This window comes from Crotalus tigris, unplaced genomic scaffold, assembly GCF_016545835.1.
Source record: "Crotalus tigris isolate CLP2741 ecotype Arizona unplaced genomic scaffold, ASM1654583v1 scf7180000017753.6788120, whole genome shotgun sequence".
Taxonomy (NCBI): Eukaryota; Metazoa; Chordata; class Lepidosauria; order Squamata; family Viperidae; genus Crotalus; species Crotalus tigris.
Genome location: NW_024096615.1, coordinates 4,762,486 through 4,833,425, shown reverse-complemented (window position 1 = coordinate 4,833,425; position 70,940 = coordinate 4,762,486). Strand labels below are relative to the sequence as shown.

At 43.6% G+C, this 70,940-nt stretch overlaps 2 protein-coding genes across 4 annotated transcripts; both read left to right on the top strand.

Annotated features, from left to right (window-relative positions):
• The first annotated feature begins 11,062 nt into the window (after positions 1–11,062).
• On the top strand, positions 11,063–15,477 carry LOC120306770 (double homeobox protein 4C-like). The gene is made up of 3 exons (XM_039340578.1): positions 11,063–11,527; positions 13,582–13,751; positions 14,074–15,477. The coding sequence occupies exons 1-3, from the start codon at positions 11,521–11,523 to the stop codon at positions 14,671–14,673; spliced, it is 777 nt and encodes a 258-aa protein (XP_039196512.1). The 5' UTR covers positions 11,063–11,520; the 3' UTR covers positions 14,674–15,477.
• Positions 15,478–31,774: 16,297 nt separating this feature from the next.
• BMS1 (BMS1 ribosome biogenesis factor) lies at positions 31,775–66,071 on the top strand. Of its 3 annotated transcripts, none has more exons than XM_039340751.1 (23): positions 31,775–31,881; positions 33,559–33,793; positions 35,341–35,531; positions 35,669–35,748; positions 36,507–36,695; positions 39,400–39,542; positions 40,805–40,926; positions 42,827–43,023; positions 43,250–43,389; positions 44,858–45,576; positions 46,523–46,624; positions 47,817–47,977; positions 49,294–49,375; positions 50,181–50,257; positions 52,576–52,755; positions 53,451–53,639; positions 55,482–55,662; positions 59,693–59,751; positions 60,080–60,202; positions 61,309–61,456; positions 62,253–62,428; positions 63,845–64,006; positions 65,383–66,071. In XM_039340751.1, exons 2-23 carry the CDS (start codon positions 33,591–33,593, stop codon positions 65,608–65,610), a joined length of 3,852 nt encoding a protein of 1,283 aa, XP_039196685.1. In that variant the 5' UTR covers positions 31,775–31,881; positions 33,559–33,590; the 3' UTR covers positions 65,611–66,071. The 3 variants fall into 3 exon arrangements, with proteins under 3 accessions (XP_039196685.1, XP_039196686.1, XP_039196684.1); XM_039340752.1 differs by having other exon boundaries at positions 44,855–45,576; positions 50,184–50,257; XM_039340750.1 differs by having other exon boundaries at positions 44,855–45,576.
• Positions 66,072–70,940: the final 4,869 nt, after the last annotated feature.

Sequence of the window (70,940 nt, the reverse complement as noted above, 5' to 3'; positions counted from 1 at the left end):
TGCTCCAACACTGGAAGTTTTCAAGAAGAGACTGGACAGCCATTTGTCTGAAACGGTATAGGGTTTCCTTCCTGAGCAGGGGGGTTGGACTAGATGACCTCCAAGGTCCCTCCCCACTCTGTTATTCTAGTCTATTCCAAATGTCCTATGAGTCTGGAGGATGGACTCCATACATGAACATCTGTAGCCTTTTCAAGCTTTCCATGGAAAGCTTTTGATTGAGAAGAATGGGGCAAACATGTCGGAATTGGAGATCTTTTACCATTCCTGTTATTGTTGGGAAACGCCTGTTGGAAAGGGTTGGGAAATGCTTCCCAACTCAAGCAAGTAATGTGATTTCTCTCCAAGGAACCTGTCCCCCCACCCCACCCCTTCCCCCTTCAGACCTGCCTGAAGAGGCTCTTTGAAAAGCAGATAAGAAGGCACATGATTACTGGAGTCTGGGAGACACGCCGAACAATCAAATTAACAGGCGTGAAAATCGTCCTTCATCCCCTTGGACTCTTAAGAGCCACTTCAGTTTGGGCAGAGAAAAATGGAATAACTATTATCTCCGTTGATCCCTTATACAAACCCCTATCAGTGGGGCTAAATAATCTGCTGTGGTTAATCTGGGCAAGGCTGTGGGTTTGTGTGCCTGTCTCCCTCCCTGCACGAGAGTGTGTGTGTCTAAGACCAAATGAAAAGTGATAATTCAAGACCTAACCACGGACCTATGGATGATTAAGGCAGCTGCCAAGAATACAACTTGGGTAAAAGGGGTGAAAAAGAATAAAAAAGAAGCAGCTGAAATGAGATAATTTGTAATCAGAGCAGAGAGAACTTGTAATAAGAGCAGAAATGTTGGAGAAAAGACATGATTTGCATGGGTTGGGATGGAAATATCCCATGGTCCAATTACATTCATTGCCAAGTAGTTTAAATCATATTTTGCAAGGGGGGGGTGACACTGAAAATTAGTTAATATCTAGTAATGATCAGGAAAGATCCAGTAAAAAAGGACAGCACCAAGCAACTACAGGCCAATTACCTGCTTACCAACTTTTAAAAAATATAAGTTTGTTATAATATAAAATACAAATAGAAACCAAGAGAATAAGAGAATTTCTAAAAAAAACAAACTTTCATATTATAATTTGATATGAACTTCAATCCATATGTTTTCCCCTTGCCCCAGGATTATATTATAAACATTTTTTTTTGGCCCATACAGGGATTAAGATACTCGATTTCCAGGTTCAAATGCAGCACATTAATATATATAAAACCTCAGTAATATAGGTAGGCCTTAACTTACGAGCCCAAAATTTCTGTTGCTAAGCGAAGCTCCATGGACATACACCCTAAATGTAATATTCCCTTTTGAATATAAGACAAGTAATTGCATTGGACTCAATAACTCAGCAGAAAGAAAGAAAGAACAGAAAATACTTTTGAAATATCCAGAAACATCCAAAAATAAATAAGGAGAAATTCATAGAAAAATATGCTAAACAGCTTCATTCTTATTAGTTAAAAATAACCTAAAATATAGATCTATAGAGGCTGTAACCAAACTAACCAGGGTATAGTACATTAACTGACACCTTTTGAATGTGTCTTTTTTTTTTTAGCTTGTGGTTGATTTTAATTTCATACTCTGCTATATATTTTAAGATTATGCCTTCTTACTTTGCAAAATGACACTGAAAAATAATGTTAAATGAAGTTTTATATTGAGATTGCACTGAGGTTTTGTTATTCTATCTGCCCTGGGACTGAGACTACAGTTGAATGCAGCTTTACCTGGAAGTAAAGTCCCTTGAAATCAGTTGGGCTTACCTCTGAGTAGACATGCAAAGGATTGCATGGAAGAGAGAGTTTACATCCAGCTTGTTGCAGAAAGTCTACATGGGATTTAGATCACAGAGAAATTTTAATTCATCGCCTTTGTTATTTCCAAATGTTGCCCTTTTTTTCCTGTAAAAGAAAATTATTTTTTGTCATTCAAAAGGACAAAATATAAAGTATACATTGTTACTCTGTCCTTCATCACCTTCCCAAGGGAGTATACAGAAAATCAGAATAAAATAACTGCACAATTAAAAAACTCTAAAAGGAAAAAGAAAAATGCTATGAAAAACAGTTTCAAAGTACTGAGCAGCCACAAATGCCAGCTGACACTTGGTCCAGTTTTAAGTGGAACCGAAATGGATCCATTTTGTCCTTCAGACCATGAATGATGAAGCGGAATTAAAGAAATGGTTTTATCTGCTCTTTTTAATAAATGACACATTACACTGTTTGGAGGTATTGCCCTCTTAAAATATCCTCCAGTGAGTTGGATACCCCTCCAGTTTTAATGTGCCAAGCTGAGAAGTGTATTTTATATATAAAATAAACATCTCAGCTTGGCACATTAAAACTGGATGGGTATCCAACTCACTGGAGGATATTTTAAGAGGGCAATACCTCCAAACAGTGTAATGTATCATTTATTGGCAAAATACTTCCTAACAGATAAATTTATATGATTTCAGCTCTATCAACTGATTTGATTTCAGCTCTATCGACTTCATTCTGTCAAATGGAAATCAACAGACACTCTTGGGCAGCAACCTTTAATTTTTTCTTATTTATTTTTTTAATGGGAAGGGGAGGAATCAGGCACCGTTCCCCTAGGCAGAAATTCACCAGGAGAAGCTTCTCCTGGCTGCCTTAGGGTGCCAGGAAAACCTTTTGCTTGCTTGGAGGCACTTCAGAACAGGAGAAAAATTCTTCCCATGTATATAAAGACTATGGGCAATCTATCTACGGTGTTAGGAAGCCTTGCAACCAGCTTAACTTCAAGGCTATGGGTATGTAACCCACAGTAACTGGTTTAATTATTCTCAAATAGTAAAAAAAGGAATGGATCTGAATAGGATCTGGGGGGAGGACCACTAGGAGACTTCAGGCAAGACTGGGAAGTTAAAAAAAAAAAAAAGCCAGGAAGGAAGCAATGGCAAACTATTTCCAATGTCAAGAAAACAGCATGGAGGTATCAACAGCTTCGTGGGCTGGGAAACTTTGCTCTGAGGCTCAAAAGACCAAAAACCTTACACAGCTGAATCTCAAGAACTTACATTTGCCTCAGAGAGTTGATGATTCACCCGGGAATTCACCCAAAGGCAAGTCCTATCTTCGTAGAGCATGCCATGCTGGTGGAAATCAACTAAGGTAGGGCTTCGGGGAGATGAGTTGGTCAAGAAAGTGCCCCTTTGACCTCCCCTGTTCATAGTTGAAAAGCAGCTACCTAAAAACAGAGCTGAGCTCCTAGAACAGGGGTTCTCAACCTTGGCAACTTTAAGACTTGTGGACTTCAATTCTCAGAACTCCTCAGCCAGTGCTGGCTGAGGAATTCTGGGAATTGAAGTCCACAAGTCTTAAAGTTGCCAAGGTTGAGAACCCCTGTCCTAGAACATTTTAGAACATCAATCTTTGGGTTCTTCACCCACGGGCTGGCTGTCCCGTCCCTTGCCAGGAAGTGCTGGTTATCAGCTTGACTTGGAAAAGTTTAATTTATTTCATTTAATTTATTTTCCGAAGACAAGAAACAAGGGATGGAAACTAATCAAGGAGAGAAGCAACCTGGAATCAAGGAGAAACTTCCTAACAGTGAGGACAATCAACCGGTGGAACAGAAGTTGCCTTCATTGACAGTGTCAATGCTCCATCCCTGGAGGCTTTTAAGAGGAGACTGGACAGCCACTTGTCTGAAATGATATAGGGTCTCCTGTTTGAGCAGGGGGTTGGACTAGATGCCCTCCAAGGTCCCTTCCAGCTCTATTCTGATTGATTTTCAGTCCACCATGCTTGGAAACACCCTAGCCTCTCAAGCAAAACTCAAGAAGACAGCTGAGTTTGCTCAGCGACCTTGAGGAATTCAGCACTGAGAGATTGTGAAAAGCTGGCCTTCCTGGGAGCTGCTGATATCATTCTTTTAAGAACTTCTTTGAAAGCAGCCAGTTGCTGGAAATCAAGGGAGGCATCCTTCTACAAAGGACGTTGATTTATTTTAAAAAAACATTTCTTCACTATCAACCACTATGGTTCCTGAAAAGTGGGGCCAATCTGTCAAAAAGACACCTTGTAAATAGAATCGTCATCATTCTTTAAAGCTGCCTAGGTGTGGGTTGGGCAGCTGTATCATTTGCTTAATAAAATAATAAATTAATCGCCGTCATCACGGAGAGAAAATTTGGAGGCAGAATCGTGTTTGTCTATAGGGATAGTTAAAAAAAAAAAATCAGGGCATGGCAGCATTTTTTTTCCCTGACCTATTAAATCGGACTAGACAATTTTAATTCTTCTTCACCCCTTTGCTTAATTCAAAATGAAGCCTTTTAATAAAATCTGTCAATCGGAAAAAAGGGTTATGGAAGCTCTTTGGGATAAAATCCAGGTTAAAATCAGCGACAAAACAACTTCCAGCCTTTTGAAGAGATTTTCAAAAATGCCTAGGAAAAAAAAACAGGGTAAAAACTGCTTCATTCAGCAGCTTTTCTGTGGCGCGCATAAAGGTTTTACATTTGAGAGTTAAAAAATATTCCTTTTTCTTCTTACCTCTATTTATATGGAGGTTTCCAGGGTGCAAAAGACTGAGCTAAACCTAAAAAAACCTGTAAAACTCTGTGTGGGTGAATGTGTGGTTAAGACGTTTGATCCATAAATAAAAAATAAAACTGAAATAAAAAAGTGTGTAAATGCACAAACTTGGGAGCAATTTCCCTGAATCCAGAGGCACCATCTTCAAAGCTGTATAAAGTCGGGAAGCATGCCATTTATTTTAGAGATTTGTCATATCGCCATAAAATAAAGAGAATTTTAAACCCTCTTGCCGGTAAAGATGGGTGAATATTATCAGGATGGAGAATGTTATCACTTCCTCCTTTTTATATTTTTGATTCCAACTGTCTGGCTGGCCTAAGAGTAGATAAGATTAATTCGATACTATTTACAGTGAAAACAATATGAAATGAAGACCAGTGGAATTTGGGGCTAAATGTAAGAATTAGAAATACTTGCCAATTGTTGTCAAATGCTCCAGAGATGCTCTGTTTTATTTTCTGCCAGTCCTAGTGTAAATTAATAAATCAGTTGTTAAATATTGGCCAGGACTTACGAAATATTTCTCATATTGGAAATGCAGACATGTAATAGCTTTAAAAATGTTCATTTTATTTGGAAACCCCCAGACTTTACACTTGAAAGATGACCTTGGAATTCTCCCCAAGTTCTTTCTTCTAACTTTAAAATAACAAGATCCCCAAAAGCATTTTACAACTAAAAGACCTACAATTAAAGTGCCATTAAGTTGTTTTGAAAAGATAAAAAAGATGCTTTAAACTGCTGCCATTTACTTCTCTAAAACCAACCATTTTGAGACTTTTACTTTTCAACTAACTCACTCACAAGCTATGCTATTTGCCCTCTGGATATCGTTGTTTAAAGTCAGGGTTCTTAACTTGCAGATGTTAAGCAGTGTTAGCTTAATACTGTACCCATGGAAGAAGTAAATATATTAATGTAATATATTTTTTGCTGAAATAACTTTGCTTGAAGTTTGGGATCAATCATTTATTCAATCTATTTGCCACCCATCTCATATGGAAAAGATTCTGGGTGGCTTACAGCACTAAAACATTAAAATCCTAATAGAACAATATTTTCAAAACAGTAAAAATGTGGCCAGCTGGGGCCAGGTACAGTCAACTGTGTTAGAGGTTTTAAATGCTGGTTTTTATTTTTTTTTAAAACAAGTCTTCGGAAATAGAATCTTAGTTGTTTTTTTCCTTTCTCCTTAGCTATTTTTTCCTTTGTAAAGAAGAATAATTAGAAGCTATAATCCCTTAGCTCTCCATGAAAATGATTATAATATTAGGGTCTACAATAAATCAGCAATTGTAGACACAGAACAAATCCATTAACTTCCATGGCATTTATTTTCCGACATACCTGGAAATAATAGAATTTTTTTCTTCAGCATCCAGATAAATTCACTTTCCCTCTCCACCAAACGATGTTCAACAGTCCTGGGCATAATTCATGAAACGTTTCTTCTGCTTAACCTTTTAAGTCTACACTCTCTCAAACTCAGAAGCAACATGGGACCCTGTGAAAATCATTCCTATTTCACTTAAATTACTAAAGAAGGAAAGTTGTGAGGCTCATTTCCATTCATTCAGAAAACTAAGACATGGACTTTCTTGACATTTATTTATTTTATTTTTTTTGACTGTCAAAACTGAAGAAGCTTCTTAGATGAGAAACAAAATGTTTTCAAGGAAAAACACACACACACAAAAAAAAGTCCAGTTGCTTTTTGGAAAAAGCCAGCTTTGGGGCTCACCTTGATGTATTAAGACATAAGTATTTCCCTCCCGTTTCCCTCTGCATAAGGAAATAGGGAACATGCTTAAAGCCCCTTATCTGTTCTTGCCACTGCTTCCATTTCTTTCCTTGCAAATTTAGGGATGGCAGGATTGCACAATTACATACAAATGGATCCCATTAATGGAAATTAGCATTACAAAAAAAGAAGCAGTCAAACAACACACACACATACAGACACCCTACTGTTTTGAATACTCTTGGCAGTCCCTCGTTATCTGGGATTCCTATGCATGCAACAAGGCACATCCCTATTTCTGCACTTGGAAGACTTGGGGAAAGCATTTTCATTTAATTAAGTCCCTGCTCTTTTTGATGTTATATACATCTGTTTCCAGAGGACACACTTACGTTTTAATTAAGAATCCAAATAGATTGCAGCTCAAATTAAATAATTCAGAGTTAGAAGTTAACTTAAAGCAGCTGTGGCGTTAGCTGAGGTTGAAAAATAATAAATCGGCTATATAATATTCCAGTATTTGAAGTTGTTTCTATATGCTGAGACGAATTTGTGGAGTAATTATCACTAAGCATAAACATATGCTTAATTATGACCTTTCTTAGTACGCCCGGCAAGTGGAATTTAAGCCTGAGCGATATATACTGCTCAAAAAAATAAAGGGAACACAAACGTATAGGATCCTATACATTTGTGTTCCCTTTATTTTTTTGAGCAGTATATTTCATTGCTGTTATTTTACAGCCTGCTGCTACAATGATAGTAAGAAAAAACGGGTTTAAAAAAATCAAAGAGCCTTTTTTAATCAATATTTTGCTCAAGTTATTTTCTAATAAATGTTAGAGGGCATATATTTTATCCATAGTTTTATTGTATTAGTTTTATTAATGTTAGATAAATAAACATGATATTATTGTAATAAGGTATTTAAAGTATACTTTATATTTAGCTTTCAGTTGCCAATATATAACTGCTCTCACTTGTTGATCCTGACTGTGTTTAGAGTAGAGTAGAGTAGAGTAGAGTAGAGTAGAGTAGAGTAGAGTAGAGTAGAGTAGAGTAGAGTAGAGTAGAGTAGAGTAGGCTAGGCTAGGCTAGGCTAGGCTAGGCTAGGATAGGATAGGCTAGGATAGGATAGGATAGGATAGGATAGGATAGGCTTGGATAGGATAGGCTATGATAGGCTAGGATAGGATAGGATAGGCTAGGATAGGATAGGATAACAGAGTTGGAAGGGACCTTGGAGGTCTTCTAGTCCAACCCCTTGCTCAAGCAAGAAACCCTCAGACAAATGGCTGTCCAGTCTCTTCTTAAAAACCTCCAGTGATAGAGCGCCCACAACTTCTGGAGGCAAGTTGTTCCACTGATTAACTGTTCTAACTGTCAGGAAATTTCTCCTTAGTTCCAGGTTGCTTCTCTCCTTGATGAGTTCCCATCCGTTGTTTCTTGTCCTACCCTCAGGTGCTTTGGAAGATAGCTTGACTTCCTCTTCTTTGTGGCAACCCCTGAGATATTGGAAGACTGCCATCATGTCACCCCTGGTCCTTCTCTTCGTTAGACTAGACATACCCAATTCTTTATATGTTTTAGCTTCCAGTACTCTGATCATCTTTGTTGCTCTTCTATGCACTCTCAACATCTTTTTTACATTATGCTGACCCAAACTGGATGCAGTATTCCAAGTGTGGCCTTACCAAGGCATTATAAAGGGGTATAGAGAGGGCACAGGTTGGGAAAAGCATTGGAAAGAAGAGTCATCTCCTTTTCAATCGTCCAAATTCCCCCCCCCCTCAAATTGCTGTCTTTCATATCCTGAAATGGTGTATGTGTAGCTAACCTGCTGGAGATTGATGCAAAATTAGGATTAAGCATCCATTCAAAATCACCTTGCCCAAAACCACAGAATAAGCCTTGAAGGTAACAATGTCCAGGAGACCATTGTATTATTTTAATAACAATCTTTCTCCCTGCATTTGGAAGAAAATCCTGGAATCCTGGCTCATCTTCCTTTCTGTCTGACAAGCATCCCTGAATGTTGACAATCTTTTCGTTTCTGAAAGAATCCAGCCAGCTTGTTAACACATTGGTGTAAGATTAGCTCCCCAAATGAAAATGTCTTCAGAAGTATTATTTTGTGCCTGCCGATTGGGAATAGAAGAAGGCTGAGAAGTTCAGATTTGATGCCAGGTGATGTGGCTGAATCACACTGCATCCAATTTGGACAGAGACTCTCAAGGTGTCCCCAACAGTATTTGATGCAGAATAGAGCTGGAAGGGACCTTGGAGGTCTTCTAGTCCAACCCCCTGCTCATGCAGGAGACTTTAGACCATATCAGACAAGTGGCTGTCCAGTCTCTTCTTAAAAACCTCCAGTGATGGAGTGCCCACAATTTCTGAAGGCAACTTCTGTTCCACTGGTTAATTGTCCTCATTATCAGGAAGTTTCTCCTTAATTCCAGGTTGTTTCTCTCCTTATTAGTTTCCATCTAATCATTGTTTCTTTTCTTGCGTTCTGGTATTTTGGAGAATAGCTTGATTCCGTCTTCTTTGTAGCAACTCCTAAAATAGTGGACAACTGCTAACATGTCACCCCCTAGTAGTCCTTCTCTTCATTCAACTAGCCATAACTAAGTCCTGCAACCGTTCTTCAGATTTTTCTGTCTCCAGGCCCTTGATCATCTTAGCTGCTCTTCTCTGCACTCTTTCCAAAGTCTTAATATCTTTTTTTTATAATGTGGTGACCAAAACTGGATGCGATATTCCAGGTGTGGCCTTACTAAAGATTTATAACTCAAAAGAGGCTTGCATCTCCGCTGAAATGTCAGGGCGATGGCAATGCAAGACTTTATTTTTCCATTATGGGCGTTTGTCCCTTCTTCAGTGCACCAGGAAACCAAATTGCACTGACAAGATGGAAAAAAAAAAAAGCAGTTTCCCCACGGAAGGGAGCAACAAATAATATAAATCCGTAAAATTATGAGCACAGCATTCTGGGGGATTCAGAAATGATCTCCTGGAAAGGAGGAAAGATGCTCAGGGCAGATTTTTGGCTTCAGAATTTAAATTGGTTCTACATTCATGTTTCTCCAGGAAATGGATCTGATAAAAAAGCAAATATTACAGCTGTGAGGCCAGCTCATTCTTAGGATATGAGATAACTAGGCATGGGACACAAGATAGTTTGAGATATGCGTAAGAGAGTATGGAAGAGATTGGTGACTTTTATGTTAACAGTTCAGTAAATGAGGAGGTAAAAGGATTATTCAATATTTTATCCCTTTGGAATTCCTCAAATATCGCCTGCTAGTCTGAGTTCCAATTTAACTTGTTCCAATTTGTAACTTTGAACAGTTACTACATGAACAATTAAAACTGCCCTGGTCCCCTCCAGTGAGCTTTGTGCATCTTTCGTGTTTGTGCAGGCGTGTGTAACCATTTGCACATTTAGTTTTGGACAGATTTTTGGGGCCGCCTCTACAGAATGGGAGTTGGGATTTCCTGCACCTTCCTATTTCCTAAGCTAAATAGGGAATCGAGCAGAATCCGGAGGAGTAAATTTATTTTTATTTTCCCAGCACTTTGCAAGTATCAGCCCTGAAATGAAATCTCCTTGGAAAATAGGACATCGAAGTTTAAACCTGGCACGGGCTTCATCTGCATGTTGTTGATAATATGCATATAGTTAATCTGTGCATTGTTGTGTTAGTTTGGGCCAAATCTTTGACAGACTACTCAACTTGCAAGCTTTGTGTCCCATGAAGAAAGGACGCTCAAAATGCTGTGCCAGAAGCTTTGGTGTGAATGGAGAGTATCCAATTAAAGGCTTAAACTACCCTCTCTTCAGTTTATTTGCAAAAGCTGAGCTTTAGCAAGTGAACTTTCCTCTGAGAAGGCAAGGTCGTGCTTAGATAAACTATGATTTCACTTTAAAAAAAACAAAACAAAAAAAAAGATCTTGCCAGGAAAGGCAGTTATGCGGTGTTAGTCATGTTTACTCACAAACTAATGGCATGTATTTCAGATTGATTGCAATCCTGGGCCTCTTTAAGAGTTTACCAATTTCAAGGCCACAGCATCCCAGCTCTCTGAAAAACAGGCGGCAAAGAGGCCCACGTCCATTTTATATAGCACAGAGCAAAAACAAATAAATAAAAAATTCTGAAAGAAGGAAATGCCGATGAGAATCACAAAACTAAGCTGGATTTTGTTTCTTTTCTTTTTTTTTTAACAAAATTTTATTAAATTTCTATAGGTGAGGAAAAATAGGAACAATACAGGTATGGTAAAGGGAGGGGTAAAAGGAAAGGGGGAGGGGAAAGAAATAAAGAATTAGGGTAAAATAAGGATAGGTACAATCACATATTTCAACAAACAAGCAACCGTCCGGATCATAATAATGAGTAAGTATCATATTCAACCATTTTTAACAAAGCTTAAACTGTAACATATAAAAAACAATTAGTAAACAAATACATTGATCTATTAAGTAAACACTACTAATAAAATCTCAAAAAAAATTCCTAACAATCAAAAGTAATAAATGAAAATTAGTAAATCAGGAAAAGTAATCGTATCATCGAAATGTTAGTTAGAACTCCATTAAAAAATCAGTCATCTATTCTAAAATATTGAATCCTTCAAGTTCTAACGTGTCTCTAACCATTGATAAAAATTTTTCCCCAAGTTCTAAAATAAATTGAGTCATCTTTTGCTTTCGTTTCTAATGTTAGTCTATCCATTTCTGCACACTCTAAAATTTTGGTAATAATACTTTTCTTTTCTTTTTTTTTTGAAGGGGGTGTCATAAAGCCAGGCTTAAGGCAGAGAGAAATTGGGGTCAGGGTCTTGGGCAGAAGAGGCAATGCCTACTTTCAGAGATAACAGACCAGGAGAGTTGAAAGGGACCTTGGAGGTCATCTAGTCCAACCCCCTGCTGAAGCAGGGGACCCTTATACCATTTCTGACAAGTGGCTGTCCAGTCTTTTCTTGAATGCCTCCAGGGATGAAGCACCCACAGCTTCTGGAGGCCAGCTGTTCCACTGGTTGATTTCTCCTTATGTCTAGGTTGAATCTCTCTAGGTTGAATTAGATGTTGGACTATCTTTGGTCTTCAGGAAGGTTTTCAAGACCTGGATGTTTCTGAGCCCATCATGGGAGGTAAGATATATATATTTTTGGGGGGGTCATCTTTTGTGCCTCGTTTAATTGTCCAAATGGGGTTCCTTACGTTCTGCTTTTAAGGCTGGATGCCTCCTAAATTGGACTTGACAGAGACAAAGGATTCCCTGATTTGGTTCCACCATTCTGCTAAAACTTAATGCTGGGCAGTTTTCTTTTGATGGGTTGAGAAAACGGGGGCTGTTAAAGGAAACCATACTTCAAACAAACATGGTTTAGCGAGCTGCCTAACCCCAAGTGAGCATATTCAAGGAATGTACTGCAAAATTCAAGGCACTGGCTTAGCTATTTCCTGGAGCTGGTGATAGGGCAGCCTTAACTGCAGATCCCATCTTCCCCAGCCAGCACAGCCACTACAACTAAGGAACCAATGGGATCTTCCAAAAATGTCTTTGAATCTTCAACATCTAGCCTCCCAGGAAGAGAAACTCAAATCCAGAAGCCTAAACGGGGGAAACCTTCCATTCTTAAAATTGCTAAACTCACAATTCCATCTCGGAAGGCTTCAGGTCCCAACGACTCCCATCCAAGAGTGGACCTTTCCAAGCAAATTAAGAGCAGAGATAATTGAAGGTCCAATGGATGCTCTGAAGGTCCCAAACCACTTTGGGATCCATTCCTTCTCCTCCTTCTCCTCCTCCTCCTCCTCCTTTCCATTGTGTAAATAAGTACAGGGGCCAATAGCAAGGGCCATTTTAAAAGGGAAGTATCCTGACCTCCGCCCACCCCCTTGATTGGTGGATAAAGAATCCCAGGAGTGGCAAGGGTCAAAGATTGAACCCAGGGGACAAAGAGTATAAAAGCCTCACCCCCCCCCCCAAATATTAGCAGCCTTATCTGACCTCTGAGAGATCAAACCGGTGACTTTTCTTTCTACTCATTAGAAAATGAATCCCAGCAACTCAGGTAAAAAAAAAAAAAAATCACCTTTGGGCTGTTCTATTTCTCCCCTTTTTTTCTTTTCTCTACCAAAAATCCTTTTTACAGGAGGCAGCTGGACTTTCTTCCTTTTTTTTTTCTTTGAAGACTTTTCGCTTCACATCCCAGAAGCTTCTTCAGCTCTGACTGGATGGTGTGGAATGGAAGGATTTATCCTCCTTGCAGACCGCTGGGGAGGCGAAGAAACCTAGGTTTAATCCAAGCCTACTTTGTTAGGGCAGAAAAGGCTCAGCGGGACGGTTTAAAAATCTCCAACTGGCAGGGATTGGAAAGCGGGTTGCCGGTGATAAGGTTGCGAGACGTCCCAAAACGGGCCGATTCCAAAACCGAGCATCTTCTATCTAGACCGCGTTCACACAGCACCACCTGGGCGTCTGAACGCGGTCTAGATGCGCGAACCTTGCCGGTTCTTTGAGCGGCTTCGAGAGATTTTTTTCCCCCTCGGGTAGATGGAGAAAAGCACCGAATTCGTCCCGCGTCGCGTTTGGAGGGCGGTTGAAGTGGGGGGGGGGAGAAAACATGAGAAAGGGGATCCTCTGGGTCTGGGGGCGACTCGCTTCGCCTCGCCCCCCCCCGAGAAGGCTGCTAAGCCAATTCAGACGGGACCTCCGAGTCCAAAACGAATTGCACGGCCTCCAAGGCGCAAATCAAGGCGACTCCGTTGGGGAGGTTTTTCGTGGAAAAGCGGCGTCGTGTGAATGCAGCTGTTGACCCTCCGGATCAGGCCTGCTTGTCTCTCTTCCCCCCCCCCCCATAAGTCAATACAGCACGACTAACCGGCTCGGTTAAAGCCTCCAATTGGCACGGATTGGGAAGCGTGTTAGCTGGTAGTGGTGGGTTTTTGGCTTCTTCTCTTTTTTTTTTTTTTGCAGGTTTTAAAAAGTCAGCCCTACTGGGGGGGGGGGGGCTTCAACAAAATTCTCAAACCGAGCATCATTCTAGAATCTAGACCGCGTTCACCCAGCAACCCCCCCCTGGGCGTGTGAACGCGGAACAGAGGCGCGAAGCCTGCCCGCCTCTTTCCAGAGCCAAATGGAGCTTCACCTTGTGTTCATATTTGTTTTTTTTTTGTTTTTTCCCCCCTCTCTTTTTAGGAAAATGGTCCAAGGCGGGAGTCGCGAGGGGCGAGCGGAGGAAGCGGACCATTTACACGAAGGAGCAAGTGGCCCGTCTGACCGAGGCTTTCGAAGCGCATCCGTATCCCGGCTACGAGGCCCGCGAGCGCTTGGCACGCCAGATCGGCATCCCGGAGGCGCGGATCCACGTAAGAAGGGGTCCCGTGGACCGGGGCAAGGGGTGGCCGGAGAAGGGAGGGTGTTCAAACAACCAAGACCCCCTTCCCTCCGTTGCAGGCGCGTTTCCACCAGCGAGCCACCTTTGCCTGCGCCGTGGCTTCAACTCCGCGCGCGGCTGTGGTGCCAAGCTCCCGTGCGCAATTTGCGCTCTCGGCCGGCCCGCAGGTTTCCCGCTCGGGGTTGACAGGCTGTAAATTGTCATTCAATCCTCTCTCTCTCTCTCTCTCTCTCTCCCTCTCTCCCTCCCCCCCTTCTCTCTCTCTCTCTCTCTCTCTCTCTCTTTTTTTCCAGGTCTGGTTCCAGAATCGGAGAGCCAGGCAACCGAAAACATTCAACCCCCGGGAAAACGAAAGGCCGGAGGACTCTTCCGTGCCAAGACCAGCAACTGGCAATCTGGACTATTCAAATCTCTCCTCTGGACCCGTTTGGGGTGACTTGAGGCCACTGGAGAGAAACTGGACCCTCCCAGGCCACCCCCAAACCTTTCCACAGCTGGGAGGGAGCCAAGAGCTAGCTGCTTCCACATTGCAGGACTCTGTTGAATCCACTCTTCTCCCAGTCCTGCCCAGCTCTGCCAACTGGGACTCCGGTGCTCCCTCTGGATCTGGACACTTCCCCACCATCCCCCCACCTACCCCACAGCATCACTTTCTACAAACGCCCCATGACACTTATTCCTATCAGCCCTACCACCAACAGCAGGCTCCACAGCTGGGGGGTCATTTCTATCCCACCCCATCCTGCTCATCTCCGGAGTCAGCCTTGAGTCTCCACGGAGCCTTGGACCCGCAGGAACCTTTGGGTCTGATTCCGGCACCAGCTACCAATGAGCAGGTACCCCAGCCTGGCTTTTATGGGAATGAAGAGGCAAACTGGGAAAACTGGAGGTAACCGGTCCCGCGGGGGGGGGGTGTCGGTCTCTGAATTTCTCCTTTCCCATTTTACTGCTTATTTATTCATCAGAGCACTTCGGGTTAAGGGGATACCTGTTTTAAAAAGAACTTAAAGGAATGTGTATCTGAAGCTGCTTCTCAAATAAGGGACAATTTGCAATAAAACTTTGTTCTCCAGCTGTGGTTGCCCGTGTTTTCTTATTCCTAGAACGAGGCCAAGTTGAAAACTGATTTCACTTTAAAAAAAAAAAGAAAAAAGAAAACTTGTCAGGGAAGAGGATTATGGGGTGTTAAGTCATGTTTACTCACAAGCAAATGCCATGTGCGGTGGGTGGATTAAGAGAGAAGGTCACCCTGCGTTTACAGACTTTCTTCTCTTGCAAAGCCAGACCAACTAAGGGGGAAAAGAACAAATACCGTGAAAACGGGAGGAAAACTTCCACAGTTCTATTTTTTCCTTCCCTTTGCTTTTTGCAAAGCCAAAAAATAAAAAATAAATTCTTAGCCAGCATCACCAACCAGAGCCAGAAAACTAAGTGGGTTATTTTGCAGGGAGTGTCGTAAAAATCAGGCTTAAGAGAGAGAGAAATTGGGGACAGCTTGGTCAAAGAGACAATTCCCCCATTTGCTGATATTTGACTAACCCTGATATTGCTCTTCAGGAAGGTTTTCAAGATGTTTCTGGATAATGGGTAACAGAAATGAGTATGCAAAACATCCAGTATAAGCCTGAGACATTGTTGTTCGGAATTCTTGAAAATAATGTTAGTAAAGAAGATATATATTTATTCACTCATGTGGTTACAGCGGCAAAAATTGTATTCACTCAAAATTGGAAAGCTATGGCTATACCTAGTGAGGAAATCTTAATTATGCATAAAATTATGCATTGCGCAGAATTAGATAGGTTAACTAAGAGACTCAAAAATCAGCATGAAACGGATTTTTACCAAATTTGGGATAAATTTTGTAGATGGTGGGGGAAAAAAAATATGGAAGTCATTGTAATGAGGTAAGTTAAGACTGAGATTAGAGTGTTGTTATTGTAAAGGGTTTTTTTTCTTATATTAGTAGTTCATTGTGAATATGAACTGTGATGTATGTCAAATCTGATTTACCATGTTCAATGTTTTTAATTTTTGTTATTCAATAAAAATATTTTTTAAATTAAAAAAAAGATGTTTCTGGATGTTTCTGAGCCTCTCATGGGAGATAGGATATGGGGGGGGGGGTAGAGAGACAGTTTTGTGCTTTATTTAATTCTCCAAATGGGGTTCCTTACGTTCTGCTTTTAAGGCTGGATGCCTCCTAAATTGGCCTTAACAGACAAAGGATTCACTGATTTGGTTCCACCATTCTGCTAAAACTTAATGTTGGGCAGCTTTCCTTTGATGTGATGAGAAAATGGGGGCTGTTAAAGGAAACCATACTTCAAATAAACATGGTTTAGCGAGCTACCTAACCCCACGTGAGCATATTCAAGGAATGTACTGCAAAATTCAAGGCTTACCTATTTCCTGGAACTGATAATAGGGCAGCCTTAACTGCAAATCCCATCTTCCCCAGCCAGCAGGGCCATTACAGCTACATTTGTAGGAATCAATGGGACCTTCAAAAAAATGTCTTTGAATCTTCAACATCTAGCCTCTCATGAAGAGACACTCAAATCCAGAAGCCTAAGTGGGGAGAATTTCCATTCTTAAAATGGCTGAACTCGAAATTTCTTCTCTGAAGGCTTCATGCCCCAACTTCTCCCATCCAGGAGAAGCCAGATGGACCTTTCCAAGCAAGTTGAGATAATTGAAGGTCCAATGGGTGCTCTGAAGGTCCCAAACCACTTTGGGGGATCATTCTCTCTCTCTCTCTCTCTCTCTCTCTCTCTCTCTCTCTCTCTTTCTCTCTCTCTCTCTTCTCTTCTCTCTCTCTCTCTCTTTCTCTCTCTCTCTCTCTCTCTCTCTTTCTCTCTTTCTCTCTCTCTCTTTCTCTCTCTCTTTCTCTCTTTCTCTCTCTCTCTTTCTCTCTCTCTTTCTCTCTTTCTCTCTCTTTCTTTCTCTCTCTTTCCCCCCCTCCTCCTGCTCCTCCTCCTCCTCTCCATTGTGTAAATAAGTACAGGGGAACAATAGCAAAGGTTATTTTAATTGGAAAGTATCCTAACCTCCCCCTCTGTCCCGATTGGCAGATAAACCCAGGGAGTCATTGGGAGTGTCAAAGATTGAACCCAGGGACAAAGAATATAAAAGCCCCCTCCCAAAATATTAGGGGCCGCATTTGACCTCTTGGAGATGCAATTCATGGTGTTTCCAAAAATGAGGAACTTGTGTGAATGCAGTCTAAATACGTGAATCCTGCCCGTCTCTTTCCAATTCCAATTTGTGCTTCTCTTGCACTCTTGTGTTTTTTCCTTCCCTTCAGGAAAATGGCCCAAAGTGGGAGCAGAGGAAAGCACACCATTTACACCAAAGAGCAAAGTGGCTTTCCAAGCACATCCTTACCCCAGCTACCAGGCGTTTGGCATGCCAGTTAGGCATCCCAGAGGCCCAAATCCACATTTGCACTGCACACTGCGCATCTCGCCAACAGCCCAGGCAAGGGGCAAGACTGGTGCCCCTTCAATAAATAACCGAGGTCGGTCTTAAATCGTAAACTTCTGCCCTAGGAGTGCCTCCCCCATCAATAGACACATTCAGCCAAAAATATAAATGGGAAAATTTTCAGTCCTTAAAATTGTTGAACTCAGAAACCCAGCTGGCCATCTCTGAAGGCTTCATGCCTCAACTTCTCCCACCCTTGAGAAGCCAAGGCAGAGTAATGTTGGTCAGTTTCCCTTTGGTGCCAGGAGAAAATTGGGGCTGGCAAAAGAAGCCATGGTCAAAAGAAACCTGGTTTAGCAAGCTAACAATCAGCATGCTGTTTACACTTCTTGCTTTCTGGAGCTCAGGAAAGGCCAGTGCGCACTACAAGTCCCATCTCCCATCCCCTCCAGCGGGCTGAAGACCAAAAGGGGCCTCCAGGAAATAACTGAGGTCAGCCTTAAAGCCTAAGCCTCTGGCCATGGGGGTGCCTCCCATCCTGAGAAACTCAGAACCTTAAATGGGGAGATTTTTTAGTGCTTAAAATTGTTGAAAGCCCCAGGAGGGCTGGATCAGAGACTGAACTGGGGGACGAACAGTATAAAAGAGCCATCCCAAAATATTGCTAGCCACTTTCGACCTCTTAGCCATCCTATCCATCCAGGAAACACTGTGGGGTTTCTCCTAAAAGCCATTTGCTTCCTGACCCAAAATGAATGCCAGCAACTGGGTGGGGGGAAGCATGAAAATGGAGGCAGGATTTGTGTTACAATCCCACCCATTGCAGTCCCAACAAATTAGCTCCCATTAACTGCATAGGGGGTGGGGGCAATAGCAAGGGTCATTTTAAAAGGAAAGTATCCTGACCCCACCCCCTCTGTCCTGATTGGCAGATAAAGAAACCCAGGGGGTGGGGAGGGCCAAAGATTGAACCCAGGGGACACAGAGTATAAAAGCCCCAAGCCAAAATATTAGGGGCCCGCATTTGACCTTTTGGGGATCAAATGCATGGCTGTTGCTCCTTCAAGGAGATTTTGCTTTGTGACCCAAAATGAATCCCAGCAACTCAGGTAAGAAATCACCTTTGAGGCCACCCAATTTCTCCCCAATTTGTCTTACTGTTGTCCTAAACGGGGCAAAGCAGATGTAGGGTGTCTCATACAGGTTATGAGAAGTCAGTCTTATGGGGGTTCAGGAAAGGGGCTGGTTCCCAAACCGAGTAAATGGTGCCCCCTCTCTCTCTTTCTCTCTCTCTCTCTCTCTCTCTCTCTCTCTCTCTCTCTCTCTCCTTCCAGAGCCAAATTGCGCTTCACATTGCCCTCTTTTTTTTTTCACTCCCTTCAGGAAAATGGCAGCCATATTGGCATCCCCAAGACTCTCTCTCTCTCTCTCTCTCTCTCTCTCTCTCTCTCTCTCTCTCTCTCTCTGTGTGTGTGTGTGTGTGTGTGTGAAGGAGGCTGAGAGGCGTGAATCCTGCCCGTCTCCTTCCAGAGCCAAATTGCGCTTCACATTGCCCTCTTTTTTTTTCACTCCCTTCAGGAAAATGGTCCAGAGTTGGAGCTACCAGGGGCTAAGTGGAGAAAATGCACCATTTACACCAAGGAGCAAGTGACTGAGGCTTTCCAGGCACCTCCCTAACCTGGCTACGAGGCCCAGGTGCACTTGGGTATCCAAATGGACCAAATCCACGTAAGGACGGATTGGGTCGCCCTGCGCATCCCACCAAGGGGTGGCTGGGGACGAGAAGGCGAGGAGATCTGGGTAGAACCAAGCCCAGAAACTGATGGTTAGTGATTACTTTGTAAATAGAAGCCCAGACAACACGCTGTTTACCAAACATCAAGGTGTTTATGTAAAAAAAAAATCAAGAAAATATATTTTTTAAAAAATAAAAACCTGCAACTGGCATGCATTACAAAGCATAGTGGTATTTTTCTGCAGGTTATGAGAAGTCCACCCTGGGGGGTAGGTTCAGAAAACAGGCCGATTCCAAAACCAGCAGATGATGCTGTGGGAACGTGGCCTAGAGGCGTGGATCCTGCCCTTCTCCTTCCGAGGCCAGGTTGAAGGCCTAGTTACACTCTTGTTTCTCCCCTTAGGAGAAAGAGGTGAGTAGAGGAAGCCCACCAGTTACACCAAGGATCAAATGGCCAGCCTCACTGGTACAAGGACCACGAGAGCCTGGCGGCCATATTGGCATCCCCAAGACCCGAATCCACGTAAGAATGGATCCCACCTCTCATCCCACCAACTGGGGCAAGGGGTGGTGGGGGACAGGAAGGAAAAGGGAGCAAAGGAGAAGGATAAGAGCTGTCTTTCTCCCAACTTTTCTTTTTCCACGCCTGGTTCCAAAATCGAAGAGTCAGGAAACCTAAACCTGTCAGTCACTGAGAGAGTGGACAAACAACGGGCAGAGTGGGACCCCTCTCACCCTTCTCAGTGGGACCTGCTTGGGGTTGACGCTTCAATGTCTCCAGAAAGAACTCGGAGATTCCTAGGACACCCACGAACATTTCAACCTTTGGAAGGATGCCAAGAAATGGATCCTTCCCCATCACAAAACAGCCTCCGGGCTGGATCCACCGTCCCAGTCCAGAAATGAATGTATCTCTGAAATTGCTTCTCAGTAGGGGAGACTTGCAATAAACTTTGTTCTCAAACCATGATTGCCCATATTTTATAGCGTTTGTTTCTGGTTTTAGAGCCGGTTGCATCCTGAACTTGGCGCTAAGAGGCGGAGGATTCACTGACTTGGTTCACCCATCCCGCTAAGCTTTAATTCCCTTTGGTGCTGTGAGAAAATTGGGGTTGGTAAAGAAACCATGGTTAAAAGAAACATGATTTAGCCAGCTACCTAACCCCAGTCAGTATATTCACAGGGATGTGCTACAATTCAAGGCACTGGCTTCCAGTAGGGTCTACTTTCTGGAGTCAATGTTAGGGTAGCATTAACTACAGATCCCATCTTCCTCAGCCAGCCAGGTAATTACAGTTAAGGAACCAAAGAGTCCTTCAATAAATAACTGAGGCCAGAGTTTGAACCTTCAGCTTCTGTTCAACAGATGCCCCAATCAAGAGAGACTTGAACCCCAATCAAGAGAGACTTGAACCCCAATCAAGAGAGACTTGAACCCCAATCAAGAGAGACTTTAACTAGAGTCCTACCAAAGAGAAATCGGAGACTCCTTAGATACCCCAAATATTTCAGCCTTTGGAATGGAGCCAAGAAGGGGATCCTCCCACATCACAAAACAGCCTCTTGGTTGGATCCATCGTTCCAGTCCTGCAGAGCTCTTTGAAGCTCTGGATCTCCAACACACCATCAGGATCTGGACTGATTCCCACCTTTCCCCAACGGCCCCATCTTCTGCAGAAAGGTGGACTTCTCCCTCTCAGCAGAGCCTCTTCTAGGGTGAATCAATGCCCCTGGGGGATAAATGGAGACTCCTAAGGACCCAAAAGGATTTCAATCTCTGGGAGACAGCCAATAAGTGGATCCCTCCACATCCCCAAACAACTTCTCTGTTGGATCCACTGTCCCAGTCCTGCAGAGTTCTGTGGACTGGGACTTCAATATACGTTCAAGAGACAGGAGACAGCCAATAAGTGGATCCCTCCACATCCCCAAACAACTTCTCTGTTGGATCCACTGTCCCAATCCTGCAGAGTTCTGTGGACTGGGACTTCAATATACGTTCAAGAGACAGGAGACAGCCAATAAGTGGATCCCTCCACATCCCCAAACAACTTCTCTGTTGCATCCACTGTCCCAATCCTGCAGAGTTGTGTGGACTGGGACTTCAATATACATTCAAAGTCTAGAATGGTTCCCACCCTTCCCCAACCAGCTCAACAACTCCTGTCCTCCAGACTCCCATACAGGCCCATATCTTATGACCTATATCAACCTACCCAACAGCATCACCTTCATGGGAGGTAGGATATATGGGGGGGGGACACAGTTTTGTGCCTTATTTAATTGTCCAAATGGGGTTTCTTACATATTGGTTTTATGGCTGGATGCTTCCTAAGTTGGGCTTAACAGAAACAAAGGATTCACTGATTTGGTTCCACATTCTGCTAAAACTTAAAGTTGGGAAGTTTTCCTTTGATGTGATGAGAAAAAGAAACCATACTTCAAATAAACATGGTTTAGCGAGCTACCTAACCCCAAGTGAGTTTATTCAAGGAATGTACTGCAAAATTCAACGCACTGGCTAAGCTATTTTCTGGAGCTGGTGATAGGGCAGCAGAAGGGTGGAGTTCTCCTCCCTCTCAGCAGAGCCTCTTCTGGGGTGATTCAATGCCCCTGGGGGGGGAAATTGGAGACTCCTAAGGACCCAAAAGGATTTCAGTCTCTGGGAGACAGCCAATAAGTGGATCCCTCCACATCACAAAACAGCCTCTCCGTCGGATCCACTGTCCCAATCCTGCAGAGTTGTGTGGACTGGGACGTCAATATATGTTCAAGGTCTAGAATGTTCCCACCCTTCCCCAACCAGCTCAACAACTCCTGTCCTCCAGACTCCCATACGGGCCCATATCTTATGACCTGTATCAACCTACCCAACAGCATCACCTTCATGGGAGGTAGGATATATGGGGGGGGACACAGTTTTGTGCCTTATTTAATTGTCCAAATGGGGTTTCTTACATTCTGGATCCCTCCGCATCACAAAACAGCCTCTCCATTGGATCCACTGTCCCAGTCCTGCAGAGTTGTGTGGACTGGGACTCCAATATACCATCAGGATCCCACTTTTTCCCAACCAAGCCAACCGACCCGTCTCCCACGGAGTCTTCTACAAATCCACTCCTATGACCCGTATCAACAGCACAGCTGCCTATTTCTCAAGATCCACAATTGGGGGAAATCAGATCAGATCTCCACTACCCCATGTTATTTATGTCCTGATCCAGCCAAGGAGTTCCGTGGAGCACCGGGTTTGGTAGGACCTTGGAAAAGCATCCTTAGCTCTTTAAGAGTAGAGAATTGGGAGTGGGGGTGTCAACCTCAGCTTGGTCTGAGCTCAGGAGGGGAGAACTTGGAGCTGTTTGTTTTTCCAGGTCTGACCTGGATTGCAAAAGAGGGACGCAGCCCAGCTGCCTTAGGCTGTTTTCAAAAAGTGAGGGTCTGCCACCCCTGAAGCTCCATAGCTACCTGGGAAGCTTTCCTTGTATTCTCCTACAAAGGAGTTTGTCCCAGCTTGCCTGACTTTTGCTTTGCCCAACTGGATGTTAGTTCATTCTTTGGCTTAACCTACAAATAAAACGTCTCTGCTCGCTCGGATGGGAGTCTGATGCCCTTCAAGAGAATTTAGGCATTTGTTGGGTGGGTTGTCAAGCAACTTGGCTTTGAGGATGCACCATGGGGGGAGGCACAAGGTGCTTCAGCTTTTAGTTAAGGAGGAGGAGGAGAAGGGGGGAAGGGAAACATAGTACAAGGGTTCTCCAAGTGGGTCACCCCAGTGGGTAAATTTTTGCTTTCCTAGAGGAAACTCCCCAGTGGATAAATTCTTGCATTGTGTGTACTGGGGTGAAGTCCCCAAAGGGGCTGTTTTTGTCTACACTTCTGTTTGTCCTGACCCTGATGCTCAAGAGGCCAGGTAGTTTCCCATGTTTCCCAGGTACCTTAAGGAATGCTGCCCATACTATTGCTATTATGACTATTATTTGAATCTTTCCCTCCTTTTACTCTGTAGAGCGGGCTTGGGCTACAGCGTCCTTCTCTTCCGTCAATAGGAGTAATTTCGTTACTACCTTTGTATCCCATCCCTCACACTAAGGAGTGACTGGAGACCCTTAGGAAATCAGTTTCTTTGCACCTGTGTGTTTAGGAGACCTGCCTGCTAGGTTTTCCTGCAAAGGGAGAACTTGTCCTGCTGTATACCTTAGTAATTTGTTAGTAACTCGATGGTCTTGGCTGTTTTTAAGGCTTCTAGTTACCCCAGCTTTTTATTACATCCAGGTTAGTGGGTTCCAAACCTCCAGAGACCCAAGATAACCTCTCCCAGCCTCTAGGCAAGCCAACCACAACCCAACTCACTGTTTACTATAATGCCCTTTCCCAGTTCTACTACTATAATGCCCTTTCCCAGTTCTACTACTGGGAAGCAGCTCTTCTTTGCCTTAGGTTGCACCAAGGCTGTTTTAGTTGCCCAAACTAAAGCAACTCACCCTTCCCTCTCACTTTCCCCCCACACCAACAGCAGACCTTCACACACACCTGCCTCTCTACTCCGCCTTTTATAGCCACATCTTGCTGGGTGGGGCCCAGGGAGGGGTCTTAAAGAGAGAAGGGAGGAGCAGCAGCCCAGGTGTTGGCCATTTTGCAAGCAGGCTCTCTGCTCAGTAGCGCAAAAACTCTTCGTTCTTTCTAGAAATTGGGGTGTGAGTTACACTTTGAAGGTCAGTAGGATTACTTTTTCAGCTGGCTGGTTTGCTGCAGCTGGCTGGTTTGCTACAGCTTTAGGAATTTGTGAAACCAGGGCAAAGCCTCCAGCTTTTGGCTCCTGGATGAGATGAATGGCGTGCTTAATATATATACATATATACACGTTACCGGCAGTGTGTGAATGCATAGAAGGTCTAGGAAATCTATAGAATGCGGAATGTTTTTAGGCAAAGAATGAAATGTCTGGGCTATTTTAATGTGCTGCATACTTCCCAAGGCACTGTAGATCATTCCCAGGCATTATAAGAACTATTTAGGCAAAGAATGAAAAGAGGGGCCAGGAGAAGAGTTAGGGTTAGTTACTCTTTATTGGAAAGACCTGTAGGAAAATGGAAGAAGAAACTCAACATACTGTAAAGTAGACTTTCTTACTTAAAAAAAGAAAGAAAGAAAAAAGGACCAGTATTTACCTCCCTATTGCAAGAAAGAAGACTAGAATAGCATTTTAGGAGGAGTATTTTATTCATTAAAGGAGAATATTTGTCGCTCAGGGTTAACACGAGGTGGTCCTGGGTGCTCTTTGAGCTTTCTTGCTTTCTTGCAGATGTTTCATTACCCAACTAGGTAATGTGTGGTAGAGTATTTGATATTTGCTGGTGTGCCTTTTGGCATTGCATAGAATGGCTAGGAAATGTTAAGTATTTCATTCTTTGGCATCCCATTTTTTTTTTTTTTGGCATTCTATCGATTTTCTAAGCATTCTATAAAATGCCTAATTTCATACACTGATGGTATCGTATGTATATTCAACTGAGTTCTACTTAAATGAATAGGGAGAAAGAAGAGAAAGAGGGAGAGACAGAAGGAGGGAGAGAGAAAGAGGGAGAGGAGAGGGAGAGAAAGAGAGAGATAGAGAGAGGGAGAGAAAAAGAGAGAAAAAAGAGAGAGAAAAGAGACAGGGAGAGAGATAGGGAGAGACAGACAGAGAGAGAGAGGAAAAGAAACAGAGAGAGAGAGAGATTTGATGTATGTGTTGTTGTAGCCTCCTTAGGACTGGGGTGGGCTATAAATATCTAATCTAAGATTCAGTTGAATCTAATTGAACCCAACATCCATACTGGGGTAGGAACTTGAATTAGGGCTAACCTAAATGCGTTAAGATTTAGACAGAAACTAATCAAGGAGAGAAGCAACCTAGAACCAAGGAGAAATTTCCTGACGGTGAGAATAATTAAGCACTGGGACAATTTGCCTCCAGAAGTTGTGGGTGCTCCATCCCTGGCGGGTTTTTAAGGAAAGATTAGATGGCCACTTGTCTGAATTGATAGAGGGTCTCTTGCTTGAGCAGGAGGTTGGACTAGATGACCTCCAAGGTCCCCTCCAACTCCCTTGTTCTGTATTTAAAGCAACTTTAATAAGTACAGGTATTACAAAAATGCAAACGTTTGGTACTTCTGTTCAATTTTAGGTTCCTGGATAAGATTTTTCTGTTGGTTGCAACCCCTGAACAACACAATGTTGTTTTCAATCCTGAGTAGGATCCCAACTGCAAAGGAAAAAAAACAGGTCCTCCCCCCAACAGGTGTGTGTTCACAAATAAATTTGCAAGTCACCCCAGCCCACAGGGACTTCAAGGAAGTGTTTAAAAAGTGTACAGAATGCATTAATTGCACATACGAGTGAGAAGGCCCTTTAGTTATGTATTGTGAAGTCAATCTTTGTGGAGGTTGTGGTCTCTCTCAGCTTGGTTGTTTTCCTTGCAGACATTTCATTACCCACCAACTCCTACTGGTGACGTTACCTAGTTGGGTAATGAAATATTTGCTACCAGCTCAGCTCAGAGAGCACCAGATCTTCTCTTTGACTTCTTGTGGCCCTTGGCTGCTTTTTTTAACCCCATAATGTCTTGGCTCTGAAATAACAGAGCTTGTTTTTCTCTCAATCCTGTTTTCCAGGTTTGGTTTCAAAATAGAAGAGCAAGAAAACCTAATCCTATCCACCATGGAGAATATAAATGTTTTATTGATTTTCTAGTTTTACATGTAAGTATTTAAAAAGCAACGTGGCGGCAGAGTTAATTGATAATACAATGACATACAAATATCTTTAGTACAAGTCTCAAGCTACTACACGGAGTATTTCCTCTCTTTTCCCCTTAATATTTACTGTCTCTAAAAATGACATTCTTACATTTATCGATAATTTTTGGTGTATATGTATTCTCGTTATGTTAACATTCAATCTTTGTAGACAATCAAGGTTCTAATTGGTTTCCCCCAATTTTTAGTTTCCCATTCATATATAACCTTAACATTTAATATTTCTAATTTCCAAGTTTTAAGTAACTAAAGTTCCCTTTATTACAATTCATCGCAAAGTCTAATATTCAGAATGCACATCTTATCTATTCAAATTTGTTCTATTTCTCACCATCTTACATCAACTAATTGATAATACAATATACCATTCTTATTTTCTATTAATTCTGTCTATCTGGACTTCTCAGCACAGACCAATGGAGACCCCTCGGACACCTCCCAACCTTTCAACCTCTGGGAAAAAGCCAAAGAAGCAGATCTCTCCACATCACAAAACAGCATCTCTGTTGGATCCACTATCCCAGTCCACAGAGGCACTGTGGACTGGGAGTCCAGATCCCCCTCTGGATCTGGATTGGTTCCCCACTTTTCCCCACCTGGTCCAGCACCAACATCGCCTGTGACCCATATCACCAACAACAGATTTCTCAAAATCCACAGCTGGGGGGTCATGTCTGTTCTACCAGACCTTGCTCGTGTTCCGTTCCAGCTGAGGATCTCCACAGAGCACTGAACTTTTGGTCCTGACTCCAGAGGCATCTGACAATGGGCAAACACCGCAAGTTAGTTTGCACAATAACATTCTGGTTTCTATTCAGATTGTACAGATTTTCCACCTTTTACTAAAGATCCCCCGTGGAGAAAGAACATTTGCGAGTTTTGTTGTCATTTTTTGAGGCCCAGCTTAGGTGAGATCTGCACCCACCTTCCTGATCTTTCCCAAAGGGTCTGAAGACCTGACTCTGCCAGTTGGCCTGGGACCCCAACAGGGTGTGTGTGTGTGTGTGTGTGTGTGTGTGTGTGTGTGTGTGCATCACTCTGGAAGTTGTTAAAAGATTAAAACAAGACCACCACCACCCACAGTGTGCATCTTGCTTTCTTCTTCCCCATCTTTTCATTGTAATGTTAATTGTAATGTACTTCTGTTCAATTTTAGGTTCCTGGATAAGATTTTTTCTGTTGGTTGCAACCCCTGTACAACACAATGTTGTTTTCAGTCCTGAGTAGGGAGAACTGCAAGGGAGAAAAACAGATCCTTCTCCCCCCCCCAGGTGTGTGTTCACAAATAAATTTGCAAGTCACCCCAGCCCACAGGGACTTCAAGGAAGTGTTGAAAAGTGTAAGGAATGCATTAATTGCATATACGGGTGAGAAGGCCCTTTGGTTATGTATTGTGAAGTCAATCTTTGTGGAGGTTGTGGTCTCTCTCAGCTTGGTTGCTTTCCTTGCAGACATTTCATTACCCACCAACTCCTACTGGTGACGTTACCTAGTTGGGTAATGAAATATTTGCTACCAGCTCAGCTCAGAGAGCACCAGATCTTCTCTTTGACTTCTTGTGGCCCTTGGCTGCTTTTTTTAACCCCATAATGTCTTGGCTCTGAAATAGCAAAGCTTGTTTTTCTCTCAATCCTCTTTTCCAGGTTTGGTTTCAGAATAGAAGAGCAAGAAAACCTAAACCTATCCACCATGGAGAAAGTGGTCAGCAGGAGGAGGTCATGGTCTATCTGGACCTCTCAGCGCAGACCAGTGGAGACTCCTCCAAACCTTTTAATCTCTGGGAAAAAGCCAAAGAAGCAGATCCCTCCACACCACAAAACAGCATCTCTGTTGGATCCACTGTCCCAGTCCACAGAGGCTCTGTGGACTGGGAGTCCAGATCCCCCTCTGGATCCCAATGGCGATGGAGAAAAATAAGTTCTTTCCCCCCCCTCCCACTCAGGGTGCATGTTGCTCCCTTCTTCCCCATCTTTTAATTGTAATGTTTTGGAAGGATTCTGTAACAGCTTTGTGCCCTGGGCCATCTGCCTGGTAAACTCGTAAGATTTGTTTCTCATTCCACGTATAGAGTAAAAAAAAAAACAGAAGTAGACGGGTGGCATCTTTTCTGACTAAACCATTTATGAAAAGGCAGACAAGTTTGGAGCTCATGAAAGCTTCGGCTTTTAGTAGCATTGGTTACTTGGGAAAAGTGCTACAAGATGCCTTCTGCTGTCCTGCTATCCTAAACCAAGATGCCTCTCCTCCTATTGTGCATGTAAGAAGGTTAATCTTCTGCCTAATTGGTGTAAGGAAGTGAGAGGTCATATGTCAGGTCAGAGCTGAAAGGGCAAGTTGAAGACTGAGAGAATGGGGTACTTAAAAGAGAGAGGGGTTAAGAGTGAATGGGTGCTTAGCAAATGTAGATTGAACAGAAAAGTGAATGGCCAGGAGAAATAAGTACACTAAAGTGGTTTGGTCATATAGAGACTATGGCATAGCAATCTTCCTCTTCTTCTTCTTCTTCTTCTTCTTCTTCTTCTTCTTCTTCTTCTTCTTCTTCTTCTTCTTCTTCTTCTTCTTCTTCTTCTTCTTCTTCTTCTTCTCCTCCTTCTCCTTCTCCTTCTCCTTCTCCTTCTTCACTTCTCTTCTCCTTCTCCTTCTCCCTCCTCCTCCTCCTCTCTCCTCCTCCTCCTCCTCCTCCTCCTCCTCCTCCTCCTCCTCTCCTCCTCCTCCTCCTTCCTCCTCTCTTCCTCCTCCTCCTCCTCCTCCTCCTCCTTCTCCTTCTTCTCCTTCTCCTTCCTCTTTCTCTTCTTCTTCTCCTCCTCCTCCTCCTCCTCCTCCTCCTCCTCCTCCCCTCCTCCTCCTCCTCCTCCTCCTCTTCTTCTTCTTCTCCTCCTCCTCCTCCTCCTCCTCCTCCTCCATCTTAATTTCTTTGGCTTATCATTTCTTATTCCTTTATGACAACATTTCCTAAAATGTCTTTCCCCAGAGGGAACAGTGTGATTACCTGGATAAAAGGATAAATGATTCCTGCATTGAACAAAGAAAGATAGCTGGCAGTTTTTTTAAAAAAAAACAAGAAAACTTTTTAATCTCTATGGTTTTGTTACATTTCCTTTGAAAAGGGAACATGTGGTGTGGCGTCTTACAGCAATCATTAGACAACCGTGCTTTTTTTTTCTTTTTCTTTTCAAAGTTCATTTTAAACTCGGCTATAAATCAGATAAACTCTTGAGTAATCCTACAGCCTTTAAAAACTCGTGGATGAATCGACGTAGACTGTAACTTACAATGGCTGCTGATAACCTATTGTCTCAACTCTGCCGGGTTCTGCAAATTTGCAAAATGTAGATAATAGATTGCAGAATGGGGCTGGGGGCAAAACCTTTCATTGTGTTTAATCATTAGAGCATAAGCAAAAATCTGCTGCAAACTGATTCCAGGTAAAAAAAAGTTTCAAATCTCTGTATTTATTTCCCAGCCCAGTTAATGAAGTCTTAATTCAATCCTTGTCCTTTACCTGGCCCAGTCCCTGCTGTCTGTTGAGATTAAGAAACAAAACAAACAAATATATCTCTATATATTTAATTTGTATAACAATGTCTTTGTGTCTCTTTCTCTGTGTGAAAGGTTTCTAAGTATGACTGCTATATTGAGTTTCTCTTAACAAATCCTTCTTTTTCTATTGGAATTTAAAAGCTGTAAATGAGACATTGTCTTTCTCAAATATAATTTTTAAAAATATATTATGAAGAATATTGCTTGATTAAGTGTGGATCTTGACCAAGAGAATGATATTATGTCGGGAAAGCATATTATTCTTTTGATGTATTTAATTTTTGAAATATCTTTATAAGTCTGCAAATGAGAAGAAGAAAGATGTTTTCTGTATGGCTTTAATTAGAAATTTAGATCTTAATTACTCTTTTAAGGATATTATGTTTACTGGCCTTTCTTATTTTTATCCTTTGTTTTCTTTAATCATTGCAATGTTTGTCAGAGTATTTTTTATTTACATTAAAGAATTTTTTTCCATTTATGGAATGGATGCGTCCTATTTTGTTACTTGTCTTTCACAAAAATATATTTTTTAGGAAAAGGAAATACATTTACTGCCCTTTTTATTCCTCCCAAAGATAATAAAGGCCAGCAACTTAAAAGACAAATATCTTTTACTGTTTTTATTGTAATTTTTTTGCCTTTTAGGAGCCAACTTGAATTGTCGGAAGGTGGGAGGCACAAAAGGTCAATAAAATTATTATTATTATTATACAGAATGGACATTTACAGCTGTGTTTTATAATTTTTCTAAAGGCAAGACGAGTTGAGATGCAGGGAGCAATGAGGGAGGAGAAGCAATGTATTCACATAGAGAGGTCTTTATTTTCATTTTTTATTTGTTTATCAAAATATAAAATACAAAGGAAAATGAAAATAATGGGAAAGTAAGGGAGAAAAAAGAAAAAAGCGAACAGTAAAAGGGGAAAAAATCAAAAAAATGACTTCTGATTCTTTTTAGTATAGTACAGTAAGATAGTAATGTACAGCCGTATGTTGTATATAGTATAATAATAATAATAATAATAATAGTAATAATAATAATAATATTAATAGTAATAATAATAATAATATATCCCTGGGTAAGGACTCAATAGGTAGACAAAATGTCAAATCCAGTCTGAACATCTGGCTGACTGTGCGATGATCCATAATAATAATAATAATAATAATAATAATAATAATAATAATAATAATAAAAAGTTGGAAGGGACCTTGGAGGTCATCTAGTCCAATCCCCTGCTCAGGCAGGAAACCCTACACCATTTCGGACAAATGGGGTGTCCAATCTCTTCTTAAAGACTTCCAGTGTTGGAGCATTCACAGCTTCTGGAGGCAAGTTGTTCCACTGGTTAATTGTTCTGTCAGGAAGTTTCTCCTTAGTTCTAGGTTGCTTCTCTGCTTGATTAGTTTCCATCCGTTGCTTCTTGTCTGGCCTTCTGGTGCTTTGGAGAACAGAAAAGAGTTGGAAGGGACCTTGGAGGTCATCTAGTCCAACCCCCCCTGCTCAGGCAGGAAACCCTATACCATTTCGCACAAATGGCTGTCCAGTCTCTTCTTAAAAACTTCCAGTGTTGGAGCATTCACCGTTTCTGGAGGCAGGTTGTTCCACTGGTTAATTGTTCTAGGTGTGTGTCATGTATGTGTTTCACTTTGAGAGCGGGCAACTAAATTTCATTTTTTGATGTGTAAAAAAATGACAATAAAGATTATCTTATCTTTTTACTTTTATATGTTAATATATACAGTACATATACAGTATGTAAGAAACCTATCTAATCAGCAGAATCCAAAGTCAAAGTTTCATTCCCCCCCCACACACATCACAAGCAAAGCTGCAAATTGGTTTCCAAGTGGAAATAGAAACGTCTTCTTTGGCTGATTGCAGTGTCTGGATGGGAGACCACCAAGAGAGAACATTTCCAAAATTTCTCCCCAGAGAAATTGCACAGGTGGCCAGATTGATTTTCCGTTCCAGGAGCAAAAAAATTACAATGGAAAAGACACCTCCTGGTTGAAGGGGAAGGGGGGAAGGGGGGGGTCCTAGTCTGTATTCTTCCTTTTTCCTCACTTTTAGAGGTCGCAGGTCACCCCCAGCCCTGCAGAGCTGCAAAATTTGCATGCTCTTTGACACCGTGGATCCTTTTGCAGGGGAGAACTGCACTCATTCTTTCAAGCAAATGCCCCCGACTCTGCACAAATTACTCTTCCAAGTATTTTTCCAACCTGGACCACTTTAAGAAGGGTGAACTTTCAACTTCCAGAATTCCTGTCGAAGTTGCCCAGATTGTTAAAAAAACGAAACAAAACTAACAACCAAGCACTGGATCTGTCTGTAATACCGGCTCCCACCAGGAGGGGACAGCAGAGCACAAGCTAACCGGCGAGAAAGAAGCCTCAATTCTGCCGGTTACTATGGTAACCCGGTGTCCGTTTCCCCCCCCCTTGGATAATCTTCCCCCTCGTGCGGAACGAAGAGAACGCGAGCCGCGGTTTCCGGGTGGGACGCTTTAAAAGAGACGGACCGAAAAGAGGGCATTTCCGGTCGGGGCTCCACGTGGGGAGAGCGGAAGGGAGCCGGGCAGCCAAAGACTGAGTCGAGGGTAAAGCTCGACCCGTGTCGGCGCGTTGTTTGAATGCGGGTTGGGACGTGGGGATGATGTGCTTGGCGGGCCGGGGAGAGGGTGGTGCAGGTGCCGTCCTGGAAGGGGCCCCGCGGGTGTCTCCCTCGCCGGGCTGAGCCCTTAGAGAAGCTCGGAGGGAGCCGTTACAGCTCCTGGGCTCCTCACGGTGGCCGTCGGGGTGCCATATATGCTTTTCATAGGTGTCTGTGTCTGTGTGTATCTATAGGTGTAATCTATCGCCTCTCTGTCTACGTGCCTATATCTTTATCATGTATCAACCTATCTTTAATTTGTCTCTCTCACATATCTGTCTGTCTTGTTTGTCTATCTCTAATTTGTGTCTGTCTCCTGTATCTCTTATCTATCTCTATTCTGTTTCTATGTCTGTATCTATCTATATCTTTATCATCATCTATCTGTCCATCTCTCCATCTATCATCTATCTACCTATCCCAGCCAGCCAGCAAGCCAGCCAGCTATCGATTGATCTATCTATCTATCTATCTATCTATCTATCTATCTATCTATCTATCTATCTATCTATCTATCTATCTATCTATTCATCCACTCTCTCTTCCTATATCATCTATCTATCTATCTATCTATCTATCTATCTATCTATCTATCTATCTATCTATCTATCTATCTATCTATCTATCTCTTATCTACCTACCTACCTTACCTACCTACCTACATCCATCCATCATATATCTATCATCTACCTACCCACCTACCCTATTTAGCTAGCTATCTAGCTATCTATCATCCATTCCATCTATCTAGCTATCATCCATTCCATCCATCTATATCTATCTATCTGTCTGTCTGTCTGTCTATCTATCTAGCTATCTATCTATCTAGGTATCTAGCTATCTATCTATCTCTTTTATCTACCTACCTACCCTATCTACTTTCCTACCTACTCCATCCATCCATCTATCTATATCGCTCTATCATTTTGTTTACAATTTTATACAGTATAATTTATGTATAGCATATAGGGTGCACCAAAAGTCAGACCCCACACAGAATTTATTATATAATGTGTATTACACATTCCAGTTGGTTGCCATTTTCTTCTGAACACCACCTTGCTGCTTTGACCCCTGGTCTTTGAATGCTCCTAATTATAGCAATATTTTTTTATTGGGGCGAAAAAAAAATCTTGCGATTGATCTATAGGTGTGTGTGTGTGATATACAGCCCCCAAACCTGGTCTTTTTTGGGCACATCCTGTATATATGTGGATATGAAAGTAAATTGATATACAGTATGTCTTTCCTAAGCTAAGTGTGGAAATGCTGTTTCCTTCCTCACCTCCCAGCATGCAAACTGGGACCATGGAGGATGCTGAACTGGGAAAGGATACTGTGAAAGTGGCTGCTTTATATGTTTTGTTTCTTTCTACGTTTTCATGGGGACTCTCCCAAGTTTACACTGAATTTGTAAAATTGCATGACTGGGGAAGTGACTTTGGACAACATTTGAATAAAACTCTCTGCTGGGCCCTCTGCTAATTTATAAAATTTACAGAACAAAGATCTTTAGACAGAAGAGATGAGGACTTCTGTAAGCTGTCATGTAGAAATGACACACCTTCTGCTCGCATGATGGCCTGTATCATGTTTAACGCTCTTTTCCTTGACTTTATCTCAGTATCTTGGTGAAAAACGAGCTTTTTGCCTCACATGGTTGCTGGACAGAAGGGGGGAGAGATGGAGGAGAACAACCAGAAACAACATCGCAAGAAACACAGCGGGCCCAAGGCTGGCAAGAAAAAGAAGCGGCATTTGAAAGATTTAGGAATTGAAGATGAAGAGGACGCCAGGAAGAGAAACCCCAAGGCTTTTGCGGTCCAGTCTGCAGTGCGCATGGCCAGATCGTTCCACAGGTGACTTCACAACTAGATTGGCTCTGCTAACTATATTGCCATTATTGGCTCCTGTGGGGATGGGATGGCAAAGGGTGTTATAGCAAATAAGATCCGTTTAGGGTTTTTTTTTTTGTAAGAATAAAGGCAGGATACAAATAAATAAAAACAAATAAATACCCTCTGTCGAGGACAAAGCTTATAGTTTGCCATGGGCAAGCTTATAGTTTGGGCAAGCTTATAGTTTGCCATGCTTTACAACACAATGAGAGAAATTAATTAAATTAGGTAGATGAAGGCTTTCTATACAGGTGGATGCTCTCTCTCTATAGGTTTGAGGCGTATCCCACTGATTCCCTATAGGGTGCAGGACCCCGAGGATACATCATATAATTTGGGGTGGAATGTGACCAGACCCCAAGCTTATTAGATGAGGTGAACTTTTTTTCTGCCTGACTAAAGGATGGAATTTAAGTAAAAGCTAACCTACTAAGCTAAACAAATCATGTTAGGGTTTGTTTTTTTTGGGTGTGTTTGTTTCTGCATTTCTGTATTCTTTTTTTTAAAAATAAGATTCATCTGAACGGCAGCTTATTGCCGAAACTTTGCAGTCTAAGAGTGAGAGCCTCAGTTTTTCCTCCTCGCTCCCTGTTTGTCATGGAATCTTAACTGCCGGTATTGAAACACTGTAAAACGAATCACCCCTTCTTTTCAAATTTGGATTTTCAAATGAAGAGTACGTACTATATTCATTGCATGTGAAAATTTCTGGAAAACACTCTTGGTCCTAGTAATAAACGTGGACCTACTACAAGTAGTTTGTGACTTAACAATAGTTTGTTTAGTGACTGTTGGAAATGACAAGGGCACTGGGAAAAGCGACCTACGACTTTTGCACAACGGCAGCAATTCCCACGGTCACGTGATCAAAATTCAGACGCTTGGCTACTGACGGTTGCAGAGTCCCGGGATCACGCGATCCCCTTTTGCGGCTTCTGACAAGCCAAGTCAAGGGGGAAGCCAGATTGGCTTAACAAACCATGTTAGTAACTCAACGGCTGCAGTGATTCACTTTATTTATTTATTTATGAGACTTATATACCGCTTTAAGTGCAAGCACTCTCTAAGCGGCGTACACCAGTAAGCAATGTCTATATATATATTTACATTGCCCCCAACAATCTGGGTCCTCATTTTACCTACCCCGGAAGGATGGAAGGCTGAGTCAACCTTGAGCCGGTGAGATTTGAACCGCTGACCTGCTGAACACAGTCAGCTAAAGTGGCCTGCAGTACTGCACTCTAACTGCTGCGCCACCTCGGCTCACTTAAGGAAGGAAGGCAAAGGTCACTTAAGAAATGTCTCGTTTAGCCACGGAAATGGCTTCAGTTGTGGTCGTAAGTGAAGGACTACCTGTCTTACCTCTGAATGCAGCCACTATAATCCTGCTTGAGCGGGGGGCTGGACTAGAAGACCTCCAAGGTCCCTTCCAGCTCTATTGTGTTCTAATTTTAATCGAATGATTTTTTTTGTTTTTAACTCGCCTGCAATTCTCATTCTGAAAACAGGGCCCAGGATTTGAAAACCAAAAAGCATCACATTCCGGTGGTCGACCGGACCCCGTTAGAGCCCCCTCCAGTGGTGGTGGTCGTGGTGGGCCCTCCCAAGGTTGGGAAAAGCACCTTGATAAGATGCCTCATTAAGAATTTCACACGGCAGAAGTTAGTCGACATTCAAGGCCCTGTAACCATTGTATCAGGTAAAAAAATAAATAAATTGCATATAACCAGTTTTTTTTAAACACTAGATTGCAATTGAAAAAAAAACAACACATCTTTGTATTTTTAACCAAGTCTAACCATATTCCTTGTTCTGTTTCTCGTCTTTGGTGGGCAGGTAAAAAACGTCGGCTAACCATAATTGAATGTGAGTGTGACATCAACGTGATGATTGATCTTGCCAAAGTTGCTGATCTGGTAAGTGTTATGTGGTCTCTAACGAGACAGAGAGAGGCTTCCTCAAAATAAAAAAAATAGATTGAAGAAGCTAACTAGCATCGTTAACTAGCAGTTAACTAGCAGTTAATCACAGTTGGTTCAGTGACTGTTTGAAGTGACAAAGGCACTGTAAAAAGTGACTTATAACCGTGCTTAAATGTACATTCATCAGCATCCATTAAAATGAGATGTCTGTTGAAAGCCAGAATACAACCATTGGTTTTAATAGCTAGGAAAGTCCGATAGAGTAAGGCCAGATCATTGCTTAAGTCAAGTGTCTTCAACCTTGGCAACGTAACGACTTGTGGACTTCAACTCCCAGAATTCCTCAGCTGGCTGAGGAATTCTGGGAGTTGAAGTCCATAAGTCGTTAACGTTGCCACGGTTGGAAATCCCTGATCCAAATGACTTTTTCTTTTGAGAAGAAGAACACACTGAGAACAGATTTCATAAACAGATCTATGCTGCTGATCCTTTTTTTGGTCTAAGGAACGTTACGCAAAGCACCGAAAAATGGTACATAGGAAGCAGAATAAATTAAAGATGGGAGAGAAAAAAAGGGAATCTAATTTAAGTTCTACCAATACATTAAATTGATAAGTGCACGAAAGTTGACCTTTATCAGTAGTTACTACCTGTTTTGGCATGTTTTAGTAAGATTTTTTTTTTTTTAAAGTGCAGTAGTTTGTTCCCCCCATCCCAAGATTTTTTTTTCTTTTTTTCAATTTCTCTCTCAGGCTTTGATGCTCATCGACGCCAGTTTTGGATTTGAAATGGAAACCTTTGAATTCCTGAACATCTGCCAGGTCCACGGTTTCCCCAAAATCATGGGCGTTCTGACCCACCTGGATAGCTTCAAAAACAACAAGCAGCTCAAGAAGACCAAAAAGAGATTAAAGCATCGGTTCTGGACCGAGGTCTACCAGGTACGATGTGCATCAACCTGCTTTAAATGGGTCGGGAGAAATGTATCGAAAAGGAAAGAAAACCAAGTGGGGGGTGACTTTATAATCTCATTTAAAACCAGAGATTTAACAAATGCACGTGACAAGAAGAACCTGCATATTCTGTCATCTGCATAGTTGAGGTACCATTTTATTCATCTGGGGGGGGGGATCATTTTATTCCTCCCTTGTGTCAGCTCTGCCTGGGCATCCTGCCATCAAAAGAAGTGGGGAGGGAAGGATGAAAAGGAAGGATGAAAGGGCAATGACGCTTTGTGTCTACATCAGTGGTTCTCAACCTTTTAAATGCCGCGATCCCCAACCGGTCGTAAGTCGAGGACTACTCAACTGGTGCAGCCCCATTTGCAGAATGGGACTTTTGGCGGGCTCAGCAGGGCAGAGACAGCCTGGACAATTCCTATTGGCTTTTGAAAGCCAATAGAATAAAAGGGAGTAGCACAGCTAAGGAAAAGGGGGAAAAAATAGCGGACTGCATTGTTTGGCGACCCCCGTGAAATGGTCATTCGACCCCAAATGGGGTCCCGACCCACAGGTTGAGAACCACTGGTCTACATGATAGGAAATCAGGATGGTGTGATAAGGACCAGGGCAGCCGGATCCTGTTTGTACCAGCATCCCACAGCCAGGATCTCCCCCAAACTTCTTAGAGATCTCAAACCATCCTGGCGAGCTCTGGTTGGCTGGAAACGGACTGGTCCCTGGCAGAGGAAGGGATGGGCTGGGGGCAAACCTACATCTTATTTTTATATCTATCTGTTGTGATTCCGTGCCAGCCTGTGCTCCCGGCAGCTGAGTCCAGGGAATCAGGAGGAGGAGGAGGGGGGGGGGGCTGGAGAGCCATCAGAGTCAGAGGAAGGCTCTGATGAGCTCCAGGACTCAGCCTGGGCACGAGTAGAGGGGAAGCTTGAGTCAGCCTCAAGACACTCGCAAAAGCAGACCAGGCAACAAGAGCAGGACAGAGGGAGGCCGTGGGGCGGCTCCAAGGGAGGAGGAGAAGGCATTGAGAAGCCACGCCTTGGGGGCTGCATAATAAAAAGGGACTGTGTGGGCGGTGCTGGTTGCTGAGGGCAACCGCTTGCAAAGGACTCAAGTTTCATGGAATCAGATTCTGTTCACCTTGCCTGTGAACAATTCTCCGTTTGAATTGTGCTCTGCCATTAGACAATTCTCCATTTGCATCGTGGTTTTTTTTTGCCTTTGCTTTTGGGACATTTTGCAGGTCTGCACCTAATTAATAAAAGGGGTTTGTTTTTCCTGCATTTTCAGCCTACCTGTTAAAAGAGGGGTTGGTCCTTGTGAATTAACAAGGACTCACGTAGGCTGGGACAGAACAGGAAGGATGAAAGGGCAATGAAGCTTTGTGTCTACGTGATAGGAAATCGGGACGGTGCGGGGAGGAATGACGGGTGAAAAAAGACCAGGCCAGACAGATCCTGTTTGTACCAGCATCCCACAGCCAGGATCACCCCCAAACTTCTTAAAAGATCTCAAAACATGCAGGGGAGCTCTGGTTGGCTGGAAACAGACTGGTCCCTGCTCGGGGGATGGGATGGGCTAAGGGCAAACCTACACCTTATTTTTGTATCTATCAAACACGGTAAATTTCAGAGCTGGCTCGACTTTACGGCAGCCAACATCCCTAGTAAAAGAACCCTTTGCTTCAACCAAATGGAGTCGAAGGCTTTTCTTTCCCAAGGCAGGGGTCCCCAACCTGTGGGCCGCGGCCAACTTGTGGTCCACGAGCAGCTTGCAACTGGGCCATGTAAACGGATGGCGAGCACAAGCGTGCATCCTAACTTGTGCGACCAGCGGTGAGCCCGTGCATGCGTGCTCCATTCACGTGGACGACAGGCGCGTGTGTATGTCGCTTGCACAAATGGGAGTTGCGGACGCACGCTGGCTGGCTGCCTGCGTGAACCCTCTCTTCCCCCCCCTCCTCAACCCCTCTCCCCCAGTCTGCAAGGCTGGAAACATTGGGAACTCTGTCCTAAGGAATCGGACCGGGGCAGGTGTAACACCTGTTTTTTCTTTTACCTGTAAATGGGAGGCGAGCAATGAGGCAAGAAGACCAAAAAGGCTGTTATGATTAGTACAATATCATTCAGTGGGTCTCTAGCTGCACGAAGGCAGAGATACAAATTAGAAACAGGTCGTTCTTGTTTAGCAACCAGGGTTGGCACCACGGCTCAGCCATTAAGCGAGAAACCACGGCTGTGTTGGTGATCTAACTTCATTTTTCCTTTGCTTTACAGCCCTGCGAGGGTTGTAAATACAAACCATAGGTGTAAAGTTACTTAAACCTCACCACCGTAACTGGGAATAGTGGCTAAGTGAGTCAAGTCGCTAAACAAAGACTACCTGGGTAGTATAAAACGGCCCGTGAAACCGGCATCATTTTTGCCAACGTCCTTCTAACAATGTGACTTCAACCTTCTTTGTGACAATGCTGTGGTGTGCGTATACCTGCCAAGTGGCGTTTCATTTCGAATTTCCGCGTTACCCAATCGAGTTTTTAACACGGTAGTTAAAACTAATCCTGTATGCAAGGAAAGAAATTCCATTCTGGATTAAAACAACAACAACGGTTAAGGAAGGGCAGTGTATTGCTTCAATTGCAACTTGAGCGTACGTGCGTTCTATGTATTCATTTAATTTTTAAATTCAGGGTGCCAAATTATTCTACCTTTCCGGGATGGTGCACGGAGACTATCAGAAACAGGAAGTCCACAATCTGGGGCGGTTTATTTCTGTGATGAAATTCCGCCCCCTGACTTGGCAGACAACTCATCCCTACATCTTGGCGGACAGGTGATTTATTGTTGATTCCCCTTCCTCCTCCTTCCCTTCCTTGGCCCTCTTTGACCTCCCTGCCTTCCTTGACCTCCCTCCCTCCCTCTCCTTGACTTCCCTCCCTTCCTTCCTCCCTTCCTTGATGTTCCTCCCTTCCTCCCTTCCTTGACCTCCCTCCCTCCCTCCCTCTCCTTCACTTCCCTCCCTTCCTTCCTGCATTCTTGATGTTCCTCCCTCCCTCCCTTCCTTGACCTCCCTCCCTCCCTCGACTTCCCTCCCTTCTTTCCTCCATTCCTTGATGTTCCTCCCTCCCTTCCTTGACCTCCCTCCCTCCCTCTCTCCCTCCCTCCCTTCCTTGACCCCCCTCCCTCCCTTTCCTTGACCTCCCTCCCTCCCTTGACTTCCCTCCCTCTCTCCCTTGACCTCCCTCCCTCTCTCCCTTCCTCTCTCTCCGTTTCCTTGACCTCCCTCCCTCCCTCCCTTTCCTTGACCTCCCTCTCTCCCTCCCTTCCTTGACCTCCCCCCTCTCTCCCTCCCTCCCTTCCTTGACTTCTCTCCCTTCCTTGACCTCCCTCCCTCCCTTCCTTGACCTTTCTTCCTTGACCTCCTCTCCCTTTCTCCCTTGATCTTCCTCCCTCCCTTTTCTTGACCCCCCACCTTCCTTTCTTGATCTCCCCTCCCTTCCTTCCTTCCTTCCTTCCTTCCTTCCTTCCTTCCTTCCTTCCTCCCTCCCTCCCTCCCTCCCTCCCTCCCTCCCTCCCTCCCTTTTCTTGACCTCCCTCCTTCCTTGATTTCCCTCCCTTCCTTGATTTCCCTCCCTTCCTTGATCTTCCCTCCCTCCCTCCCTCCCTCCCTCCCTTGATTTCACTCCCTCTCTCCCTTGACCTTCCTTCTTTGACCTCCCCTTCCTCCCTTGATCTTCCTCCCTTCCTTGACCTTCCTCCCTTCCCTATCCCTCCTCCTTCCCTCCCTCCCTCCTTTGCTAATAGCATGAAAGTAGATGAAAAATGATTCCCATCCTAGGGTCTAGTAGCTTGAGAGGATTTGGGCAAATCTAGACGAGCCTCTGGAAAAGTTCACTTTGCTGATAGAATCCTATAGCAAAATATTCAGAGTTCCAGGTAGTAAGAGGGAGGCTAACCCATCAGGAATGGTACGGTGTTATTATTTATGCGCCCCCTATCTCGCCAACCGGACAACTATCGCCCCAAATCAGCGTACACAGAATGTTTTCCATCTCCTCCTGAACATTCTCACCCTGATCTTCTTATGTTCTGCAGGATGGAAGATTTGACAAACCCAGAGCTTATCCGGGTTAATCCGAAGTGTGACCGGAAAGTTTCCCTTTATGGTTATCTGAGAGGAGCCCACTTGAAGAACAAAAGCCAAATACACATGGCAGGTGGGATAGAATCATTCTGTTCTACTCTGTTTTGTCTACAGACCACAGGGACGTATTTTTTAAGAGTCTTCCTCACTGCCTGGGGAGAATGTGAAGAGTCCTTAAGTGACCTTAGCTTTGAAAAAGGGGCCGGTGTGGAAAACCGGAAAGTTTGACAAGGATTTGGAAGAAGGACTTAGTCTTAGAGCCTACTATATCGACGGAATGCCTCTTTGCGGTTCTTTAAAGCAGCCCAACTATTTCCAGCCTTCCACCCAAGCCTGCAGAAAACAAACAAACAAAAAAAAGATGTTGTTGTTGCCACTCTTACGTATAAGAGTTGCATAAAACAGTGTCTTTCATCCTCAGCGGCTTTAAAGTATGTGAACTTCAGCTCCCAGCGTCCCTGTTATGAGATAGGCCACCACGCAAATTAAACGATATCCATACATTTGTTTTGCATTTTTAGATCTCCATGAGAGTTATTCATGTATAAAAGGCAAAGCAGATTACAATGATAACACTTTTTACAAGTGTGCCTGTATGTATCTCAACAGATTATTGAAATTGACAGACAGGATAGAGAATGTTGGTAGCAATAGCACTTAGACTTATACACCGCTTCATAGTGCTTCATAGCTCTCTCTAAGTGGTTTACAAAGTCAGCCTATTGCTCCAACAATCTGGGTCCTCATTTTACTGACCATGGAAGGAAGGAGGGAGGGAGGGAGGGAGGGAGGGAAGGAAGGAAGGAAGGAAGGAAGGAAGGAAGGAAGGAAGGAAGGAAGGAAGGAAGGAAGGAAGGAAGGAAGAAAAAGGAAGAAAAAGAAGAAAGGGAGGAAGGAAGGGAGTAGCAATAGCACTTAGACTTATATACCACTTCACAGTGCTTTAGAGTTCTCTAAGTGGTTTACAAAGTCAGCCTATTGCCTACAACAATCTGGGTCCATATTTTACTGACCATGGTAGGAAGGAAGGAAGGAAGGAGTAGCAGCAGTATCACTTAGACTTATATACCGCTTCACAGTGCTTTAGAGCTCTCTAAGTGGTTTACAAAGTCAACCTATTGCCTCCAACAATCTGGGTCCTCATTTTACTAACCATGGAAGGAAGGAAGGAAGGAAGGAAGGAAGGAAGGAAGGAAGGAAGGAAGGAAGGAAGGAAGGAAGGAAGGAAGGAGTAGCAATAGCACTTAGACTTATATACCGCTTCACAGTGCTTTACAGCCCTCTCTAAACGGTTTACAAAGTCAGCCTCTTGCCCCCAACAATCTGGGTCTTCATTTTTAGCCAACCTCAGAAGGGTGAAAGGCTGAGTCAATCTTGAGACGGTCAGGATTGAACTGCTAACAGTGGGCAGAGTCAGCCTGCACTACGGCATTCTAGCCACTGCGCCGCCCCGACTCGGCGTAACAGGAAGCCAAGTGTTAGAATTAAACCCCTTTCCATAAACAATCGCTTTCTTCGCTCCAGCGATAAATCTAAAGCAGTGGTTCTCAACCTTTTTAATGCCGCGACTCCCCCCCCCCAACCGGTCGTAAGTCGAGGACTATTCAACTGGTCGTAAGTCGAGGACTACTCAACTGGTGCAGCCCCGTTTGCAGAATGGGACTTTTGGTAGGCTCAGCAGGGCAGAGACAGCCTGGACAATTCCTATTGGCTTTTGAAAGCCAATAGAATTAGACTCTATTCAAGAGAATAGAGCTAAGGAAAAGGGGGAAAAAAATGGCGGACTGCATTGTTTGGTGACCCCCGTGAAATGGTCGTTCGACCCCAAATGGGGTCCCAACCCACAGGTTGAGAACCACTGCTCTAAAATGTTACGTTTCATCCTTTGAATCCATCTAAGATTGTGTTGATGTCATCTCTGCCTTCATGGCTTCGAGGCCCATGTGGTGCCGTTGACTCTTCTCTCCCATCAGGTGTCGGGGACTTCACGGTGAGCGATGTCAGCTTCCTGCCAGACCCTTGTGCTCTTCCTGAGCATCAAAAGAAACGAGGCTTAAACGAGAAGGAGAAATTAATCTACGCCCCCCTCTCCGGGGTTGGGGGCTTGGTGTACGACAAAGATGCCGTGTATATTGACCTCGGCGGAAGCCACTCCCATCGCGAGAGGGAGGTATGACTCGGGGCTTCGTTCCCTGTTTATTCCTTCTTGTTCATTGCTCCATTAAGGAGAATACAAAAAACCACTATGATAAATTAGCACGCCATATATTAATTTACGTGGTTCCCGGGAATATTCCGTGGTCATTGGCAGGCTGCTTAAAGCAGGGCTGCGATAAATACATTCGTTAAACCTGACATTCTAGAAAAGAGTGACTGAATTGCTGTTGATTCGTCAGGAGGAAGGAAGACCAAATCACGAGCTCGTCCAGAGTCTCATCTCGGCCCATTCCACCATCGATGCGAAAATGGCGTCCAGCAGAGTCTCCCTCTTCCTGGACTCCCAGCCTTTAGAGACCGAAGGGGTCGAAAGCGAAAGGTAAGCGGTAGATTTCACACACAATCCTTCAGAAGCGGTGAACGCTCCATCCCTGGAGGGTTTTAAGAAGAGACTGGCCAGCCGTTGGTCTCAAATGACATAGGGATCTCCTGCTTGCGCGGGAGGTTGGACTGAAAGACCTCCAGTGTCCCTTCCAGCGCTACTCTGAATTGAAAGTGGAAAAGTGGTTGAGTGTGGCAATGGCACCGAGACTTATATATCGCTTTACAGTGTTTTACGGCCCTCTCTTGAGTGCTTGACGGAGTCAGCCTATGGCCCCCAACAATCTGGGTCCTTATTTTACTGACCTCAGAAGGATGGAAGGCTGAGTCAGTAGCAATAGCACTGAGACTTATATACCGCTTCACACCTCTTTACAGCCCTCTCTAAACGGTTTACAGAGTCAGCCTATGGCCTCCAAACAATCTGGGTCCTCATTTTACCGACCTTGGAAGGATGGAAGGCTGAGTCAACCTGGAGCCGTTCAGGGTTGAACTGCTGGCTGTGGGCAGTGAGTCAGCCTGCAGTACTGCATTGTACCCCATGCTATTTTTTCCCTGTGTCAAATATAAAAAACAGGAAAAGCTTTGATCCCAACCATTGCAGCTGCCATTTTGATTTGACTACACCTTGACCATTATCCTGTGCAGAGACAGGACCATGAAGCCAGCAAGATCTGAGCTTGTCTTGGAGCTAGCCCTTCCTTCCTTCCTTCCTTCCTTCCTTCCTTCCTTCCTTCCTTCCTTCCTTCCTTCCTTCCTTCCTTCCTCTTCCTCTTCCTCTTCCTCTTCCTCTTCTCCCTCCCTCCCTCCCATTCTCTCATCTTCTTTCCCTTCCTTCCTCCCTCTTTCTCTCCTTCATTCCTTCCTTCCATCCTCCCTTTCTCTCCTTCATACCTTCCTTCTATCCTCCCTTTCTCTCCTTCATTCCTTCCTTCCATCCTCCCTTTCTCCTTCCTTCCTTCCTCCTTCTCTCCCCCCTCCCTCCCTCCCATTCCCTCATCTTCCATTCCTTCCTTCCTTCTTCCCTCCCTTCCTCTTCCTCTTCCCCCTCCCGCTCTCCCTTTCTCTCATCTTCTTTCCCTTACTTCCTCCCTTTCTCTCCTTCATTCCTTCCTTCCTTCCATCCTCCCTTTCTCTCCTTCATTCCTTCCTTCCATCCTCCCTTTCTCTCATTTCTTCCTTCCTTCCACCCTCTTTCTCTCCTTCATTCCTTCCTCCCTCCCTCTCTCCCCCCTCCCTCCCTCCCATTCCCTCATCTTCTATTCTTTTCTTCTTTCCCTCCCTCCCTCCCTCCCTCCCTCCCTTTTTTCCACTGCCGCTGTAACTTCAGACGGTCACCAAATGAACTGTTGTAAGTTGAGGACTGTCCCTATTGTCAAGGGTTTTAAACGCTGACTTTATCGTCGAGAGGTTCGTGAAGCTTCCCCGGATGCTTAACTGGTTTCCCATTTTTTGTACCCGAGAAGCATTTTTGCGATGCCTCAAGAAGAAATGAAAACCGACCCGCGAACGGGCAGGGCGCGTCGGAAGGCGGTGTTTGAAAACGAAGACCGAAGTGATGAAGATGAGGAGGAAGACGAGGAGGAAGAGGGAATGTCTGCGGAGGAGGACCCGGGGCAAAATGACAGCGAGGGGGAACGCAAAGAGGACCCCAATTGTCTACCCCAGACTGTCTTTCCGAGATCGTCCAAGCGGCGTAAAAAAGACCCGGCACTTGCGGTACTCACCGAATTGCCCGCCTTTGCGGACAGCGACGACGATCTTGAGAAGAGTTCAGAGGATGGAGAAGGAAATGAGCTTGGAGAGGCCGATGGAAGCGGAGAGGAAGAGGAAGGAACAGGTTCCGAATCTAGCGCCGGAAACGCGGCCCGGTTTAGTAGACCTTTGTCGACAGACCAAGAGATGAGGAAGGGCAGAAGGCTGGCTAAAAAAGCAGCTGAAAACGGGAGCCCTAAACGGGTATCAAGATCAGAGATAGGTGAACCTTCATCCTCCAGTGAAGAAGATACCTCAGAGGAGGAGGAGGAGAACCTCAAGGGCTTGGACCAGGAAGAGACTCAACCAGAAAGCGCCGACAATAAAATGCAAGATTCTGGGTCGCTGAAGAATGAAGATGACGTGGAAGATCTCTTGAAGGACGACGAAGACTATAAGGAGGCATCTGGTTTTCCTTCAGAAACAGTCGGTAGGTATCTCTGAATCTCCTGAAATGGTGGTGGTGATGTTTTAGGGCCCAAAGGTGTTTTTTTTTTTTTTTTTCAGGAGGCAACTGCACTTCCTTGTTTCTCTTTTGAAGACGTTTCCCTTCTCATCCGAAGAAGCTTCTTCAGCTCTGACCGGATGGTGGGACTAGCTGTCTACTCCTTGCAGACAGCTGGTCATTTGCCTTCTTTTTAGAGAGTCGTTGAGGCCACCTGGAGGTTTATCTGTGTCACCGGAGTGGTGCAAAGGGTTCCTGTAGCCTGCAATATATATATATATATATATATATATATATATATATATATATATATATATATATATATATATATATATACACATATACATACACACACACACACACACACACACACACATTTATTTATTTATTTATTTATTTATTTATTTATTTATTTTCTGGAAATCTGTTCATCCTCCCACATCATCCCAAAGTGCATGGCTAAAAGTCTGGGGAGATTCTCAGTCATTCCAGGTCCTGGTGGTCCCAAAGATGCTTTGGACATCCTTGTTTTGTTTTGTTTTGGGTTTTTTTTTTGTTTTTTTGGAAGATGTTTGGAAGATGTTTTAGGCCAGCTACTCATTTCCTTTTGAGGGTGTTTGGCCAGAGTCAATTTCTTCAAACGTTTGTAAAAAAAAAAAAAAAACATTCTTCAGCTGCACTTCGGTGGGCAACTGTCTCATATTTTTCAACAGTTGCCTTGCCTTTTCTAGCAAGGAAAGTAAGGTTGAGGTCCTGGGCCCAGTTACTCTGGTATTAGCCCGATGAATGCAGCGGGAGGTCTGAATAGGTGCACCTGTTTGTGTATTCAGCAGACATGCACAGATAAAAAATTCACCAATGGCGGCGGGGGGGGGGGAAATCATTGTTTAATCTGATTTATATAAAGGAACGACATATTTTCCCCTTTCAGGGGCTCTGAAGTGGAAAGAAGGCCTCAGCCAGAAGGCAGCCGAAGCCTTTTTGAGACAGCAACAGGCTATTCCGAATCTCCGCAAACTTGTTTATGGAACAGGTAAAAATATATCGCCCTGCCTGTATTAATAAAGAGTACAGTAGATATAAATGGGAGGGAGGGAGGGAGGAAGGAAGGAAAGGAGGGAGGGAGGGTGGGAAGGGAAGGAGGGAGGGAGGGAGGGAGGGAGGGAGGAAAAGAAGGAGGGAGGAAGGAAGGAAAGGAGGGAAGATGGGAAAGGGATGGTGGGAAGGAAGGGAGGGAGGGAGGGAGAAAGGAAGGAAAGAGGAGGGAGGTGGGAAGGAAGGAAGGAAAGGAGGGAGGAAGGAAGGAAGGAAGGAAAGAAGGAAGGAAGGAAGGGGAAGGGAAGAAAGGAGGGAGGGTGGGAAGGGAGGGAGGGAGGGAGAAAGGAAGGAAGGAAAGAGGAAAGAAAGGGAGGGTGGGAAGGAAGAAAGGGAGGGTGGGAAGGAAGAAAGGAAGGAAGGAAGGAAAGGGAGGATGGAAGGAAGGGAGGGAAGGAGAAGGAAGGAAGGAAGGAAGGGAGAGAGGAAGGAAGGACGGAGCTTAAGCAAATGTGAAGGCTCAAAGTTTAGTGAGATTGTCATTAGTCCATCATGAAAGCAAGCAAGGGAAAAAAGCCAACATTTCCCCTTTTTCTATTTAGACCCTTAATTGTACTTCATCCCCAGGAGGATGCCTTTTGACTTTGAGTTTCTTTTAGCTTGGCGGGCGTGTCAAAGGCTCCTGCCTGCCAGGCGGGAAATGCAGGTAGTGCTAAGAGGGCAAAGGTGGAATTGGCCACGGAGCCCTCCGGGAGCCCTCCGAGACTTGCGATAGTTAAATTATTTCCATTATTTACATACCTGCCCCGCTTAGGGAGTGTCTTTGGGCAGGTTTGCTGGATTTAAAAGGTTAAACCTCGACAATTAATCTGCCACGGCAGTGCAGACAAAAACCTAAATAAAGGCCAGTTGCCCAGGGCCTGCTTTGATCTAACGGGTGTGTGTGTGTGTGTGTGTGTGTGTGCAGGGATGCTTCTAAGTGTGAGGACTCGTGGTAAGTCACTTCCTCTAGTGCCGTTGAAGCTTCGAACCGCCATTAATGTGCACAATTAGGAGGTGATGATTTTGAGTAAATCAGTCCTGATCCAGAGTGTTGATGATGGACAGGTGATTAACAAAAATGCAGGCGACACACAGATGTAAGGTGGAAACTTAACTGTAGCTAAAACGCCGCCTCGATTCGTCCTCAGTGGCCGAGGACAAGGAGGAGGAGGATGAAGGAGAAAGAGAGGAAGAACTCGGAGGGCTGTTTCGCGTCAGTCGTCCTGACAAAGAATCAAAACGAAAGATTGATGCTCTGGATTGCTCCAAATTTCCCGTGGAAATCGCACAAGACTGGGACTCGGATGAGGTAGGACTTCTGGAGACTTGTCGGAAGCTGTCTTCTTGGAACTGGGGCTAGTTTGTCCTGGCATGTGAGTCTCACCAAGTCTGTGATGTTGAAGAAGGAACATAAAAGGGTAGTTAAAATAAAAGATCTCCAAATGCATACACATTGGGAATGGAATGGAATGGAATGGAATAGAATAAGAAACAGAATAAGAAATAAAATAGAATAAGAAATAGAAGAATAGAGTAGAGTAGAGTAGAGTAGAATAGAATAGAATAGAATAAAATAGAATAGAATATGGAATAATGGATAGAATAGAATAGAATAGAATAGAATATGGAATAATGAACAGAATAGAATAAAATAAGAAACAGAATAGAATAAGAAACAAATTGGAATAAGAAATAAAATAGAATAAGAAATAATAGAATAGAATAGAAATAAGGAATAGAATGCGGAATAGAATTTGGAATAGAATGTGGAATAGAATGGAATGCAGAATGGAATGGAATAGAATGTAGAGTAGAATAGAATAGAATAGAATAGAATAGAATAGAATAGAATATGGAATAATGAATAGAATAGAATAGAATAGTTGGAAGGGACCTTGGAGGTCATCTAGTCCAACCCCCTGCTCAGGCAGGAAACCCTATACCATTTCGGATAAATAGCTGTCCAGTCTCTTCTTAAAAACTTCCAGCGTTGGAGCATTCACCGCTTCTGGAGGCAGGTTGTTCCTCTGATCAATTGTTCTCACTGTCAGGAAGTTTCTCCTTAGTTCCAGGTTGCTTCTCTCCTTGATTAGTTTCCATCCGTTGCTTCTTGTCCTGCCTTCAGGCCCTTTGGAGAATAGCTTGACTCCCTCTTCTTTGGGGCAGCCCCTGAGATATTGGAACACGGCTATCGTGTCAACCCTAACCCTTCTCTTCATTTAACTAGACCTACCCAATTCCAGCAACTGTTCTTTGTATGTTTTATATAGTACGTACAACATGTAATACCTTTTATATTACATGCATAACAGAACGAACTGTTGTAAGTTGGGTGTTTGAGAAAAAAGAGAGAGAGGACCATAGGTTATGTGCAAAGAGGCAGTGAGGGACTTAACGAAGCCCAGAAATACAAAGCCGTGAATCCATTTTGCAGCCCGTCTATAAATGATGACTGACTTAAACTTCAGTGTCCTTCCGACGTGAAGGTGTCAGATAGCCGGTGATGGAAAGTCGATAAACCTTTGCAAAGAGCTTCCCTTCAGGCTTGATCCAGAATAATCTGGAAAAACGATGGTCGGTCACTGTGAATTTGTGCTCCAAAACAGAGATGTTTATTTTGTGCAGGCGATGGACACCATCCGTGACTGTTTCGTGACCGGAAAGTGGGAGGCAGACAAAGATGCCGAAAAATTGTTGAAAGAAGATGGTAAATCAGAATACATCCTTCCCTTATGATTATTTTTTTTTGGGGGGGGGGCAACCTGAAAAAAAAAAAGGTATGGTTTCTTAATACAGGCAGTCCTCGACTTAACGACGGGTTGCTTTTAGCAACGCTTTGAAGTAACGATGGACTCACAATCCACTTTTCATGTTTTGATATCGGCCCATCCACATTGCGGTCACACGATTGGTTTTTTGGGCCATTTGGCAACTGACCAGTTCCCAGCGCCTCATAGTCATATGTAGAAATGGGAGGGCCTGGGAAAAAAAAACAAACAGAAAAACTGGGAAAAAAAACAGGTTTTTTTTTTCCTCCCTTTTTTCCCAAAGCTGTTTGGAAAAAAAAAAGGAAAAAAAAAATGGTTTCCCCCCCCCCCAAACAGCTTTGGAAAAAAAAAGACAACAACAATAATATACCAACCCCCCCCCCCATTTTTTCTGTTTTTCCCCTTTATTTCCTTCCCCCCCCCCCAGGCCTTCCCATCCCTTGACTCCTGTGACTGTGATTTATCATGGTTTGCTGGGGACGCGGGTTGACTTTCCACGAAAAAAAATAAAAGTTGTAAAATCAGGTCCAGTTGCAACTACCCAAAACTTAACAGTGATGACCATTGCAGCATCCCATGATTAGGTCATGATTAGAATCCAGACCTTCGGCAATTGACTCATATTTAAGTGTCCCAGGGGGTCACGTGATCCCCTTATGACCCTTTTAAATCAAAACTTAATGACCAGGCTCAATTTACGGTCATAACTCAAGGACTTATTGGTATTTTTTTTTTCTTTCCCAGAAGAAATATACGGCGATTTTGAAGACCTTGAGACGGGAACCATGTATAAAGGCAGATCAGCTGATCAAGAACATGAGGTTTGAGAGACGTCTGTGGAGATTCTCGGTCATCCCAGCTCCTGGTTGTCCCAAAGATGCTTTTTTTCAAGAGGCAACTGGACTTTCTTTTTTTTTCTTTGAAGATGTTTCGCTTCTCATCCCAGGACAGTGTTTCTCAACCTTGACAATTTTAAGGCATGTGGACTTCAACTCCCAGAATTCCACAGCCAGCATCGCTGGCTGTGGAATTCTGGGAGTTGAAGTCCACATGCCTTAAAATTGTCAAGGTTGAGAAACACTGTCCCAGAAGCTTCATCCAGCTCTGACTGGACGGTGGGGACTGCAAGGATTTATACTCCTGGCAGACAGCTGGTCATTTGCCTTCTTTTGGAGAAACATTGAGGCCACTTGGAGGTCTACCTTTATCCTCAGGGTCACCTGAGTGGGGCAAATGGGTGTGGAGTCTTCTTAGAACTGCTGAAAGGACTATGTGGTAGACTGGAGATGGATGATGTTGTATCCTTCCCCCTCTGTTGAAGGAGGGCTGTTCAGTTTTGACCCAGATGGCCTCTTTGACCCCTCCTCTTTCAAACCATTTGGTCCTCTCTCTGTCTCCCAAAGAGTGACCTTTGTCTTTTAAATGCAGGTGGAGTATAAATCCTTTCCACTCCCCACCCTCCAGTCAGAGCTGAAGAAGCTTGTGGGATGAAAAAGCGAAACGTCTTCAAAGAAAAACAAGAAAGTCCAGTTGCCTCCTGAAAAAAGAAAAAAAAAAGCCCCTTTGGGGTGAAGTTGGGCACTGTCCGATTACCTGTGTCTGACTTTACTGGTGGATGCTGTGTGATGATGATGATGATAAAGTTGGAAGGGACCTTGGAGGTCATCTAGTCCAAATCCCTGGTCAGGCCAGAAACCGTAGACCAGTGGTTCTCAACCTTTTTAATGCCGTGACCCCCCAACCGGTCGTAAGTCGAGGACTACTCAACCGGTCGTAAGTCGAGGACTACTCATCTGGTGCAGCACCGTTTGCAGAATGGGACTTTTGGCGGGCTCAGCAGGGCAGAGACAGCCTGGACAATTCCTATTGGCTTTTGAAAGCCAATAGAATTAGACTCTATTCAAGAGAGTCTATTCTATTGGCTTTCAAAAGCCAATAGAGTAAAAGGGAGTAGCACAGCTAAGGAAAAGGGGGGGAAAAATGGCGGACTGCGTTGTTTGGCGACCCCCATGAAATGGTCGTTCGACCCCAAATGGGGTCCCGACCCACAGGTTGAGAACCACTGCTGTAGACCATTTCGGACAAATGGCTGTCCAGTCTCTTCTTAAAAACTTCCAGTGTTGGAGCATTCACAGCTTCTGGAGGCAGGTTGTTCCACTGGTTAATTGTTCTAACCGTCAGGATAATTAAGTCTCTCTTCCTGAGGAACGCTCAAGTTCTGGAAAAGCGTAAAAGGTTCAAATTGAAGTACAGGCAGCCCTCGACTTAACCGTAGTTCATTTTAGTGGCCGTTCACAGTTAACAGACACACACACCTTCAGAGGCTGCTGAAGGTGTGTGTGTCTGCCACAAAGGGGCTGCCCCAAAGAAGAGGGGGTCAAACTATTCTCCAAAGTGCCAGAAAGCAGGACAAAAAGCAATGGGTGGAAACTAATCAAGGAGAGAAACAACCTTGAACTAAGGAGAAACTTCCTGACAGTTAGAACAAACTAACCAGTGGAACAACCTGCTTCCAGAAGTGGTGAATGCTCCAACGCTGGAGGTTTTTAAGAAGAAACTGGACAGCCATTTGTCTGAAATGGTATAGGGTTTTCTGCCTGAGCAGGGGGTTGGACTAGATGACCTCCAAGGTCTCTTCCAACATCATCATCATCATCATGATCATCATGATCATCATCATCATCATCATCATCATTATTATTATTATTATTATTATTATGCTGTTTGTTAAATATTGAAAAACCCCAAGCCTAACCCTAACCCCGACCCCACTTTATCCCTAACCCTATAAAAACTAATAAAATCTATACAAAAAAAAAAGGTCATAAAAAGGGGCAAAAATTAACTGAACCACCTTCTGGCTTAGCAATAGAGGTTTTGGCCTCCCATGTGCTCGTAATTCGAGGACTACTTGTATTTAACTTGGAGTCCCTGGAGCTGTGTCCACCCTGCCCGGTGTGATAGAGGCTTTTATCCAACTTGTAAACCTGTTGGGTGTAGAAAAAGGGCATCTGTCAAGGAAATCTTATTTAAAAAAAAAACAAACTTTGGTGCTGCAGATTTCATTGGGGGAGGAAAAAAAAATTAAAAGCTCGACTGACCTGAATTATTATTATTATTTTTCCCTCCACGCCATTAGGCGGCCAGCGAAGGAGAAGAGGACAACAAGGGAAAGGACAACAAGGGGGCGGAGGAGGAAGAAGAGCAGAAGAAACGCATCGCCAAGAAGCGTAAGCTGAAAGAGATGTTTGACGCCGAGTACGACGGAAACGCCACCTACTTCGATGACTTGAAGGAGGAGCTGCAGAAGCAGGCTCAGGTAGATAACGTTGGCTTGCCGAAGCGCTCCGGAGGCGAACAGGAGGGCCCAGCAAAGTTTCTCGTTCAGATCTTGCCCAGCTCACTTTGGAAAAGGCTGCGCAAATCCGGTAGCAAAGCGCGAATTACGTCACGCTGGCAGGAGAAAAAAATTTCACATTGCTCTGTCTTGACTGTCTTTGGTGTAAATCGGGTGTCAAACTCAATTTCATTGAGGGCTTCATCAGCATTGCAGTTGCCCTTGGAGGGCGGCGGGTGGGTGTGGTCAGGGGGTGTGTGGCCTACTGGGTGGACATGGCCAGCTCTACATTGTTTGCATCAAAGGTGCCTGTGGGGGCCTGGGCAGGAGTGGGACAGATCTGAGGGTCTCTGGCAGAAGGGGGGGGACCAGGGCAAGTGCCAAGGCATGGTCCACTGGAGGGGCCTCACTGTTCCTCTCAGGCCATGGGGGGGGGCTTGTGAAATTGGTTCACAAGGTATAACCAAACGGCACAGTAAGAAACGCACAGGGATGCACACAACTTTTAACAAGGTGAACCACAAACCCAGACGCGGCAGACCAGCAGAAATGCAGATCCCCGTTTTGCCACTCGGCAGAATTGGCGCTGTGCCGCAGCCGAGATCAGCTGCGGGATTGTCGCGACGGGCCTCGAGTGCGATAAAGCATCGCATTCCTTATTGACGTTTGCCCTGCAGCTGAACAGGCTGGAGTTTGACGACCAAGACGACGAAACCAGAATTCAATACGAGGGATTTCGGCCGGGGATGTACATCCGGATAGAACTGGAGAACGTCCCGTGTGAACTGGTGCTGCATTTCGATCCACGCTATCCAATTGTGCTGGGCGGGCTCGGCAACACGGAAGGAAACGTGGGCTATGTGCAGGTACGTTACGTTTTTATAATAATAATAATTATAATAATAATGGTAATAACTGTGGCAAAAGCAAGTAAGGATAGTACCAATAGCAATAGGCTCCTTGGGTGCAATCCCAAAACAACTGGAGCACCACTTGAACACCATTGGCATTGACAAATTCGCTATTAGTTAATTGCAAAAGGCGGCCTTACTAGGAACTGCTTCCATCCTGTGACGATACCTGTAATACCATCAAACATCCACATCTGCCTATCCCAGTCCTGGGTAAGGACTCGGTAGGTAGACAATATGCCAAATCCAGTCTGAACTTCTGGCTGACTGTGCGATGATCCATAATAATAATAATAATAATAATAATAGTAGTAGTAGTAATAATAATAGTAATAATAATAAAGTTGGAAGGGACCTTGAAGGTCATCTAGTCCAACCCCCTGCTCAGGCAGGAAACCCTATACCATTTCAGACAAATGGCTATCCAGTCTCTTCTTAAAAACTTCCAGTATTGGAGCATTTACTGCTTCTGGAGGCAGGTTGTTCCACTGATTAATTGTTTGTTTTTTTAAAAAAATTTTTTTATTAATAATACAAAATTAAAAACACATTGGACATAGATATGACATCACTGGTTCCATACATCTTCCGACATTTTACAGTAGTATTAGTACTCATATAGACATACAGTTCTTGAGCTTTGCTCACTATTTATAATATAATATTCACACTTTTCCCTTTATTTCTGTATATCTATTTATCTTTTAAATATACATTTGTCTATAATCTATATTTTATTCTAACACTATACATTTGTCTTGGCTACCCTCTTATTGTCTATCCAATCATAAAATTGTTCCCAGATTTTGTAGTACTGAGTTTCACTTTTATGCTTGAGTTCCCATGTAAGTCTATCCATTTCAGCGCAATTGAAAATTTTCAGTAATATTTCCTCTCCGGTTGGAGTATCTTTCTTTTTCCATTTTTGAGCGAAGGCTATTCGTGCCGCTGTTACTATATGCAGTAGTAAATAATTTGTATCTTTCTTATATTTTCTTTCTATAATTCCCAATTAAAAAAAAAATGTTCGCTTTTTAACCACGATATATAAAGGTAAATGTTTTTCTCTATCCGGTTGTGTCCGACTCGTCTCCGCTCCCTAAGCAAGGGAGCCAGTCTTGTCTGAAGACGCTTTTGTGGTCCTGTGGCCGGCATAACTATACACTCAGCGTCATGGTGCCTTCCCACCAAAGTAGTACCCTAAGAAAAAAACTTTTATACTTAATTATCATTTATTGAAACACTAAGAATTGTATTAACTTAAGGTTGGTAAAAGAGAACATTATGAGGAAAAGAGGAAACCATGTAAAGTTACCCTGTGGATGATAGATTATAGAATTTAGTGGTTAATGAATGTTTGTTAAATGCAAACCCAGACAACGCACTGTCTACCGAATATTAAGGTGATTACGTTAAAAAAATTAACAAAACATATTTAAAAGAAAAGAAAAGAAAACTTTGTTCTCAACAAAGGTGAAGGAGGGGTTGTTGAAATGGTTTTTGAGATGAGATGAAATTGTTCTTTCTCCCTCTCTTTCTGTCTCTCTCTCCCTCCCTCCCTCCCTCCCTCCCTCTCTCTCTCTTTCTTCCTCTCTCCCTCTCTTTCTCTCTCTCTCCCTCCCTCTCTCCCTCTCTCTCTCTCTCTCCCTCTCTCTCCCTCTCTCTCTCCCTCTCTCTCTCTCCTTCTCTCTCTCTCTCCCTCTCCCTCTCTCCCCCCCCCTCTCTCTCTCCCTCTCTCTCTCCTTCTCTCTCTCTCTCTCTCTCTCTCCATCTCCCTCTCTTTCTCTCTCTCTTCAGATGCGGTTGAAGAAGCATCGCTGGTACAAGAAAATCCTCAAAACCCGCGATCCTCTGATTCTGTCTCTAGGCTGGAGGCGGTTCCAGACAATTCCTATGTATTACATAGAGGACCACAACGGTCGTCAGAGGCTACTAAAATATACGCCACAACACATGCACTGCGGAGTAACTTTCTGGGGTAAGAGCTCACGTCACAACTCTCAGACCTAAGAGGAGATACCGGGTAGGACTTTCAATCAGAATGGGCCTTGGAGGTCTTCTAGTCCAACCCACTGCTCAAGCAGGTGACCCTGTACCATTTGAGACAAGTGGCTGTCCAGTCTCTTCTTAAAAGCCCCCAGTGATGGAGCGCCCACCACTTCTGGAGACAATTTCTGTTCTATTGATTAAATTGTTCTCACTGACAGGAAGTTTCTCTTTAATTCCAGCTTGCTTCTCCACTTCTTGATTAGTTTCCATCCATTTGTTCCTTGTCTGGCCTTCAGATCCTTTGGAAAACAGATTGTCTCCCTGTTCTTTGTGGCAGCCCCTCAAATATTGAAAGACTGCTATCGTGTGATCCCTGGTCCTTCTTGTTACCCAATCTCTACAAAAGTTCTTCATATGTTTTAGCCTCCAGCCCTCTAATCATCTTTGTTGCTCTTCTCTGCACTTTTTCCAAAGTCTCAACGTCTTTTTCGTAATGTGGTGACCAAAACTGGATGCAGGTATTCCAGGTGTGGCCTTACTAAAGGTTTTATAAACGGGTACCAGTGCTTCACCCGATTTTGATTCTGTTTACGCAACAAAGGAATCACTTGCCAAGATGTTTTTATTGTGGTAGCAGTTAACAATCATTCATGGTTATTTGTTAGTTTGAAAAACGACTTGGTCAAACATAGTGATGCTTTCAACATTGGTTAAGGCAAGACAGTTCTAAAGTCTGTTTTAGACACAAGATTCAGACATCACCCTAGTGACCTAAGAACAATGGTCTAGATACCTGGCCAATAGATACTTAGATGGGAATAACAAGCAGATGGCATCTCCAAATAAGAGACATCGCTGGTATTACAGTCCATTAAAAATGTATTTTAACGGGCAGAAGAAATATCTGAAATGTGTGCTAACTAGCTGCATGAAAGACAAAGAATTATATCTGTTCCATACAAAAAAAAATCATCATGGAGAATAAAGGTGCTCTGCTTTGCTACAGTGTTAAAAGTTTGTAAATCTTGATTATATCTTCATTCCTTAGACCACGTGATTGATAAACTGGGCCATTCATCTTGATTATATGTTCATTCCTTATGGGCCATTCGTCTTTTTTTTCCCTTCGTTTTCAAATCTCGTCTTCCTTCACGCTCGGCTGGGTGGACTTTAAAGAAAGACTAAGAAAGGTTAGACCTGATTAGGATTTGAAGGGGAGACCCTAAGAACTTCTAGGGCTCTAAGCTAGGTTGAAAAACCAAAAATCATTTGGACGAAAGGAAGCAGCAATTCCACCTTCTAAGTGGAATTTTCCGCCAATGGAATTTTCCCATGTATTTTACCAGGAAACATAGATAGGGCAGGCTAGAAAAGTCAGTGCCCTCCTAACCATACCCAAGCACTCCGAATTCGTTTGCGGTGTCCATTTTGCTCTAGGAGTTCATGGTGACCTAACCCTAAGTGGAATTTTCCTCCTATGGGATTTTCCCATGTATTTTACCAGGAAACATAGATAGGGCAGGCTAGAAAAGTCAGTGCCCTCCTAACCATACCCAAGCACTCCGAATTTGTTGGCGGTGTCCATTTTGCTCTAGAAGTTCATGGTGACCAAACCCTAACCCTAAGTGGAATTTTTCGCCAATAGGATTTTCCCATGTATTTTACCAGGAAACATAGATAGGGCAGGCTAGAAAAGTCAGTGCCCTCCTAACCATACCCACGCGCTCCGAATTTGTTGGCGGTGTCCATTTCGCTCTAGGAGTTCATGGTGACCTAACCCTAACCCTAAGTGGAATTTTCCTCCAATGGGATTTTCCCATTATTTTACCAGGAAACATAGATAGGGCAGGCTAGAAAAGTCAGTGCCCTCCTAACCATACCCAAGCACTCCGAATTCGTTTGCGGTGTCCATTTTGCTCTAGGAGTTCATGGTGACCTAACCCTAAGTGGAATTTTCCTCCTATGGGATTTTCCCATGTATTTTACCAGGAAACATAGATAGGGCAGGCTAGAAAAGTCAGTGCCCTCCTAACCATACCCAAGCACTCCGAATTTGTTGGCGGTGTCCATTTTGCTCTAGAAGTTCATGGTGACCAAACCCTAACCCTAAGTGGAATTTTTCGCCAATAGGATTTTCCCATGTATTTTACCAGGAAACATAGATAGGGCAGGCTAGAAAAGTCAGTGCCCTCCTAACCATACCCACGCGCTCCGAATTTGTTGGCGGTGTCCATTTCGCTCTAGGAGTTCATGGTGACCTAACCCTAACCCTAAGTGGAATTTTCCTCCAATGGGATTTTCCCATTATTTTACCAGGAAACATAGATAGGGCAGGCTAGAAAAGTCAGTGCCCTCCTAACCATACCCAAGCACTCCGAATTTGTTGGCGGTGTCCATTTTGCTCTAGAAGTTCATGGTGACCAAACCCTAACCCTAAGTGGAATTTTCCGCCAATGGGATTTTCCCATGTATTTTACCAGGAAACATAGATAGGGCAGGCTAGAAAGGTCAGTGCCCTCCTAGCCATACCCAAACACTCCAAATTTATTGGCGGTGTCCATTTCGTTCTAGGAGTTCATGGTGACCTAACCGTAACTCTAAGTGGAATTTTCCTCCAATGGGATTTTCCCATTATTTTACCAGGAAACATAGATAGGGCAGGCTAAAAAAGTCAGTGCCCTCCTAACCATACCCAAGCACTCTGAATTTGTTGGTGGTGTCCATTTTGCTCTAAGAGTTCATGGTGACCTAACCCTAATCCTAAGTGGAATTTTCCTCCTATGGGATTTTCCCATGCATTTTACCAAGAAACATAGATAGGGCAGGCTAGAAAAGTCAGTGCCCTCCTAACCATACCCAAGCACTCCGAATTCGTTGGCGGTGTCCATTTCGCTCTAGGAGTTCATGGTGACCTAACCCTAACCCTAAGTGGAATTTTCCTCCAATGGGATTTTTCCCATGTATTTTACCAGGAAACATAGATAGGGCAGGCTAGAAAAGTCAGTGCCCTCCTAACCATACCCAAGCACTCTGAATTTGTTGGTGGTGTCCATTTTGCTCTAAGAGTTCATGGTGACCTAACCCTAACCCTAAGTGGAATTTTCCTCCAATGGGATTTTCCCATTATTTTACCAGGAAACATAGATAGGGCAGGCTAGAAAAGTCAGTGCCCTCCTAACCATACCCAAGCACTCCGAATTCGTTTGCGGTGTCCATTTTGCTCTATGAGTTCATGGTGACCTAACCCTAAGTGGAATTTTCCTCCTATGGGATTTTCCCATGCATTTTACCAAGAAACATAGATAGGGCAGGCTAGAAAAGTCAGTGCCCTCCTAACCATACCCAAGCACTCCAAATTTGTTGGCAATGTCCATTTTGCTCTAGGAGTTCATGGTGACCTAACCCTAACCCTAAGTGGAATTTTCCTCCTATGGGATTTTCCCATGTATTTTACCAGGAAACATAGATAGGGCAGGCTAGAAAAGTCAGTGCCCTCCTAACCATACCCAAGCACTCCAAATTTGTTGGCAATGTCCATTTTGCTCTAGGAGTTCATGGTGACCTAACCCTAACCCTAAGTGGACTTTTCCTCCTATGGGATTTTCCCATGTATTTTACCAGGAAACATAGATAGGGCAGGCTAGAAAAGTCAGTGCCCTCCTAACCATACCCAAGCACTCCAAATTTGTTGGCAATGTCCATTTTGCTCTAGGAGTTCATGGTGACCTAACCCTAACCCCGTGGGCAGCTTTCCAATCCGTGGACTTCAACTCCCAGAATTCACTAGCCAGCATGGGAGTTGAGTCCACGCATCTTAAAGCCACTGAGGTTGAGAAACACTGCCCTAGACTGGTGCCAAGAAAATTACAAGGATGCGTTATCCAGTTTATAGATCACATTAGAAAAGTAAGGCATAAATGATAGATAGATAGATAGATAGATAGATAGATAGATAGATAGATAGATAGATACACACTGTTAGGTGATTTGTTGATGGTTTCATTCAACATTCTCTACAGGCCCCATCACTCCACAAGGGACCGGGTGTTTGGCTGTCCAATCTGTGAGTGGTACAATGGTAAGTACCTCAGCCTGGGTGGCTTCCAATCCCCTTCCTCTGATCGTTTTTTTGTGTGCTGTTGAAGATGAACCCAAATAGCTTCAACTTTGGCAGTTGAAGTTCTAATAAACGGCTCCATTCATGGATGCAACGTTGTGAAGAAGATATTCAACTGGTGTTTACTAAGCCCTGGTCCAAACTGATTTCTTATGCCTTTAAAGCTCTCTTTTTTTTCCCCCCTCAAAGAATTTCCATGCAGGGAAAGCCAACGAAATCCAAAGTCATAAGACTTTTCCTAAAAAGAACTTTAGACACCACAAACGGACTTTCTTTGTTTTTATCTCAGGCCGATTTCCGGATAGCTGCAACCGGAGTGGTGCTGGACTTGGATAAGTCTCTAAGGATTGTGAAGAAGTTAAAGTTGATCGGCTTCCCTTTCAAAATTTTCAAGAATACGGCTTTTATTAAGGTAGGCGTTTTGAGCGCTATTTTGCAATTTGGTCTTTGCAGCCATGTGTTGTTCAGCTTTATTTATTTAAATTTGTTATGGCTATCACCCCTCAGAAGTTCAGAGTTAAAATTTATCTTGGCGTGGTCTTTAATGCAACAAATTTAAAAAAGACCAAAGTAAATTTGGGTACACTTTGGGGAAAGTGTGGCTTATCAGAGGCATGCCTGCCTTCATTTCTGGCAGAAATGGCTCTCTCCAAGACACCTCTGTTCGTTAAACACACACACACACATACACACACACACACACACAAACACACTTCTTATAAGTAACAGAGGAAGGTGAGTTAGAACAGTGGTTCTTAACCTTTTTGAACGAATCGCCCCCTTGAGCCAATGAGGAAGTTGTCATCGCCCCCCTCCCCCAACATAACCTCTCAATCACAACATAGGAAATAATTCTTCAATTTATCCAAACATTTGTTTTGTTTTCTTTAAAATTGTCATCAGGACATATCAATGCAAATAATTTATTTCCAGTCTTTTTCCCATATCTCAACTGTTTGGTGCCACCCGTCACTTGATTCCCAAACTTCGTGATACATGTATCTCATTATTATCTTATTTATTCAAGACACTTCAATGTAATGACCACTGAAAACAAAATTCAATTGCAAGAAAGTGAAATGCCCGAAAAGAAAAAAACAGTAATATTTAATGATTTAATTACAAGTGAAATTTTAAGACGCAAAAAGAAATATAAAAAGGGTAGAGGCTGCTGTGCAACGCGCATGAAGATAAGTGATGCGTATTCACATATGTACAGCGTTCTCTACTGAAGCTATCTGGAGGAACATTTGAAAACACAATTCAATCCAGTTATAGCGAGCGATCTGATGTTTTTGTACGACAGATATGCAGCGATTCACTGTAAGAAAAAGTCTCAAAAGTGTCCCCAAAACTTCTTGCTCCATTGCCCCCATATCGCCCCCTTTTCGTTCCTTCGCCCCCCTGAAAAACGAAATCGCCCCCTGGTTAAGAACCACTGAGTTAGAAGACACATTGGTTTCTTGATTGTTAATCCTGGTGCACAATAAGTAAGACGTGTTCTCCTGTGCCACGCAGGGGATGTTTAACTCCGTGCTGGAAGTGGCTAGGTTTGAGGGCGCAGCCATCCGCACGGTGAGCGGCATCCGGGGACAGATCAAGAAAGCCCTCAGGACCCCGGAGGGCGCTTTCCGAGCAACGTTTGAAGACAAGTTACTGATGAGCGGTAAGTTGGGTTTTCCAGCTTTGCACATCTGAAACTGACTTATTAGGGTCAGGAGGAGGATCAGGTCTGGGGTTGAACCTCCCCCCCCCCCCGTGGGTGAGTTGGGAAGACAGAGAGTCAGTAGCTCAGAGAGAAAGAGAGGGAGAGGAAAGGGAGGAAAAGAGGGAGGGAGGGTGAGAGAGCGGGAAGGCAAGAGGGAGGGGGGAGAGAAGGAGGAAGAGAAGGAGAGGGAGGATGAGAGGCAAGGCAGGGAAGGAGCGGAGGGCAAGAGAGGGAGGGAGAGGGGGAGGAAAAGTGAGTGAAGGCAAGAGGGAGGGAGAGGGGAGGGAGGGCAAAGAAGGAGGGAGGGAGAGGAGACGGAGAGGGAGGGGCGAAAGAGGAGAGGGAGGGAAGAGGAGAGGGAGAGGGAGAGGGGAGGGAGGGAGGGCAAGAGAGGGAAGGAGGGGGAGGAAGAGGGAGGGAGGGCAAGAGGGAAAGAGGGAGAGGAGGGAGGGAGGGTGAAAGGGAAGGCAAGAGGGGAGGGGAGGGAGGGAGGCGAGAAAGAGGGGAGGGAAGGAGAGAGGGAGCGGGGCGAGAGAGAGTGGTAGGGAGGACAAGAGAGGGAGAGAGAGGCTATACCAACATCAGCAGTATTGGGGCATTATGTAGCTCAGTACAATTTTATACCAAATTTTAACTCTGCAACTAATTACCAAGAAGAAGCAAGGCCCAGGTTAAACAAAAAAGTGGTATCAGTTGATCGCCGCTGTAAAAATCCAGAGATCTCCAAACTTTTCACAAACGTTTCCCTCTTCAGACATCGTATTCCTGCGAACGTGGTATCCTGTGTCTGCCCCGGCCTTCTACAATCCGGTCACCTCTTTACTGAAGCCTCTGGGTGAGAAATCCTCCTGGATAGGCATGAAGACCACGGGGCAGCTGAGACACGAGAAGGGCATCAGGCTGAAGCAAAACAAGGACTCCCTCTATAAGGTAGGGCGGTCCGTGCGATGTGGTAGGTGTCGCACGTTTTTACTGATCTTTGTCTCTGATGCGTCGGTTTGGATACCGGCCACTTCCACGGATCTGCGAGGGTTCTGCCACGTGGGTAGGGGGAGGGGACTCTAAATTAAGAAATCTAATTTGGTTTGGGCATCACTGTAGGGATTCAGGATGATTTGTTTTTTCTTCATTTTATTGAGGGTAAGATAGATGGCTGGATGGCTGAGAGAGAAAGAGAGAAGGTGACTGGATAAGGCAATCAGATAGATAGATAGATAGATAGATAGATAGATAGATAGATAGATAGATAGATAGATAGATAGATAGATAGGATAGATAGGATAGATAAGATTGATAGAAAAATAGATAGATAGATAGATAGATAGATAGATAGATAGATACAGAGGAAGGAAGAAGGAGGGAGGGAAGGAAGGAAGAGAAAAGGAGGGAAGGCAAGAAGGCAGGAAAGAAGGAAGGAGGGAAAAGGAGGGAGGGAGGAAAGGAATAGATGGTATTAGATAGATGATAGAAGATGGATGGAAGGAAGGAATAGATAGATGATAGACAGATATTAGGTGGTTAGTTAAAGCAATTTAATAGGTTAAAAAGGTAGACAGGTAGAGTAGTAGATAGGTAGAGAAGGTAAGGTGATTAGAGAGAGAAAGAGAGATAAGATTATTAGATAGACAGCTGGATAGACAGACAGCTGGCTGGCTAGCTAGATGACTAGATTGATGGATGATGGAGGATGTACAGACAGACAGAGTTGGACTGCTGGCTGGCAGGATGGATGGATGGACAATAAATACTGACAAGGACGCTGGATGGCATAGTGGTCGAAAGAGGCATTAAAGGAAGGGGCAGAGTTTTGCTGTTGCAGGGCTTGTTACAAGTTCGTTTTAAACTTTTAAGCGTATTCCAAGACTTAAACAACATTTTTATTCGCGGTCCACTGAACGTTTGGGTGGAACGATTTGAGTTGGAGGAGGCCACAGAAGTGATTTTGGAGATGGCAACGTAGACTGCAGACTGCCCGCTGGTGGATTAAATGAAAGATCTGCTATCGGTGTTTGTTTCAGCGCAAAATGAAGCACGCTCACCAAAAGAACGCAAAATGCTTTGCTCCAAACTGGCTTTTTTGTCTCTCTGTGTGTGTGTGTGTGTGTGTGTGTATGTAATTGTACAACTATTTGCATTTCAAATACGAAATATTCCACTGTCATCATTTCCTGAAAAAGCGCTTGAAGCTTGAAACAAACAGGCTGGGCTTTTGGTTTTTGGTTTTTTGTGTGCGCAAAGTAGGACATTCTCCCAAAATGTTGTACGCCCGACGCGATTCCGAATGAAATGCTTTGCAGGGTCCCGGAAAAGGGCATGACCTTTCCTTTCCTTTCTCCTTCTCCTTAGCCAATAATGCGGGCGAAGAAACATTTCAACAAGCTGCACATTCCCAAAGCTCTCCAGAAAGCCTTGCCGTTTAAGAGTAAGCCCAAGTTCCAAGAAAGGAAAAAGAAAGTCACCAAGGATAAGTGGAGGCCGGCTGTCATCAGGGAACCGCACGAAAGAAAGGTGAGAGATCTCTGAGGCCAGTGGTTCTCAACCTTTTTAAGGCCGCGACCCCCAACCGGTCGTAAGTCGAGGACTACTCAAGCGGTCGTAAGTCGAGGACTACTCAACTGGTGCAGCCCCGTTTGCAGAACGGGACTTTTGGCGGGCTCAGCAGGGCAGAGACAGCCTGGACAATTCCTATTGGCTTTGGAAAGCCAATAGAACTAGACTCTATTCAAGAGAATCTATTCTATTGGCTTTCAAAAGCCAATAGAATAAAAGGGAGTAGCCCAGCTAAGGAAAAGGGGAAAAAAATGGCGGACAGCCTTGTTTGGCGACCCCCATGAAATGGTCGTTTGACCCCAAATGGGGTCCTGACCCACAGGTTGAGAACCGCTGCCCTAGATGAGTGATTAAGTGGGACATCCTGGGTGAATCTGTGAAGTGGTCTTAATTATCTTTTTTGTTCATTAGTAATAATAATGATGATGGTGATGATAATGATACAGTTGGAAGGGACCTTGGAGGTCATCTAGTCCAACCCCCTGCTCAGGCAGGAAACCCTATACCATTTTGGACAAATGGCTGTCCAGTCTCTTCTTAAAAACTTCCAGTGTTGGAGCATTCACCGCTTCTGGAGGCAGGTGGTTCCACTGGTTAATTGTTCTCACTGTCAGGAAGTTTCTCCTTAGTTCCAGGTTGCTTCTTAATAATGCATATTAAATTTCTCATCTCTACCCCATTTTTCCAGCCACTGGAAAAATACATCCCATGTTTGGAAGTATTCTGTATCCCTTTTGCTTTCATTTTCAAAGTAAGCCTATCCATTTCCACGCAGTCCAAAATTTCCTTAATTATCTCTTCTTCAGCTGGTATTTCTTCTTTTTTCTAATGTTGTGCAAATACAATTCTTGCTGCTGTTAATACACACATTTTTTTTTCTCATGTTTTTTTTTTCTGAGATTATACCTAAAAGAAATAGTTCCGGCTTAAAATCTATGTGTTTTCTTAACATTTGCTCTTAACCACCTATGTATTTTTGACCCATTTTTTTTGTTTTGTTTTGGAGCACGTCCACCAAAGCTGATAATACATGCCTGGTTTTTTGCCTACATTTCCAACAATTGCTGGACATATTTTTAAACATTTTTTGCTAGCCTCACCGGTGGTAAGGGCCACCTATAAAACATTTTATATACATTTTCTTTACAAGCAGCTGTCATTATTATTTTATAGTTTCTTTCCCAAAGATTTTGCCATCTTTCCAACTCTATACTGTGCCCCCAAATTTTTTTGCCCTTGTTATCGTGCTTTCTTTGACTTGTTCTTCTTCCATCTTTCAACTTAACAAACAGTTACAGAGTTTCTTAATTAATTTGGGTCCTTCTTATGTTAAGGTCGCAGCGCTTCTCTCGGCCCTGGGCACGGTACACAACTACAAGTTGCGGAAAGATAAGGCACAGCACCGTCAGCAGGTTAAAGAGCACCAGAAGGTGAAAGAGAAAGAGGAAGAAGCGAAGCTGAAGAGACAGAAGGAAGCCAGGAAGAAGCTTTTCCGTATTATTGGACAGAAGGAGAAGAAGAAGCAAAAATCCAGCCTGAAGGGCCGTGCGGAAAAAGAGTAAGAAGCTTAAAAACGAGAAGCAGTTGGCAGTCTTCCACACGAGCATCCAAAACAACAAACCAGTTCTGGATTGGAGATTTACATTCTGGAAAACCGTGGCGGAGCACTGCCGCTGGGTTCTAGATCGGTCTAGTCTGGAGAAGGCATGGACCCCCCGGAGAAGATTCTGTAATGTTCTGTTAACAGCATGAGGGATTTTTTTTTTTCACACGATCTGCCAATGCCTTTCTAAGCACCTGTCAGTAAGAATTCAGACGCTGGATCCTTGAGTTGACTGATGAACAAAGATCTAAAAAAAAAATAATATTCCAGCTTGGTTTTCTGGATTTGACGTGACTGTGCAGTTCGGAAAGGCAATTTGATCGGAGCTGAAAAGAGCCATCCGGTGTAAATTGTCTTTGATCATGCTTGTTTCGCATGACGTTGAGAGAATCGTAAATAATATTTTATATTTTAAGTTTGGAAAGTTGACTGAGTTGTGCTTTTTGCATGCAGTCCTAAAGGGTTTTTACTTGCTTCTGGTGAAGGCGAAATGATCTTTATGTTGTTGCTTGAAAGTTGAACCTGTTGGCAGATGAAAAGGTAAGTTCAACGATAGAATCTGAAGCCGTAGAATATATATATATATATATGTAGGTCTTCGGTTATTCGTGTTTTCTCCCGCATAAAATTGGAAGTGTCTTGGCAACATTTCGACGAAGTCCCATTTGTCATCTTCAGGCTGCTGTTTTCAGCTTCGTGCTTCAAGGAGCAATCCTCGAGGAGCAGTCTTCGAGGAGCAACATTGCTCCTCGAAGCACGAAGCTGAAAACACCAGCTTGAAGATAACGAATGGGACTTCGTCGAAACGTTGCCAAGACGCGGGAGAAATTTTACGCGGGAGAAAACCTGAATAACCGAAGACCTACATACAAACACCCGCGAAAACCTCAGAAAACATATACATACATACATACATACATACATATTGAAAAGGTAAGTTCAACGGTAGAATCTGAAGCTGTAGAAAAATATATATATACTGTATCGTGTTAGGAGATGATATTGACTCAATCCCAGAAAGGAAACAGCAGCTTTGATATACAGGTAGCTCTTAGTGACTTTTCAAAGTTGCAATGACACTAATGAAAAAAGAGACTTATGACCGTTTTTCACACTTATGACCGTTGCAGCATGTGATCAAACCTTGGAGGCTCGGCAACTGTCAGGAAGTTTCTCCTTGATTAGTTTCCATCTGTTGCTTCTTGTCCTGCCTTCAGGGGCTTTGGAGAAGAGTTTGACTCCCTCTTCTTTGGGGCAGCCCCTGAGATATTGGAACGCTGCTATCATGTTCCCCCTCGTCCTTCTTTTTGTTAAACTGGACATCCCCAATTCCAGCAACTGTTCCTTATATGTTTTAGCCTCCAGTCCCCTAATCATCTTTGTTGCTCTTCTCTGCACTCTTTCCAGAGTCTCAACATCTTTTTCACATCGTGGACCAAAACTGGATGCCGTATTCCAAGTGTGGCCTTACCAAGGCCTTGTAAAGTGGTATTAATACTTCCCGTGATCTTGATTCTATCCCTCTGTTAATGCAGCCTAGCACTGCGTTGGCTTTTTTGGCAGCTGCAACACACGGCTGGCTCATATTTAGGTGATTGTCCACGAGGACTCCTAGTCTTCAGGAAGATTAAGAGCACAGGTTTATTAGGGACGTACACTTACACCCTGCTCACATAGAGTAAAGGATTTGGGAGTTGGAACATTTACATACATCCCAAGGACCCTGTGGCTACTAACCATTGCTGGGGATGTCCCTGAATCCTGGCGAAATCTTTGAATTACTCCATGTAATTCTTTTGGGGACAACATGGAAGAGATTTGTCAGTGCTATCGTATGGCTTTGACTTTTTACTTTCTTACTTGGGTATTATGTCGGTGGTTTCCTATCTAAATACAAACAGGGCCATCTTGCTTATTTGGAGAACAGCCAAGTTGGGCTGGATGCTACCACCGGGATGGACATTTGCACACATCAGTATAATCAAAATTAATATCTGCTTCTGGGCCACCCACCCGAAAGATTTAATTTAGAGACTTGAGAGAGAGGGCTGGTGCATGAAACAAAGATCACTCTCAGCTCTCACTAATAACATTTGAACAATTAAATGTCTGCAGCTTCTGACTTAAAGTCAACACAAAGATAAAACAGAGACAGTATTCTCCGTCAAAGAGATACCGGCTAACAACAACAACAACAAAAAAAGACTGAATGGAAACATCAACTTTTGGAATGCAAATGAATTGACTTACTGCCGAAATAATTTTAATTGGGTTTTAGAATCTGGCATTTGTTAGTTCTGGAATTATTGACTGCTTGTGTTACTTCAAGAAAAGAAAATATTGAATACAGAATAACAAGAGTTGACAGCGACCTTGGAGGCCATCTAATCCAACCCTCTGCTCAAGCTGGAGATCCTAAGCATTCCAGACAAGGGGCTGTCCAGTCTCTTCTTAAAGTCCTCCAGTTACGGAGCACCCTCTGAAGGCAAGACCTTCCACTGGTTGATTGTTCTCGCTGTCAGGACATTTCTACTTAGTTCTAGATTGGTTCTCTCCTTGATTAGTTCCCATCTGTTGTTTTTTGTTTCATTCATTACAGCAATGTTTGTCTAACAGTGCCCCCAGTATTTCTAAAAAGTACCTCTAATCTATCTGCCTATTTATCTCCTGTAAACTGAAATATCAGAACTTTTATTCAATGGTCAATGAAAATATATCAATTCTATGTTCAATAACTACTCAACTGCATAACCGATATCTTCCCTTACCAACATTCTATATACCGTATATTCCGGCGTATAAGGCGACCCGGCGTATAAGACGACCCCTATCTTCGGCACCGAGTCGCATGCCTAGAAAGTCATCTTATACGCTGGAAACTACCGTTATTTTCGGCGTATAAGACGACCCCAGTCTTCGGCGCAGAGACGCATGCCTAGAAAGTCGTCATATGCCGTAAACTACCATTATTTTCAGCGTATAAGACGACTCCGCGTATAAGATGACCCCCGACTTCGGTGCCGAGTCGCATGCCTAGAAAGTCGTCTTATACGCCGGAAACTACCGTTATTTCCGGCGTATAAGACGACTCGGCGTATAAGATGACCCCAGTCTTCGGCGCCGAGTCGCATGCTTAGAAAGTCGTCTTATACGCCGGAAACTACCGTTATTTCCAGTGTATAAGACGACTCGGTGTATAAGACGACCCCAGTCTTCGGTGCCGAGTCGCATGCCTAGAAAGTCGTCTTATATGCCGGAAACTACCGTTATTTCCGGTGTATAAAGCGACCCAGCGTATAAGACGACCTGTCTTTGGCACCGAGTCACATGCCTAGAAAGTCGTCTTATACGCCGGAAACTACTGTTATTTCTGGTGTATAAGACGACTCGGTGTATAAGACGACCCCTGACTTCGGCACCGATTTCAACGCTTTTGAAAGTTGTCTTATACGCCGGAAAGTACGGTATCTATACCTTATCAAAGTTCTGTTTGCTTTGTGAGGGATAAATCGCTGAAGCAGCTTTCTCCTGAAGAGGGCAGTTTGACTATATCAGTTGCTGGGGTTGTAAGATTCAGAGACTTGATTGGTATTTTCAGACAACAGACTTCCTCCTCTTATCCAAGCCTTAGGTGTTAAAAATGTAGAGATTAATTCCTGGATATCTGTCCTCTCATTACTATTATGATGTGTTTCATCCAGTTGAAATAAGGTAAGGTAAGAGACGAGGAGAAGAGAAGAGAAGGCAGAAGAGAAGAGAAGCTTTATTGTCACTTTTTTCTGTGAACACACGCACACATTAAAAAATGAAATTCTCAGGCCCGCTTTTAAAAGAATGTGTGTGTGTACATATCCATACGTGCACAATTGCACACACAGTATACAGCACTACACACACACACACACATCTATAGAGATATAGATACATATTAATCATTGTCCATTTTGAATACACATAGCGGAAAAGAGCCTTGAGCGTTAACAAGGCTGATGCTATATGGTACAAAGCTCTTACAGAATCTGGTTGTTCTTCGGGTACCACGAAGCCTTCTGCCGGAAGGTAACAAAACCAGTCATGGAGAGGATGTGCAGCATTCCAGACAATACTCCAGCGCTTACATGCCCTGTCCTATGTATGTATGTATGTATGTATGTATGTATGTATGTATGTGTGTGTGTATATGTTATATATATATATATATATATATATATATATATATATATATATATATATATATATATATATATATATATATATTGCTGTCCTCACCACTCTCTGCACTGCCTTCCTATCGGAACCAGTAATAATACCTCCAAACCACACAGTAATGCAATACAACAGGATGCTTTCGATTGTTCCTTTATAGAAAGTGGTAATTACTATTGACTCGCTTACCCATCCATTTGAATAAGTGACCAAATAACTGAAACATCAGGGATGACAACTGTGACTTAGATGACTTGAATCTCCATAGGCATCAGGGATGTTCCTTGCTATGCTCTAATGTTGCCTGTTCTACTTGTCCCCCTGGTGCCTCCACCATGGCATCTCAACTATGGATGGGTCCCATAACTGATGACACTTCCTCCTTTTTTCTTCTCTATGCATCTTGTAAACACAACAAAAGCTTCCTAGATGTTTGGTTCTGAATGGGTACACAGAGGAAGAGAAACGATGGTCAAAGAAGGCCCTGGGAGAACAAACTCTTTGAACGTAACTTCATAGAAGGACCATGGAGTGAGAAAGCAATTTTAAGACAGGTCTTGGGGAAGGGGACAACAGAAAGATACAGAAATATTGGGATGCCTATTGAATCTTATAGACATCATCAGGACATCCAATAAATGATGAATAAGGGTAGGATTCCAGTATCCCAGTAGTGGTTATCTGGAAGACCTCCATATGTCTGATTCCATATTAGTTTCCCATCGCTTGTGAAACAGGCCCAAAGAATTGTAAACTACTAATTCTATTTACAAGTCGTTAACCTGTCATCTATATACTATATTACTAACAAGATAGTTCGCAAGAAGAACAGTCATAATAAATAAAAGACAAGATGAATTTTCTGAAGCCCTCTGTTAACAAACTCTTATTGTTAACAACTTTCAGAAAATTTACCATGGTTTCTTAACTATCCCAAATCATCACAAGAATTAACACTGATTGGTCCTGGATCAAATATCCTGGATAGTTTGACAAGTCTTCTCATCAATAATGTAGATGTGGTTTTCTCTTTCTTTCCTCCTTCCTTCCTTCCTTCCTTCCTTCCTTCCTTCCTTCCTTCCT

What these genes read in the sequence shown, in the direction of transcription:
- LOC120306770 (XM_039340578.1), top strand. An exon ending in TCCCGGAGGCGCGGATCCAC is followed by an intron (nt 13,752 to 14,073) that starts GTAAGAAGGGGT and finishes CTTTTTTTCCAG; the next exon opens with GTCTGGTTCCAGAATCGGAG.
- BMS1 (XM_039340750.1), top strand. Translation starts at nt 33,591, where the DNA reads ATGGTTGCTGGACAGAAGGGGGGAGAGATGGAGGAGAACAACCAGAAA. An exon ending in AATCTGTGAGTGGTACAATG is followed by an intron (nt 59,752 to 60,079) that starts GTAAGTACCTCA and finishes TTTTTATCTCAG; the next exon opens with GCCGATTTCCGGATAGCTGC. An exon ending in ACAAGGACTCCCTCTATAAG is followed by an intron (nt 62,429 to 63,844) that starts GTAGGGCGGTCC and finishes CCTTCTCCTTAG; the next exon opens with CCAATAATGCGGGCGAAGAA.